This window comes from Macrobrachium rosenbergii, chromosome 43, assembly GCF_040412425.1.
Source record: "Macrobrachium rosenbergii isolate ZJJX-2024 chromosome 43, ASM4041242v1, whole genome shotgun sequence".
In the NCBI taxonomy this organism is placed as follows: Eukaryota; Metazoa; Arthropoda; class Malacostraca; order Decapoda; family Palaemonidae; genus Macrobrachium; species Macrobrachium rosenbergii.
The window spans coordinates 33670401-33741624 of record NC_089783.1 but is presented as its reverse complement, the minus strand read 5'-3'; the positions used below and the strand labels follow the sequence as shown (position 1 = coordinate 33741624).

General features: G+C 37.9%; 3 protein-coding genes across 9 annotated transcripts; all 3 read right to left on the bottom strand.

The window, feature by feature from the left end:
* Positions 1-16151: 16151 nt before the first annotated feature.
* Positions 16152-25715, bottom strand: LOC136828781 (uncharacterized). 5 transcript variants are annotated; one of them, XM_067087004.1, is made up of 5 exons: positions 25510-25715; positions 19881-20024; positions 19317-19487; positions 18408-18495; positions 16152-18302 (listed from the first exon to the last, which is right to left on the bottom strand). In XM_067087004.1, exons 2-5 carry the CDS (start codon positions 19976-19978, stop codon positions 17157-17159), a joined length of 1503 nt encoding a protein of 500 aa, XP_066943105.1. In that variant the 5' UTR covers positions 19979-20024; positions 25510-25715; the 3' UTR covers positions 16152-17156. The 5 variants fall into 5 exon arrangements, with proteins under 5 accessions (XP_066943105.1, XP_066943109.1, XP_066943106.1 ...); XM_067087008.1 differs by having other exon boundaries at positions 25664-25713; XM_067087005.1 differs by having other exon boundaries at positions 25479-25689.
* Positions 25716-29453: 3738 nt separating this feature from the next.
* LOC136828780 (uncharacterized) lies at positions 29454-37617 on the bottom strand. Its single transcript, XM_067087003.1, has 5 exons — positions 37558-37617; positions 33011-33154; positions 32448-32618; positions 31530-31617; positions 29454-31424 (listed from the first exon to the last, which is right to left on the bottom strand). The coding sequence occupies exons 2-5, from the start codon at positions 33106-33108 to the stop codon at positions 30279-30281; spliced, it is 1503 nt and encodes a 500-aa protein (XP_066943104.1). The 5' UTR covers positions 33109-33154; positions 37558-37617; the 3' UTR covers positions 29454-30278.
* Positions 37618-40967: 3350 nt separating this feature from the next.
* On the bottom strand, positions 40968-64517 carry LOC136828779 (guanine deaminase-like). Of its 3 annotated transcripts, none has more exons than XM_067087001.1 (11): positions 64206-64517; positions 56631-56735; positions 50633-50740; positions 50115-50203; positions 48604-48775; positions 47618-47839; positions 45252-45467; positions 44661-44826; positions 43487-43633; positions 41729-41835; positions 40968-41249 (listed from the first exon to the last, which is right to left on the bottom strand). In XM_067087001.1, the coding sequence occupies exons 2-11, from the start codon at positions 56685-56687 to the stop codon at positions 41142-41144; spliced, it is 1392 nt and encodes a 463-aa protein (XP_066943102.1). In that variant the 5' UTR covers positions 56688-56735; positions 64206-64517; the 3' UTR covers positions 40968-41141. The 3 variants fall into 3 exon arrangements, with proteins under 3 accessions (XP_066943102.1, XP_066943101.1, XP_066943103.1); XM_067087000.1 differs by lacking the exon at positions 64206-64517 and adding an exon at positions 59510-59585; XM_067087002.1 differs by lacking the exon at positions 64206-64517 and adding an exon at positions 59424-59442.
* Positions 64518-71224: the final 6707 nt, after the last annotated feature.

The window sequence follows — 71224 nt, the reverse complement described above, 5'->3', positions numbered from 1 at the left end:
CTTTAATAATGAGAATTCCTGGAGTGCCGAGATTCCAGAACTGTCTCCCCTACCCCCACCGGATATTGCTGACATCAGATTCCAAGATTCCAGGAATGACGATGAGTTTGATCAACAACTTTTCTCTTCAGTAGCCGGAACCAAATGGTCTCAGGTGAAAAAGAGATTGGAAAAAGTCAATTTTCCATATATACGAAAAATCCAGTTATTGATTGGGTTATTCTGCTGTTTATTTGTCTATACATATATATATAGACGCACATATATTTAAATATATAATTAATTCTTAAATCTCTATTTATTTGTTTTCAACTTTATTTTAATAGGCCCGGGCCTATACTTCTCTTGCATTAGCTGTTGCCCTCTTCGTCAGTTCCAGTTACTGAAGGATTACTCTACTGTTTACTTGTTTATATATATATATATATATATATATATATATATATATATATATATAAAGACAAAACCCACGAAGGAAACAATGTAGTGCAACAAGACCTTTCGACTTGTAGTCCTTTACTAAGCAAAGGACTATAAGTCGAAAGGCCTTGCAGTACAGTGCTCCATTGTTTCTCTTTCCTTCGTGGATTTTGTCTTTATTTATATATTCATCACGTTCCATATTTTCGTGATACAGTTATGCATACATATATATATATATATATATAATATATATATATATATATATATATATATATATATATATATATATATATATATATATGAGTATATATATATATATACATATTTATTTATATGTATATACATATATAATCTTTACTGTAATAGGCCAGGACCTTTACTTCTCTTGCATTAGCTGTTGCCCTCTTGGTCAATTCCAGTTACTAAATGGATTATTCTACCGTTTATTTGTTTATATATATATATATATATATATATATATATATATATATATATATATATATATATGCTTGCTTATTCCTTGAATCTTTATCTACCTGTTTTTAACTCGATTTTAATAGGCTCAGGCCTATACTTCTCTTTCATTAGCTTCTGTTTTTTATGGTCAACGAACTGGCTAACTTACCAAGTTACATGAATCTTTGATTCGTTACACGCAGAAGTGTATACCTTATGAATAATAATAATAATAATAATAATAATAATAATAATAATAATAATAATAATAATAATAAGTAAAATCTGCAATGGATTTTTGCTTATGAAACTAAAAGATTCTGAGTTTTTACTCCAGTAGAAGAATTCACCTCACGTGGTGCACTGTAAGCGATACCAAAGGATGTTTGTGGGGTGTCTTGGGCCTATGGCTGCATCACCACTTTTTAGTTTTCTGTAAAGGAAAACTATTGTGACAGATTTTTCTGCCCGTCCGCACTTTTTATGTCCACCTTCAGATCTTAAAAACTACTGAGGTTAGAGGACTGCAAATTGGTATGTTGGTCATTCACCCTCCAATCATCAAAAATACCAAATTGCAGCCCTCTAGTCTCAGTAGTTTTTATTTTATTTAAGGTTAAGGTTTCGAGCGTCTGCCAGCACTTTCCGGAGGCGTGCGACGCACCCTCACTCCATGGCATCTGGGGAGTAACTGAGCGTTGCGAGGTCGTAGCTGATAGTTTTATACAAAGTCTAATGAAAGATAAGTCTGTTCACTTGCTGTGAAAAAGCAGCACGAGCCGCGCAATGACGTCCTCTAGTCCGCAAAATGCTGGGTCCGTTACATGGAACCGTGTCAGTCAGCAACGCGCCGGTGTTGTGTGCAGAACTCTGGCTGCGGCAATCAAGCATGCCTAGCAATTGTGCTGTTAGTGGCTGCACATCCAATTACAAAAACACTTACACATTATACTCTGTGTTATTTCATCCCTTTCTGCATCAACTTCACAAGTTGTTATGTAGCCATATCAATGCTAATTATTCCACTACAGAAGGTAAGCTGGAAAACCTACAAAAAAAGACATGAGGATAGAAGCTTACATTCCAAAGGTTAATTATCTTATTAAATGCCAAATTACATTATAATGTGTAAGATGCTTTGTTCATTTTTCTCTCTCATTTCTACTCATTTACTGCAGTAACTTCTTATAAATTACTAAGTAATTACTTCAGCCTAAACATAATAATAATAATATAATAATATTAATAATATTACACAGTCATTTATAATATTACACAGTCATTTACTGATAGAGTACAGTGTAAACTGGCCACTCCTCACCAATGCTATTAACTTTAAGTAAGCTATAACAAGAATAGACAAACATTACGTATATATTTTAATCATACTATTTATGTTATTTTTTCTTTAAATACAAATGATATACTTGAAATTGATAAAGTTAAATAGTGTGACTGAGAAGTTAACAAAATAACAGATAAAAATAAAAGCCCCAATTAATCACTCCGTTTTCTTTAATTTAGGATACTCAGGCTAGGTGACGTCACCACCTGCGCACGCACAGGCTTGTCTTTTATTTTAGACAGCAGTATACGTTGTACAAGAAAACTCGATTGCGCCAGAGAAACTTCGGCGTATTTTTTACTCGCTATCTTTTAGTTTTACCTCCATTCTAGTGTTGTATATGTCTAATTCTGAGGTATGTGTGTAAGACTGTGCCTTGTATCGTGTCTTGCTTTCCAGCACCTCTAGCTGTTACTTCTTAGTGCAAGTTCGTTGCGTTTTGTTAATTGCTTTTTTTTCTCTCTTTTATAGCCAAAAGGCTTCTGGTTCAGACGTGAGTAAGTTTTACGCTATTTGAGAATATTTCACTTAAATATATATATATATATATGGCGTCTACCAGCTCACATTTCATTGCAAAGTCGAAATATTGAAGCAAAGCATTTACTCAGGTCCCATCACGCATGCGCGAAAGCACAGCAGCTCACCTTCAAAACACATACACTTTTCACACACGAAAAACCACCCTCCCCTGTCAACCATATCACAGGACATATACACTCACACACATTCACAAACCCCCACCCACCTACAGGACACCAGTTACACAAACATTCAAAACCACGCACACACTCACAAACCCTCATTCACCTACAGGACCATCCACCCAGTTACACAAACATACAAAATCACACATACGCATACACAAACACACTCAAACCCTCACCCACCTTTAGGACCATCCACCCAGTTACACAAACATGTAAAATCACACACACACACACACACACACAAACCTTCAGTCACCTACAGGACCACCCACCCAGTTACACAAACATGGAAAATTACACACACAGACATACACACCTATAGGACCATCAACCCAGTTTACACAAGCATGCAAAATCACACACACACACAAACCCTCATTCATCCACAGGACCATCCACCCTGTTTACACAAACATACACAATCACACATACACACACAAACACAACCCAACAACAACAACAGTTTCAACCCCCCAAAATGTGACTTGCACAGGAATATACACATAGACTTCTGAAGAAGAAGAAGAAGAAGAAGAAGATCCCCTCCCAGAAAGGTTGTGGCAATTTTTGTGATTCCTACAAGTTACTTCTCTCTCCCACTACTCCGGGGCTTTCCGTAAAGTAAACACTCTTCCTTCCTCTTTTCCTCTCCCTCCTTCAGAGTCCTTTTTTGGGCAGAGGACTCCTCCAGGAGGAGGAGAAGGAGAAGCGTCCCCAAAGGGCCTCCTTAAGGAACGGGCGCCTTTCAAAAGCGTCTCAGGAGCCCTTCGGCTCCACCTCTCTTTAAGTCGGTTTCCGAAATTCGTGTGTTCTTACTGAGGAAGTCAATGTATTACGTCTACTGAGAAATTATTACTTTTATACTGAATAAAAAACTTGTTTCTGTAGATTATAGTTTTCTTATTTTCTTAGAATTTTCATATTGCTATCTTGAAAATTCCTATCTTTGTCCCTTTCGTGGCAAATCTTAAACCTCTTTAGGAAAAATACAAATTATTACTATTGAAGATCGGTTGAGATATTCATCATCATGGCTCCCACCTCACATAACATACCACTGAAAATGAAATTCAAAGTTGTCAAATAAAACTATAACGAAAATCACAACACGTGGGTTATAAACAAAGTAAACTGGAAAAAAAAAGTTTGTAAAAAAACAAAACACTGAAATAAATGAGCGTTACATAAACAAGGCACTCGGATAGGAAAAAAAAAAATTTGTAAACCTAAGTAACTTGAAAACTAGCGACGAAGTTATAGATGCAACGTGAAATATAAGTTGGTTTTTGGTAATAATAATAATAATAATAATAATAATAATAATAATAATAATAATAATAATAATAATAATAATAATAATAAAATCAACAAGAATACCATTGAATATTATTGTGGACCTGATATACAGCATATTCCGTTCTCGATCTAGAGAAGAAAGTCCTACTACTACTAATAATAATAATAAACATTCAACTGTTTCGAAAACCCGAGCCTCCTTTTTCACAAGCTCTTGCCCAAGATCGTGTAACTCAAATGTTCTTTTCATTCCACCAGTTGCGTCTCCTATACTTCTTCCCATCCCTCCGCCTTTCAAAACCCACCTCCCACCCGCCACCGCCGACCCCCACCCCTTTTTTTGGCAACTTATTGCCACCAGCCATAGTGCTTCAAGTCCCTTTGCATTTTTGTTTCCTCTGTCATCTGACGCGCCATTCCTGTTCATGGGATGCTAACCATACGACAAAACGAGACGCTTTCAATGCTTAACTTTGCAGCTTTGGCGGCCTCTCTGGCGAGTGAGGAAGTTTTTCCTCACCTGACGGAGGAAAACACTTCCCTCTCTCTTTACCAAAAGCCCGAACTTTAAAAGGGGGTATTCTCCCTCCAGGAAGAAATTCAGAAGACCAAAGGTTCCGTCCACAGAAGAGAAAAGAACCTAACTCTTCGCGGAGAAAAAATTATGAAAACGTCAAATTGAATTAATATTTCATTAAAAATGAGAGCAACGTGTCTGCTCCAGTTTCGTACATCTCTCTCTCTCTCTCTCTCTCTCTCTCTCTCTCTCTCTCTCTCTCTCTCTCTCGGAAAATTTATCGTTATTCAAGCTCGATTCAACTATTCATTTCCCGTTCGAAAAGCCCATGTCACCTCTCTCTCTCTCTCTCTCTCTCTCTCTCTCTCTCTCTCTCTCTCTCTCTCTCTCTCTCTCGGAATATCCACTGTTGGTCAGTTTTAATTAATTGTCCGTTTGCAAAAGCCCATATCACCTCTCTCTCTCTCTCTCTCTCTCTCTCTCTCTCTCTCTCTCTCTCTCTCTCTCTCTCTCCCCTTGCTTTGTCATTATTGTCATAATTCCTGTCAGAATTCTCTCTCTCTCTCTCTCTCTCTCTCTCTCTCTCTCTCTCTCTCTCTCTCTCTCTCTCTCACATATATATATATATATATATATATATATATATATATATATATATATATATATATATATATATATATGTGTGTGTGTGTGTGTGTGTGTGTGTGTGTGTATGTATATATATATTGGCATTCTATTCTGTGAAAGATATTGCTAAGTAATAATTTTTTTACTTCTATGTTGTGAATAATAATAATAATAATAATAATAATAATAATAATAATAATAATAATAATAATAATAATAATAATAATAAAATTATCTTGATTTATCTTAGATTTTTGGGCGAAAATAGGCTTGGCCCTCCCAAAATCAGATACTACTCACTGAAAGAAAACTTTATTTTTTAATTCCCCTTATATATAAAAAAAATGCAGATATTTATTCTGCAACTTCTTCTATGCCTATGAAGAACTATATTGACTGAGAAGTACTAAATTATGATTACAGAACCTGTAATCACCTAGATTAAGAGCCACAGGTTACAGGTAGTACAGCATCAATGATATCTATCTGTGTGTACATATATATATATATATATATATATATATATATATATATATATATATATAGATAGATAGATAGATAGATAGATAGATAGATAGATAGAATTACATACAGTATATATATACATATATATATATGAATCATATATATACATATATAGATAGATATATAGATATATATATACAGTATATATATGAATCATATATATATATATATATATATATATATATATATATATATATATATATACAGGTAGATATCATTCATGATACTGATGAAGATTATTGACCAAAATAGGGCAACATATACATATATTCTATATATACATATATATATATATATATATATATATATATATATATATATGTATACATGTATATGTATACATATATATATGCATACATGTATATGTATATATATATATATATATATATATATATAATCATATATATACACATACCTATCTTCATTTGAAAGAAAAAAATATCAGTTCACATTCCCAATCTTCCCAACTTCAAAAAAAAAGTTGAACGAAAATAGATTCACTAATCTCTCCCAGAGCTGTCCACTTTTCCTCCTGGACTTTTAAAATCTTTTTTGTAGATTTCGAAGACAAACTTTTCTAATATTCCATCTCCGTCTGGTACGAGGGAGAGAGAGAGAGTTTGGCTGTCTTAATCAACACTGAAACTCGACTTTCAATTCGCGTTCCCTGAGATAAAATTTTTTGGTGGTTTTCATAACTGTGATGAATATTGGAAATAATATAGTTTTTCCCTTTCATTTCGTTTGTGTATATGTGTATATGTATATATACAGTATATATATATATATATATATATATATATATATATATATATATATATATATATATATATATATATATATATATATATATATTATATATATATATATATATATATATATATATATATACTGTATATATTATATACATATATATACAGTATATTATAAATATATATACACATATGTCTAATATATACACACACGTACACATAAATTTATATATATATTCATATTAATATATATATATATATATATATATATATATATATATATATATATATATATATATATATATATATATATATATATATATATAGCTACGAGTTAGGGGTGAAGGAGACTTCCTTTATTTCCTTTCAATGTGCTTTATTACGATGACGTTTCAAGACCATTTGTCCAATTTCCTAAGCTATAATTAAATATACAGAATTATAAACAGAATTAAAAACAGACTCAGATTTAAAAAACGTGAAAAAAGTTTTTACATAAAAATACAAAAAGAAACATAGCAGAAAGGAACAATGGTTACCAAATAGTGCTGAATGACAAGAGCTGAGTGACACGCAGGGTCCGTTTTGGTTCCAACGGAAACTCACGAGAGGTATAGAGGTGTTGACGTGGACTGAGTATTTAATTGGGGAACTAGTAGTTTAATAAAAAGTGATTCTAGTATTGACAGTTGGTGGTCATTCGGAGCTTTGCCTATTATTTTAAAATCGTTGTAATTGATATATTTGCATTTTATTTTCTGTGGTCTCTCATGCATGAAAATTCGGGGTCTGATAACTTAGCTCCCGTTCGGTAACTTAAGCCACGATGAGAGTCTAATCTCACTTTCAGAAACCTACAAGTGCAGCCCTCGTACTTCCCCAGGTCACATCTGAGGCAGTTAAACAGGTATATGACTCCTGAGGTCATCAAAGGGTGCAGACTTTCTTTATATTTAAACAAAGACTTGATCGTCATTAGATTACTAGGTAGTAGTTTCGGCTCGACAGCCGGTAAATATTTGTTTATTATTTGTCGTAAGTCTTGGTAAAAGTATTTATCATAAATAAGCGGGACACTTGCATAGAAAGATAGTTTAGGTACTGCTGGTATTTTGAATTCTGGATGAAAAATACTGTTGGAAAATTTGCGCAAATTTTTGTAAAGTAGCTCAGATGGGAAACAGCTATTAATAAAATATATATATACATATAATATGTATATATATATATACATACATATGATATACATATATATATGTATACATACATATATTCATATGCGTGTTTATGCGTATGGATGAACCCTAAACTGACAACACCAAACTACCAATACTAAAAATATTTTCTTTATTACGAATTATAAACCATAAACAATAACATATACCTTTAAAAATAGATACTTAGATATTAGCGAGAGAGCCACATTCTCTCTCTCTCTCTCTCTCTCTCTCTCTCTCTCTCACACACACACACACACACACACACACACACAAACACACAATCGATTTTAAAGAGCTAATTTAGCTAAGGCTTATCGGAAGCCCCCGTCAAAAACATGTTCAAAACATGCTGAAAACATGTTTACTACTTGAGCGGTTCGTAAACATTGCCTAAAATATTCCTTTCTTATTTAGAGAGACAGGTAATGGAATGGAGAGTTACGCTTTTAGAAACAATAGATAAACATTGCAATGGTCAGTAACGCTGTTTTTAATAATGAACAATAATAACAATAATGGAAAATGTATAAATAATGAATTATTTCATGTGTGAACCAACGTCTTCCAAGGAATCAGGGAGAGAAGGAATTTGAAAAAATCTGTGGATTCGATGTGTTGTGTTTCATATATATATATAATATATATATATATATATATATATATATATATATATATATATATATATATATATATATACAGTATATATATATATATATATATATATATATATATATATATATATATATATACTACTTCTGCGTAAGTATATTTATATTTCTATGCTTTTCTTTTTCTTCTGCTTATATTTTCCATCACAACCTTGTAAAACACATTCACTGAATCACTTCAGATCATATTCCATTTTGCAAAATGAGTCGTTCATTTTTGAGAGGACCTGTTATCTTTCACGGCTTTCCAATTTATGGAGATGAGGTGGATTCCTTGCTTGTGTCATTTTATGATACGAAAGTAACCGTGGCTCAGGATTTATTTTGATAAACCCCTCGATCTGACGTCACACCGATGGAGAACTTTAACTTTACAGATTATTTGTTAATTTCACAGTCTACTTGTCAATTTCACTTTTTTTAATTTCTCATCTTATTTGTTAATTTCACAGCTTGTTTTGTTAATATTTTTTGTTAATTTCACATTTTATTTGTTAATTTAAAAGCTTATTTGTCAGTTTCATAGCTTATTTGTTAATTTCACAGCTTTTTTGTTAATTTCACATCTTATTTGTTAATTTCACTTTTTGATCTTTCATCTTATTTGTTAATTTTACAGCTTTTTGTTAATATTACTTTTTTGTTAATTTCACATCTTATTTGTTAATTTCACTTTTTTATTTTTCATCTTATTTGTTAATTTCACAGCTTTTTTGTTAATATCACTTTTTTGTTGATTTCACATCTTATTTGTTAATTTAAAAGCTTATTTGTCAATTCCATAGCTTATTTGTTAATTTCACAGCTCTTTGGTTAATTTCACATCTTGTTTGTTAATTTCACTTTCTTAATTTCTCATCTTATTTGTTAATTTCACAGTTTTTTTGTTAATATCACTTTTTTGTTAATTTCATATCTTATTTGTTAATTTAAAAGCTTATTTGTCAACTTCATAGCTTATTTGTTAATTTCACAGCTTTTTTGTTAATATCACAGCTTTTTCGTTAATATCACAGCTTATTTGATAATTGCACAGATTTTTTGTTTAAATCATAGCTTATTTGATGATTTCACAGCAGTTTTGTTTCACAGCTTTTTTTATTTCACAGCTTTTTTTGTTAATGTCACAGTTTATTTGTTAATATCACAGCTTATTTGTTAATTTCACAGCCTGTTTAAGCCTGTGACAAATTTAACACAAAACTTTTTTCTGGTATCTGTTATGAGTCCAGCCAGAGAAGTTGCGGGCTGCTTTAGAACAAGAGCCCGTGTTGGCACGAGGCCATCTTAAACTGTAAGAAGAAGAAGAAGAAGGAGATAGAAAATCCAGCTAAGTGGTTTTTATCTATTTGGAATCTTTTTCAAATTCACTGACTTTCTCTTCATTTAAACTATAGGCCTACACGCATCCAGCTAGACCTATTCAACAAGATGTAACTTCAGAATAGAATAATAATAGTCGTTTCAGGAACACGAGAAAAGAGATTAAACATGTAAATAATGCGCCGAAGTTTCTTCGGCACAATCGATTTTCTGTACAGCGTATAATCAAGACCACCGAGACTGGATCTATCTTTCTGTGGTCTCGGTACAATGCTGTATGAGCCGCGGCCAACGAAACTTTAAAAGACGGCCCGGTGGTGGCCTACCCTATATCGTTGCTTGAAGCACGATTATGGCTAACTTTAACCTTAAATAAAATGAAAACTACTGAGGCTAGAGGGCTGCAATTTGGTATGTTTGATGATTGGGGGGTGGATGATCAACATACCAATTTGCAGCCCTCTAGCCTCAGTAGTTTTTAAGATTTAAGGGCGGACAGAAAAAATGTGGACAGAAAAAAGTGCGGACGCCCAGACAAAGCCAGCACAATAGCTTTCTTCCACAGAAAACTAAAATGCAGAGAATGATATTATTTTAACTTCTTTTATTTTTTATCAAGAGGACAGTTTATGATAGTTCGTGAGGATAATAGTACTAATAATTTAAGTCAAACATTTTTTCCACTCTTTAAGATATGATTTCGTTACTGTTTTTCGAGGTTGTTAGACAGATATCTATGGAGAGAGAGGGAGAGAGAGAGAGAGAGAGAGAGAGAGAGAGGCGGGGGGGAGGGGGCAGAGAGAATTCTTATTGATTCTTATGAAAGGGTTAAAAGACCGTTAGATCTGTCTCTGGGAAGCTTCCGCAGAACAGACTGTCGAGAAGTGAGAAACAATATAAGCACAAAAGGAGAGAGAGAGAGAGAGAGAGAGAGAGAGAGAGAGAGAGAGAGAGAGAAAAGCATAAAGAATTTCAGTAAATATCTCCGCATTACACCGTGTGTCTCCAAAATCCGGGAAAAATGTCGTGCGGAGCGATAAGCCATACGCGATAAAAACGTTCCTCTGTTTTCTGCCTTTCACGATTATTTTCTCTTTTCCGGGAGATTATTATTTGTTTCTTACAATTCCTCGTTTCTCTGGACAACAGAGAGAAGTTTTCTCTTTTCAGAAACAGCTTTCTCTTCTTTATTTAATATCACTGTCCTCAAGACTATGATAGTACTAGTACTAGTTTGTTGGACTAGTACTAGGTCTCTTTGGCTCTACCCAACATGGCTGCCAAAGTCAGCATTGTGAAATGTCATTCTTTTAGTCTCTCTTGAAGTTTTTCGTTCATTCCTAATCGATGATTTTATTATCTACGATTAAGGTCAATGCCCAATGCACCTAGAGTGTCCATGAGAGCTCGCGCGCGTCGCCAAGACCTTACGCCCTACGGTGTAATCTTTAGACCCATGTGGTGTAGGTCTATCTCTTACGGAGTTGAGTCTTTGTATTGTTTCTTCCGCCATTCGGGCTCTGTTCTTTAACCCTGGGCAACTTTTTAATCCCATATTCCTCTGTGTCTCTTTTTAATATTGCACCCATTGACTTCTTGTTGTGTATCTCCTCTCTCTCTCTCTCTCTCTCTCTCTCTCTCTCTCTCTCTCTCTCTCTCTCTCTCTCTCTTAATATAATTCAGCTGAGGCACATCTTTCTGGTGAAATATTCTCTCTCTCTCTCTCTCTCTCTCTCTCTCTCTCTCTCTCTCTCTCTCTCTCTCTCTCTCAATATAATTCAGCTAAGGCACATCTTGCTGCTGCTGCATGGGTGTGTGTGTGTGTGTGTGTGTCTTTAGTACATCTAAAGCACATCTTGCTAGTAAAGGTCTCTCTCTCTCTCTCTCTCTCTCTCTCTCTCTCTCTCTCTCTCTCTCTCTCTCTCTCTCTCAAGACTGCAACCCAGTGTATATGTGTGCTTTGATGCATACACTTTTCTCTCTGTGATTTTTGCCTCTTCCTTGTATGCTGTGTTTTTCAGATCAGCTCTCTTTCTCTCTCTCTCTCTCTCTCTCTCTCTCTCTCTCTCTCTCTCTCTCTCTCTCTCTCTCTCTCAATATATGTAATTGTTGGCGGGAATATGCGCTGGCTACAAAAACCGTTATTGCTAATGTTAGCAGTTTCTGCTCCGTCATAGGTGGCGGGAGGCTGCCTTCGTATTATGAGCTGGGTCGTAAAGTCCCTCTCCGTGACGCCCCCTCCCTCTCTCTCTCTCTCTCTCTCTCTCTCTCTCTCTCTCTCTCTCTCTCTCTCTCTCTCTCTCTCTTGCCAAGGGAAGAGGGGTCAAAGTTTTTCGGCCTTTATGTCCACCAATAAAAGAAGAGAAAGTGGGAGAAGAAGAAAGCATTGTTCGTTTTCTTTTTAGTACTACTTTTTTTTTTCTCAGTCTCTCTTTAATACTGCACCCAGTGACAAATTTACTTTATGGTATGTATGTTTACCTCTGTGTGTGTGTGTGTGTCTTATACATTAGCCTATACATAAAGCACATTTTCATGTTAAAAATCTCTCTCTCTCTCTCTCTCTCTCTCTCTCTCTCTCTCTCTCTCTCTCTCTCTCTCTCTCTCTCTCTCTGTTCGCGCGTGTGTGCATGTGTTTTTATGTATTAGTCTATACATAGAGCACATCTTGCTGGTAAAACTCTCTCTCTCTCTCTCTCTCTTCTCTCTCTCTCTCTCTCTCTCTCTATATATATATATATATATATATATATATATATATATATATATATATATATATATGTATGTATATATATGTGTGTGTGTATATATATATATATATATATATATATATATATATATATATAATTACACAAAATACTTATACACTCTCTCTCTCTCTCTCTCTCTCTCTCTCTCTCTCTCTCTCTCTCTCTCTCTCTCTCTCTCTCTCTCTCTCTCTCTCTCTAAACCAGGCAACTTTTCAACAGGCATAAACCGCGCCGCGTGGCACAGGCTTACCGAAATCATAATTCATAATGATTACTGTTGCTGTTATTGTTATTGTTTTTTAAAAAATCAATTTCATATTATAATTTATTTCATTAGTTTTCGTTTTATTTGATACGTTTTCTTTCTCATTAAATTAAAGAAAACGTAAATAATTTTTTACGGTAACTGCAATAATCCAAACTTTTGTTTGTTTTTCCACTTACAGGAAACCGGCAAAATGTCAGAGTTTTGGCTTCGAAATTTTTTAATTTTACCATTTTTTTTTAATTTAAAAGTTGCATCTGAATTACATTGCCTTATTCGTATGGTGCAGGTTATATTTTAGTTTAAAACATTGTTGAACACACGCTTCCCAGACTTAAAATCACTTCAGATTATTATTTTGTTGTGTAGGCTATCATAGCCTTCTAGAAAATTTGATACTAACTTATATTATATCAGAATAAATGTTAAACTGCAGCAGAATGCAGTCATTGAGGTTGTTATCAGTAATAAAATAAAACCTAATTTTTGGAACACCTAATCCTGGAACTTTTAATTCAGCCGAGCTGAATTAAGCATGATAGATCAACTTTATGTAGATAGGCCTACTTCTCTGTACATTCTCCTTTTAGCCCATTAAAAATTACAGTTTGGAAATCTATCAACTATAGTCAAGCAACAGACGAGGGTTTGTTTAACTACTATCCATTTCAGGGATCGCGAGTCATCGTTTTTCTCAAATATCTTTCAAACTAATCATTTGATCGAAATGGTACTTGGACATGTAATGATGGAAATCCTTCTTTTGAATTAATGACAATACCCTTCACAATTGGTGGAATGGAAAAACGAACTGGTTTTCATCTTATCAAAACGTTGAATTAACCACTCGAAATTGAGATTGTCTATGATCTACTGTGCGTACGTAAGTGCGTAGTTGCGTAAGTTCAAATTTCACTGTTTAAGATGTTGCCATAACACGGAATAGTGTTCTTTTGTATTCTGACCTTGATGTAACAGCAAATTATCAAGAGTTGTTATGGTAATGTTACGTAAGTTGCACCATGATGAGCTTGCATGTGGTTGCAATGCCACCAACCGTAGGCTAAGATGTGCGATATTCTTCCATAATTTTATGAATATGTTAATTCTTGAGTTAAATTCCACCTATTATGCATGTAAAGCCATGTTAACTGTGTAATGTAACAGTTAAGTTCGGCATGAGTACAGTATAGCCTAGGCTAAGGACTGCATGCTGTTTGGCACAAGATTGCTGTCCTAAATTAACTTTTCGTATTACAGGAAACCAGTATAAGAACCAGTGTAAGAACCACTACAAGAACCAGTTCAGGAACCAGTTCTAACAATTATGGAGGGAACACTAGGAATAAGTTGTTTACACCATGTATCCTCCTACTAAGACATTAAACAAACCGCAGGAGTCAGGATTCGTCCGTCCACGACGTCAAGTACCAGTTCAAGCTGAGAGTAGTCCTGGGTTTATGAACCTAGACCGGTGTGTCACACTTGTATTAGCCTATGCCCAGGATTGAATTGTTATGTATAGACTAGTCTGAGTTAATTGTCCTAAAATGAATGGTAGACTCGGAATATAAGTCAGGACAATTGACATATCAAGCCACAAGTAGTAATAACAACATTATCATTAAACAGTTATTACAGACACAGTGTACAAGACACCTCCCACTAATTTTTGGTAATAAAGTGCATTGTCAAATGGTGTTAGTTAAGGCGTTTGCTCTTGACTTACATTGTGTTGTCAAGCATCGCCAAACTGCATTCGAACGTCCTTTATCCCCATCCCGTCCCTTCCTCCCCGCCCTACACCTCCTCATCCCTCCCTCAACCCACTTTCCTGACCTCCCCATCTCTGCCCCCTTTCCTGTCTATAGGGGATAGCGGACGTTCGATTGCGTGGAATAGTCCTGCTGACTCATGCGACTTTCCATTAAAAGTCAAGAGAAAACGCCTGAACTAACACCATTTGACAATGCACTATATTGGAAAAAATTAGCGGGAGTGTCTTGTACACTGTGTCAAAGTACCATTTCGATCAAATAATTAGTTTGAAAGATATTTGAGAAAAAGGATGACTCGCGGTCCTTGAAATGGATATTAGTCTCATTCATAGCCTGCTTCTGAAATAGGCCTGGTTAGAGTAATAGCGTGTATGCTGATGTCATATTTGAGATTAATATTGCAAGTAATTCCGAATATGTCGTCACTGGTTTGACAAATTGACGTAAGCCATTTTTTCCCCCAGTTCTGAGAAAAAGGACTTCAAAGATTTTGATGTTTTTCAGAGCTTCTAATTACCTCATCTTGTGAAGACATTTAGTTTGAAAATGTGACAGCATAGATAGCTGGTGTTTTGATATGTTATATAGAGTATCAAAAACTGAGTCACTTTGGCTGGAAAACTCAAAAACTTTTTTTTTTAAATGGGTTACAGCCAGTTCGTCAAAACAGGGAATACACATTTTAGGTATCTTCTTGCCAACAGTGGTCAGCATCTTGCGGTCAGACGATCTTGGTGTGAACCTGACAACGTCAGGTAGTGGCTTCCGCCTTATGAACTTAGGATATCGTAAGATCGTCAAGCGTGGGAGTTCATCTGGTAACTATTATTATTATTATTATTATTATTATTATTATTATTATTATTATTATTATTATTATTATTATTAATCACAGCATGAACCCTTATTCATATGGATCAAGCTCACCACTGGGGCCACTGACTTGAAATTCAAGCTTCCAAAGAATATGGTCTTCATTTGGAAGAAATAACAGGAGGAGATAGGAAACACAGAAAGAAGAGATCAGTTATTAAGAACGAAACATGTTAACAAATTAATAGATAAATGGATTTTAAAAAAGGAAGTAAATTATGAAAATACAAGGAAAATTGTTTTCGGTTAGAAGAGCGTTGCATCTTCGCTTGGACTTTTGATTTATACAAGAACATCCTTGCTTTGGGGAAGTTAAATCTAAAGACTACAGTGACAGAAGGAACAGGAATGATGCATATGACAAGATACAACCAGAAAAAGATATTAGTTAGACTCACTCCACCACAAAAGCTTCAGGGGCATGAAAGATCAACAAATTCAGGACACCCTACAGCAAAGAACTTGAAAAATGGCAAAGCATCGAAGAATTCAAGGTCTACCACTGAGTATATTCATCCTGGCATACTTTGGCAATATTATTTGGTGCATTTCATGAGGAGCCAGGAACTGACAAGACTTTCTTGCTCCAACACAGGTACAGATGAGGCTAGTGAGACATTATCTGCACACTAAATCGATTTATTCCTTTATGAATGAAATTACATTTTGATTTTAAAGAACATAGTCAGTCTAATCATAAAACAGTGCTTTGGTAAGTGAATACTGTATATATAACTTCTAGAAGTATTACCACACGTATTTTATATACTTGCTCTGGCCTAGAGTATGGGTTAGTCAGACAGCATTTGTAATTTGGGTTAGACCTTGTCCAGGACAAGAGGACTTTTACTGGAACTGTAAGACTCCTGTTTTGCATATTTTCTACATATTACGTACAGTATATATCAATAACTACAGAATACAGACGGAATGAAAAAGATGCAAATATATTTAGATTAAAAAGTAAAACCGTCTTTTAATGTAGAACCGTTGTTAGTTTTCTAAAAAGAAAACTACTGAGCCGGCTGTGTCAGTCCGTCCGCACTTTTTTCTGTCCACACTTTTGCTGTCCGCCTCAGATCTTAAAAACTACTGAGACTAGAGGACTACAAATTGGTATGTTGATCATCCACCCTCCGATCATCAAACATACCAAATTGCAGCCCTCTAGCTTCAGTAGTTTTTATTTTATTTAAGGTTAAAGTTAGCCATACATGTGCTTCTAGCAACGATATAGGATAGGCCACCACCGAGCCGTGGTTAAGTTTCATGGGCCGCGGCTCATACAGCATTATACCGAGACCACCGAAAGATACATCTATTTTCGGTGGCCTTGATCATGCGCTGTAGCGGCTGTACAGAAAACCCGATTGCGCCGCATTTTTTACTTGTTTTATACAGAAAACAATGGACCAGCGGCCCAGCATCTACAGGCTACGCAGCCAAGGTCATCGACAAGACATGGAAAAGTATAGGATTCAGCCCAAAAAGAACAGAATGAGGTGATTCTTCAGGAATGGAAGGTCCAGTCAATCAGGGAAAAAGGAAATAGAAAGAGATTCCCAAAGTTTTTGGCATTGCAGGAAGGAAACCTGTAATTTTCACCTCAGAAATCAAACACACAACCATCACCACCCATCACTGGAAATGGACTTCTGTAGAACTGAAAACAATTCGTCCAGTACCTTGTTCACAGTAGTCTCTGTGAAGTAGTTAGCGTCATAGGATACATTATAAGTCGTTCTCCCTCGAAAAGTCACCACAGCATGTAAACTGCTGTTCATGGAATTATGTACACATGAAATCGAATCCACTGCCGTTATCTGAACATGGTCGCCATTGTTATGGAGTAGGGGAGTAAAGTCCCCGTGATTTGTCAGACTGTAATCGTGGAGTGCTGGTCTAACCGTAGTTATGTAGTCATAAGAAATTTGGTCAATTTTTTCGACCATTTCTTGGGCGAGATATTGCTTCATCATCAACTTGTCGTTCAGGGCGAAGCGCACGTCTTCATCAACTCTTCTGGAATAGTCCCAGAAGTGCTTTCTGCAAAAATCATCTACCACTGAGATGTAAGACATGGAAGACCTGAAAGGCCCCAGATGAAATGTGTCAGTTGGTCTCATGTACCGACGGTAATCTGTGTACAGATTACAAGATACCTCATAAACATCTCGATTAATCCCCTTCTTCTCCACAAGGTTTACAATGGCTATGTTCAGAGCAGCCATCAGGGCGCTGTTAACTGTCACCTTTTCCATCTTACACCTCTGAAGAAGCTGGTCAAGAAATTTGGACTCCATCACCCTCTGGATGTTCTTGGTACAGGGTTCTGCTTCAACCGGCCTTGGAAACGCCTGGAAGAAAAGTGGGACTTCATCGGGCTTGGGTCGAGTTTTCAAAATGGCTTCAGTGAGGTGCTTGTCATGTGCCAGACTGTCCTTAATCTGGGTAAGCTGCACAGAAATTTCATCGTTGTTGGTAATGGGAACAATCTCCTCGTCGCTGACAGATCTTCCAGCAGCTAAGCCGTCCAGTATCACAGCGATCCATTTCATGACGTAAGATAAACTCGCGCCATCACATATTCCCATGTGCCCTGAGGCGACAAAATCATATTGGTGGGGAAAGTGTTTCTTGACCTCTGGAATGAGGCAAGGTGCATTTGGCTTGCGACGAATAACCCTGTATTTTCCTTGAGTAAGTCCAGGATCTTTAAAACCATTCTTTGTCATCTGGCTTAAAACGTCGGCCACGTCTCCATCTTCCAGAACCTAGAACACGGAAATTTTCAAGATTAGAACGTGAGTAAAATAAGACAGAAGAAAAATATGAAGATAATTATTAGAAGGTCAAATGAAACAGTTAGTCCTACTTACCTGGAAGTCCAACTCCAAGTTTGGAGGCTGACAATACCATAGCTCTCCTTTGTAGGGCAGGAGGCACACACCAAGCCATGGAATCTTCCTAAGTGATATAAACATAACACGGGTGACTGTCTTACTTTATTCATCTTAGAGGAATGTCATCATGATTATCGTTATCATTCATATACGCTCATTATTTTTCACACTTCTCTCCTCAGTATTTGGTGTGTGTGTGTGTGTGTGTGTTAACAGATAATTGTGGAAGGATAGGTATTCTTTAGATAGCTAATAAATTATTGTAGACATAAAGTCAATGAGTTAATTTCCAGAATGGACCTTCCTCTGCACTCTGTTTTGTCATGACAATTCAGTCTACGTCTTTATAAAAAAAAAAAAAAAGTTTATCTATGTAACAAAGAGATACATAATTTTTCACTGCGACCAAGTTTGCTTGAGTAGTCTCTTCACAGTTATAGAAGAATTAATAGGAAAAGACAAAAAAATATTAATCTAACAATACAAGTCATAAAAACACTAAGCAACTCTACACTTGAGTCGAACTGGTCAGGAATCTTCAAGTGTAATGTGGCAACTACAGATTATGATAGGTAACTGTTTTACACATATGGACACGATGCTCACTAACTGTCAGGTCTTAAGCCTAACTGTGTTCATATCTGTCGCCCCAGATCATCCCCCATACTTTACTGTTTGGTTCCATCTCAGTCTAATCATCAATCTTCAGTCTCCAGAGTCTATAGGTTCTTCAGGAGGTTGCCTTTCAATCATCCACTGAGTCTACCCACGGGTATTCTTTCCACTGTACCTTCCACAACCAGCTGTGGCGATCTGTCATCTTCCTTCAGTTTCTAAGAGCCTCTGAAATGTAAAAATCAAAGGTTTTGGAAATGGACCACCAACCTGTGAAGGCATTCAGCAGCCTCTCTGAATAAGTCCTGACTCAGTGGTTTAGTGCTGTTAAAAGTGATGCTGTAGCACCCCACTCCATAACCCTTATCATTGGCCCTGTGTACCTCCTTGGTCCCATCACTGGCTCTCCACAACCACTTGGTGTTGTCTGTACTCTCCCGTCTGTCCAAAGGTAAAGGCAGAATATCAATATTTGAACACTGAGGATCCTGCCACTGTTATTTAATTAAAGGCATAATTTTATTAGAATTTGGTGTACTGATGGAGTCAAGTGATAAGGCCTTACTTGCTGGCTGTGTACATTAAATTAGAGGATTGAATGATATGCTTATCACATTGTAAGCTTGTGCTATCTTTGCAAGTAAACATCAAAAGTGTGGTTCTTTAGCAATACAAAATTCTGAATAACTTTGAATGGTAGGTATGCATCAATTTTACAGTCATTTTTTCTACAGTGATTGAATGCGTTGGACAGAGTCTCGACAAACGCCAGCATTAGAATTCTAGTGATTACATATGTCAGTCACAGTCAAACTGACAGAAAGTGCTCCATACCTTGACAGATAAATATTAGAAGAAACTGAGGCAGAACCAGCCTTCCAGAGCTTTCCAGTTATTCTCTGGAATGTTGTGCTTGCAAAAACTGCTGACATGTCAAATCAAGATACGTTTCCACAGCAGACGAAGGGAATTAGATAACTGAAAGTGAATGTGTTTGTTTGTATAGAATGAAGCAGTGGTCTGAACCGTCAAATATCACATTTAGTCATTAGCAAATACTTTGTGCACCAAACATTTATTTATGCCATGAATCTGTCATAAAATCTTTTTTTTTTTCAGAATGATTATCAGTAACTTGTGTTATTCGACTGTTGCCATTAATTCTAAGACAGGTACTCAAAATCTACGTACATCAAATATACCTCAAAGTTCCTCTTATCTCACTTAGGCAAACTTCTAAAATGAGATATTTGGATGGAACAAGCACAGTATGGCAATAATGCACAGGTCTACAATCAGCACCACTCTTCTCCTAACTGAGCTAGGGTGCTGATTTATTTTAATGAAGCAAATTTGTGCTTATGATCAGGGCCGTTACTCGGAATTGGAGGGCCGAATTAGAGCATTTTTTACGTTTAATATAAAAATTATTTTACAAGTGAAAATTTTCTGTTAATATAGTATGCATAATAATGTGAGGAATAATATTTCCTCATTCTCCATATCATGTTTTCGGTAGCGGTTTATTCCCCATAGAATACTTACAGCTGATACCGCATATGTATCGTACTGAACCAAATATTATCGTACGTGCACGGTAGCTATCTCACGCGTGGCTTGTCGTGGGCATCTGCTTCAGATTTCACAAAAGAAACATAAGATTGTTTGCGTTTTCTTGTTTTGCTTTTGTTTTTGTTTACCGTGGTGTGTGTCCGTGCGTTCGTTCGATCTGCGGTTATAGTACACGCGATAACATTCGTTATCCTCCGATAACTAATGTGGAACCGGTTAGCCAAACTCGACGACATCACCAAGCCTTTTATGTTATCTTATCTCCTTATTAGTGATAAGGGGATGTCTCTCGTCTTTACAGAGCTCTCCCGTGGACCAGCCTCACTATACACATATATACACAATAATACATACATACATTCATACATGCTCACTTGTTTTAGATGAACCTGTTTCTTAATGACGGCCTATTTTTGTACATATTTTTTGCTGAAACTGTTTTTTCAGTTGTTATTTTCATCTACAGTTTAATATGTTTTTTTCTATCAGTTATCCATCACAAAGATATCTGTAATAACTGATGAACTGCCAGAAAAGAAAGAACGAAAGACAGTTAGAAAGAGAAAGTTAGAAAAACACAAGAACCTTGATAAATCACTAAGAATTAATACCAGGATGAGATGCAAGAACTCTGCGTATACTTTCAAGTAGGGATTATCTGGGATTACGGCGGATTAGAGACGCATCGAGCTGAGGGATTACCACCACAGAAATATCTGAAGGGAAGATTTAGCTCGATATTGTGAACCAAGGGGTGTGGGCTGGATATTCACTGTGAAACTATGGGCTATACTAGGCCTTTTGGAGTGGCAGTGAGTGAGAAAGTTTTTTGCAGCAGACGCAATTCAGGACAACATATTACCCTTTAATACAAGGAACTTTTTTCCTTCCTTCGAAATATAGTTCAAGCGATTCCTTACAAGTAGAAAATAAGTAAAAGAAGCCATGAGGACTAACACTCACGGTCTCTAGACCAAATGGCTGAGGAAGATGGCGGAAAACCAAGTGTCAGAAGGAGGAAAAGTTATGATAGAAGAAGAAAATCATTACTCAATCAACAAAGTTAAAACCCCGCCAGAATATCACTCTAGATCACAGGGACTTCTCACAAGACCAAATTTGTTGTAGACCCGTGGGAATTTGACATTCCCAACTACATATCTGTAAATATATCAGTTTTCTTTATAGATTTTATTCTAATACATCAGATATTTTAGTTTCTTTTACGAATTTATTCTAATAAATTGGAATATTGAGTAAAGACTGAAACATTAGGAAGTAGTGGCCAGCTTTTTAAAAAGAGAAAAGTAGGCCTATAAGAAATAGAAGACGAGAGAGAATGCAAAGTTTAATGCAGCAGGAGCTCTGAGGACGTGGTTCTTGGAAGAGATCTCTCTCTCTCTCTCTCTCTCTCTCTCTCTCTCTCTCTCTCTCTCTCTCTCTCTCTCAGATCAGTTCAAAGTAACAATGGTCACAACAACACGGAAGTTAAATTCCAAGGTGACTTCACAATGGAAAGAGAAAGAATAACAGCCATTGAATTGATGACAAACATCAGCCAACTATGCTTGAGAGAGAGAGAGAGGTGTTCTTCTGTTCATCAGAACATCCTTGAAAATGTTATTGGTTATGCTTCAAAGTAACTAATTGCAAGAGCAGATCTAAGCTTATTATTTTTGTAACCAGAGAAAAGTCTGCAGTTCACTCGACGAATGATCGATAAGAAGACACTTGACTGATAGCAACATCTCAAGTAGAGAGAGAGAGAGAGAGAGAGAGGTGAGGAACTGAAAAATTTACAACCCTAAAACAGATTAACGAACTTTCTCACTTAGATACAGGCCTAGAGCGTTCTCAGTTAGATATAGGCCTAGCATTTCAGGCGACAACAACTATGCAATCTATTCTAACAAGAGAGAGAGAGAGAGAGAGGGGGGGCTTGGGAAAGAAAAAAAGCGTCTACATCCCCGAAACAGATCACCGAACTTTCTCGCTTTGATATAGGCCTAGCATTTCAGGCGACGAAAACTATGGCCCCAGTTCTAACGAGAGGGAGAAAGAGAGAGAGATGACTTATAAGTAACACACCCACAGTCTACCAGCCAATAGCAGGTTTTATTTTATATTAAAATTACATTGATGATTGCAAGTTGTAACAAAATTTGCTCATTAACAGCTTAGTCCTAGAAAGTCACAAAAGAGAGCTAAACTTTGTACCAAAAACCTTTTTTCTCTCTTATAGTTTATTTTTTAATAATGACTTCACCTATGCTCCGCGAAAAAAAAAATTTACCATAAGTTTAAACGATAAACAATCTTAAATTCTTAATAATAAAATTCTATATGGTCTATGCAAGAGTTTTGGACGAGAAGAGACGTGTCAAAGGATTAGGGTTTACGCAGATGCAAAATGCAATTAAAAAATAATAGTTTACTCCAAATACCTTGTCAAATCTTGCCTGGCTTACGCTAACATACTCCAACTCATATTCTACAGAATACACAGAAGTAAGAATAGTATGAAGTCAAAATGAAGTCAATATAAAGTAAAAAAAAAAAAAATATATACATTTCTGTACAAGATCTTCACTCCAGACCGATTCAAATGTGCTCGAAATTCCTTGTCAAATCTTGCCTGGCTTATGCGAACATAGACCAAGTCTTATTCAATAGAATACGCAGAAGTAGATAATATAAAGTCGAAATAAAGTCAATACAAAGAAAAGAAATGTAAATAAAAAGACATTTCTGCACCGGATATTAAATTTACAATGTTTCATTCTAGACCGATGCTACAGTACCGGAACTATATAGGCCTAGCTTAGGCAACTCTATTCACAACACATACAGCTGAATTTAACACGTCCTATATTTAATTCAGTTTACTGTTTTAGTAGCGAAGGATCATTCTTATTATAATTATGACCCTGAAATTAATAACAGCATTCATTTTCTAGCAAATATAATTGAAAATACTTTATACAGAAGTGTGGTTATATTTACACATGTACGAACTTTTGTCGTGATCTTTCTCCAGCTGCTGCATTACTACATTTACCGTACTTGCCGCATCCTTTTGGTGTACTTGAATAAATCCAAGGGAACTTTCGGAGGATCCAAGTAGTAGCTCCGCGGAGGCGATTTCCTTCTAACTTGACTTTTTCTACCGTTTTTTGGTTGCTAATTATGGATTTACCTTCATTTTTTGTCGCACGAATGTAATTAACCTGTAATTAACCCCTGAAGTCCATCCAACAAGGGGTTTCCATACGCGATCTTCACCAAGCAGAGAACGGATACGTCTGTTTGGAACGGTTCATATCCCGTCCGGCAAATGCAACAACTTCTTAACGTATGGGAACCCAATACCCCCGAGCCAGTACTAAACACGACGAAGGGACATTCCATTTGGCAGAAAACAAACAAATGCACCGCCTGTATCAGAAGCCCTAAAAGTGTAGAAAAAACCAGTTTCCAAGATAAAAACAGGCGCAGAGCTAATACTTAGAATTACCAAACTTTCTTTCACGCAAACTGTTTTTTCTTCATAGTTTATCTCTACATATCTTATGATCTCTGAAAAATTAAAACATACAAAAATGTCTTTCTTTTTTTAATTCTATTACGGTGTACTAAGTTTTATCAGTACTGTATGCATATAAAGGAAATCAAATTAACTCACTTTTTCTTTCGTTATGTTTATACATGTATATATTCATGGAAAATTGTGGAGACTTTGTTTAAGCAGTATATCTAGTTTAAGTAACCAATTGGTTCTTAGCCACGTAAAATAAGTCTAATCCTTCGGGCCAGCCCTAGGAGAGCTGTTAATCAGCTCAGTGGTCTGGTAAAACTAAGGTATACTTTACTTATGCTAGCCTGAGCATGCTGAGATGATGGAATACCAGGCGCTGCGCTCACGCAAAACTTACCCTTGCAATAGCCGCTTAAGACAAACTAGCAATCTCTTCCTAGTCTAGTATTAGTAAAATTGAATTAGTCTACCTCTGGAGCCTGGGCTTTGTGGCTACCGTCTGTGCTAACTTTTTCATACCTTGGTTCTCACGGGGATTATAAAATTGTGAAGTTGTATTGACAACTTGACAATGTCGTTGCGACTGACGTCTTTTTCATTCGAGAATGAAAAAAGTTGCATAAATTAAAATTTCTTACTATATTTTTCGTTGCAAAAGATAAATAAATAAAATACTTTATGTACTGATAATAACATCAGCCTCAGCTTTATGAAAATGCAGAAATAATTGTAGTCTGCAGTTCGTTATGCACAAAAAATGCTCCTGAAAGAAAACGAAACACTATATTGATGGGGGTAACTATCCAATATCTTTGCACTGACTCGCAGTCACTGAACCACTTATTTTATAAGTACGTAATAAAATTTGATAGTATAATAATTAGCACATAATGATTACATTTATATATAATGAACATTAAATGAAGTCAATCTTCATTAAATATAAAATATATACTGAAAACTCATAATAACTTAAAGATTCTAAGTTACTGGTTTCATTACTCCATTTCCCCCAAAATAGACACTTTCCCAACTTCAACTTGGCGCCCCCTCAATGCCGCGCCCGGGGACGTATGTTCTCCCCAGCCCCCATCACAACGCCTCTGATATATATATATATATATATATATATATATATATATATATATATATATATATATATATATATATATATATATATATATATATATATTATTCAAAATTAAGCAGTTGTCCTGTTCGGTGACTCAAGAGAGAGTATAAGACAGTATTCACTGACACAGTCATATTCAAATTGATGAATTACGAATGAACAATTCGCAATAAACTTCTGCAATGCTATATACTTATAACAACCACACAGAGGAGTTCACGTACTCCTTGAGCTTTTTAGTACGAGTGAATTCTGATTTTGTCTAACTTATTTTTTTCAATTTTCTTTTTTTTTTCTTTAGCCTGTCACTTGTGTTAGTCTTTCTGCCTGAAGATGTCGCCCTCTGATTTTGATGAATAGCACCAGGTTACGTTTTACTTCAACACAGAAGAATTTATGACTGCATTACAAACGCTCCAAGGACAGCATTATAGAATATCTACGTCTGGCAGACATGCGTGACTCGACGGGGATGTGCTATCGTACTTGGTTTGCAAAGCACTCCACATTAAAGCGTTATTTAAGTTTACTTTTTTTATTGCTTTCTTTTTATGTTAAGGTCAATCCAGAGCTGAAATGACGATTAAATTGAGTAGAAATAGAAAATAGAACTCGTCAACTCCGGAAGAACACTGGACTTCCCTCCCGAAGGATGGAAAATCATCGCGAATCGGATTTTTTCAAAATTTGAATGCTTCGGCGGTTAAGGGAATAATCACTCACTGTTACAGCAGTGCTGTCGAAGTGTGGAAATGACGTCACTAATACGGGTTAGTTGTCCACATTGTGATCAGGCATGTAGTGTGGAATCCACACGTAAAAATTTCCACACTTTTAACTTAAAAATTATATGCTAGTCAAAACCTAATAAGTTATGAAATTTTTTTACTATTCTATTATATAAGCCTCACACACAAATATATATCAGAATAAATGTTAATATTATTCTTTTTAATTTGTGGATGCGTTGGGATGTTTATCAGCTTTTGCTGCATGATGCTGGCCGTTGATTCATGTGCAAACCAAGATCTAGAAAAAACTAGACGTGGTGTAAACTCACTTTTTACTAAACTGGCTCCAGCGCTAACCCGCCATCAGTTACCTATTCTAAATTATTTTTAACTTGCCCTCAGCAAAATCCACATTTATTCTCTTTCATAATACTATTGAGTATTCTTATTTTGCTAGTTTTAATTGTATATTTTCTTAAAGATTGTATGAAATATACTACCATTTGGTAGCAAATTATTTTTCAGCGATGAAATTCACAACTTTGCAATCATCATCATCATCCAAGTGCCATATCTCCAAGGACGTCGGCAATCATGGCTCGCCACTCCTCTCTATTTCCGGCTCTCTGCAGCAACTGAACTGCAGACATTCTTCCTCCAGTCATTCTCACCAACCCATCCATATATTTTTGTCTAGGTCTTCCTCTCGGCCTACTTCCATTGATTTTACCAGTGAGAGAGAGATGTTCTAGTTCTTGTCTTCTCACTATGTGACCCACAAACCTCATTTGTCTACCTCTCACTGAAGCCAAAAGTTCTCTCTCAATGCCTGCTCTCACTAATACCTCCTCATTAGTTTTCCTTTCTGTTCATGATATTTTCAGCATCCTTCTCCAAAACCACATTTCTGCAGCCTGTAACCTCTCCTCGTCTGCCTTCCTCAAGGTCCAAGTTTCACAGTCATACAACGATACAGACCAAACAAAACATTTCACAAACCTCCTCCTTAGATTCATAGATACTTTCGAGTTGGTGACTAATTTCTTGATCTTACCAAATGCATCTTTTGCCATGGATATTCTCTTCCTGATCTCTTTTTCGCATTTTCCATCACTTGTGACAGCGCATCCTAAATAATTAAAACTATCGGTTTGTTTAACTGTTTCAGCATTAATTCTTATATCTGTTCTTAGGGGGATTTCATCTTTGATGATAACCATAACTTCGGTTTTCTTAATATTTATTGACAGAACTCTTTCTCTGCTTGACTGGTGTAAAGTACTGATTAAAGCTTGAAGTTTATCATGAGAGTCTGCAACAAGTGCTGTATCATCAGCATGTCTGATATTATTATATTGAGATCTCTCATTATCATTTCACCATATAAATTGAAGAGATCAGGTGATAACACACAACCCTGTCTTATACCTCTCTTGATGTGCCGAGTCTCTGATTCATCGTTTTCTACTTTCACTGATGCCTCTTGATTCCAATATAAATTCTTTATCAATCTTAGATCTTTCCCATCGATATTTATCTGTTCCAGTATCCTTATAAGGTCTACATGTCTAACCCGATCAAAAGCCTTTTCATAGTCAACAAAAGAAACATATATTATAGATCCTTTTTCACCTCCATTGCTCTCTCCATCAACATTCTCAAAATAAAAATTGCATTTCTTGTCCCTTTATCTCTCATAAAACCACACTGTTCATTGCCAATCTCTGATAGTATCTTATTTCTTATTCTATTCAAAACAGTCCTTAATATTATTTTTGTGATCTGACTTTGCAATACAGATTGCAATTTTTGCATGTGAAAATGCTTGATGTGCTTGTATATTCAATTTGGTTATTCTACAGCCACAGTGACATAAAGTTTTGAGAGGAACGGGTTTTACTGATTTCATAATTTTAATTCGTATAACGTAAGATTTTAGCAAAAATCATAGGCCTAGCTTGTAAATGATAGAGCTCATGAATTCGTTGTCAGTTGACATTGCCCTAAATGAATGAATATGTCAACGACAGATGTCATTATACTGTAACTTCCAATATTTGTTCTATATAAAATTAAGAAATTATATAATGCAGTGGTAATTAAATCCTCATGTAAATTTGCCAAGACACGTTTACCTTACTCTGAAAGCGAACTAGTTAAAGTAGCGTGTATGCTATTGTTATATTTGAGATTAATATTGCAAGTAATTCCGAATATAACATCCTTAGTTTGACAAACTGGCGTAGGCCATTTTTTCATTTTTCTGAGGAAATGGGTTTCTAAGATTTTTATATTATTCAGAGCTTCTAATCAGCTCATCTTTTGAGGACATTTGGTTTGAAAATGTGACAACACAGACAACTGGTGTTGTTATATGCTATACAGTAGAGTATCAAAAACTGAGTCACTTTGGCTGGAAAACTTAAAAACTTAAAAAAAAAAATAGGCTACTTGAGCCAGTTCGTCAAAACAGGGGCGATATATGGGACTTATCATCTTCTTGCCAACAGTTGGCAGCGCCTTATGGTCAGATGACCTTAGTGTGAACCTAATAACACCAGGTACCGGCTTCCATCTTATATACTTAGGATATCATAAGATCATCAGGTATGTGGGTTCATCCATGGCCACCGCGTGGCCATGGTTCATCTGGTAGCACCTCAGAAGCTTAGCAACTTCTGTAGTGTACACAGGTCTTGTCTACCCAGTGTTATCAACACCAAGTTGTGACAAATTCTGGAGGGAGTTCAATATTATTATTATTATTATTATTATTATTATTATTATTATTATTATTATTATTATTATTATTATTCACAGCATAAACCCTATTCATATGGAACAAGCCTACCACAGGGGCCATTGACTTGTAATTCATGAAGCTTCCAAAGAATATTATGGTGTTCATTTGAAAGAAGTAGCAGAAGGTGATAGAAATTGAAGGAAGAAGAGATCAGTAATTGAAAAAAAGTTTAACAAGTTAATAGATAAATACCTAGATAAAAAAAAAAAGAAGTAAGTGAATTGTTAAAATACAAGAAAAATTGTTTTAAGGTAGTAAAGCGTTACATCTTCGCTTGAACTTTTGACTTACACAAGAACACCCTTACTCTGGGAAAGTTGAATCTAAACACTATGATAACAAACGGAACAGGAATGATGCATAGTACGAGATACTACCTGAAAAAAATTATTAGTTAGACTTACTCCACCCAAAAAGCTTCAGGGGCATAAAAGATCAACAATTTCAGAGCACCCTACAGCAAAGAACTTGAAAAATGGCAAAGCATCGACGAATTCAAGGCCTGCCACTGAGGATGTTTATGCTGTCATACATCTGGCAATACGATTTCATGCATTTCACGAGGAACAAGAAACTGACAAGGCTTTCTTGCTCCAACATAGGCACAGATGAGGTTAGTGAGACATTATCCTTACATTAAATTATTTATTCCTTTATGGCTGTTTAAAGTTACATTTTGATTCTGTAGATCATAGTCAGTCTAATCACAAACAGTGTTTTGGTAAGAGAATACTAGATATATGACCTCAAGAAAACTTATCACATGTAGTTTGCATACTTGTTCTGGTCTAGACTGTGGGTTAGTCACCGGCCAATGAAGAATTAGAGGAATTTATTTCTGGTAATAGAAATTCATTTAGGTATAATGTGGTTCGGATTCTACAATAAGCTATAGGTCCCGCTGCTAGGTAACCAACTGGTTCTTAGCCACGTAAAATAAGTCTAATCCTTCGAGCCAGCCCTAGGAGAGCTGTTTATCAGCTCAGTGGTCTGGTTAAACTAAGGTATATTTAACTTATGGGTTAGTCAGATAGCATTGGTAACTTGGGTTAGACCTTTTCCAGGACAAGAGGACTTTTATTGGAACTGTAAAACTCCTATTTTGCTTATTTTCTTCTTATTACACATATATTAATGATTACAGAATACAGACGGAATGAAAAGGGGGATTCAATCACATTTAGATTAAAATATAAAAACATTTTTTATGTAGAACCATCTTTTCCTGTAGAAGCCAGTGGATGAGTAGTCCAGCGTCTATAGACTACATACCCAAGGTCTTTGACAAAACATGGAAAAATATAGGATTCAGCCCAAAAAGAACAGAATGAGGTGCTTCTTCAGGAAAGGAAGGTCCAGTCAATCAGGGAAAAAGGAAATAGAAAGAGATTCCCAAAGTTTTTTGGCAGTGCAGGAAGGAAACCTGTCATTTTCACCTCAGAAATCAAACACACGACCATCACCACCCCTCACTGGACATAGACTTTTGTAGAACTGAAAACAATTCGTCCAGTAGCTTATTCACCGTCGTCTCTGTGAAGTAGTCAGTGGCATAGGATACATTATAAGTCATTCTCCCTCGAAAAGTCACCACAGCATGTAAACTGCTGTTGAGGGAATTATGTATACATGCCATCGCATCCACTGCCGTTATCTGAACGTGATCTCCATTGTTATGGAGTAGGGGAGTAAAGTCCCCGAGATTTGTCAGACTGTAATCGTGGAGTGCTGGTCTTACCGTAGTTACGTAGTCGTAAGATATTTGGTCAGCATTTTCGACCATTTCTTGGGCGACATATTGCTTCATCGTCAACTTGTCATTCAGGGAGGAGTGCACGTCTCCATCAACTCTTCTGGAATAGTCCCAGAAGTGCTTTCTGCAAGAATCATCTACCGCCGAGGTGTAGGACATGGAAGATCTGAAAGGTCCTAGGTGAAATGTGTCAGTTGGTCTCATGTACCGACGGTAATCTGTGTACAGATTGCAAGATACCTCACAAATATCTCCATTAATTCCTTTCCCCTCCATGAGGTTAACAATGGCTATGTTCAGAGCAGCCATCAGGGCGCTGTTAACTGTCACCTTTTCCATCTTACACCTCTGAAGAAGTTGGTCAAGAAATTTAGACTCCATCACCCTCCGGATGTTCTTGGTACAGGGTTCTGCTTCAGCTGGCCTTGGAAACGCCTGGAAGAAAAGTGGGACTTCATCGGGCTTGGGTTTAGTTCTCAAAATGGCTTCAGTGAGGTGCTTGTCATGTGCCAGACTGTCCTTAATCTGGGTGAGCAGCACAGAAACTTCATCGTTGTTGGTGATGGGAACAATCTCCCCGTCGCTGACAGATCTTCCAGCAGCTAAGTCGTCCAGTATAACAGCCATCCATTTTATGACATAAGCTAAACTCATGCCATCACATATTCCCATGTGCCCTGAGATGAAAAAATCATATTGGTGGGGAAAGTGTTTCTTGACCTCTGGAATGAGGCAAGGTGCATTTGGCTTGCGATGAATAACCCTGAATTTTCCTTGAGTAAGTCCAGGATCTTTAAAATCATTCTTTATCACCTGACTTAAAACGTCGGCCACGTCTCCATCTTCCAGAACCTAGAACATGAAAATTTTCAAGATTAGAACGTGAGTAAAATAAAACAGAAGAAAAGTTTAAAGATAATTATTAGAAGGGCAAATGAAACTGTTAGTCCTACTTACCTGGAAATCTAACTCCAAGTTCGTTGGCTGACAATACCATAGCTCTCCTTTGTAGGGCAGGAGGCATACACCAAGCCATGGAATCTTCCTAAGTGAAATAAACATATCGTGGGTGACTGTTATACTTTATTCATCATAGAGGAATGTCATCATGATTATCATTATCATTCATATAATCTCATTATCACTCACGCTGCTCTTATCAGTATTTGGAGTTTGTTAATAGATAATTGTGGAAGGATAGGTATTCTTTAAATACTTAATAAATTATTGTCGACATAAAATCAATGCAATTCATTTCCAGAATGGACCTTCCTCTGCACTCTCTGTTTTTTCTTGACAATTCAGTCTACGTCTTTATAAAGAGGTTTATCTGTGTTACAAAGAGATGTAAAATACATAATTTTTCCACAGTGACCAAGTTTGCTTGAGCAGTCATGCCCAACTAAGTCTCTTCACTTGTGTAAAAGAATTAATAGGAAGAGACAAAAAAAATATTAATCTAACAACCCACGTCATAAAAACCCTAAGCAACTCTACAACTAAGTCAAACTGGCCAGGAATCTTCAAGTGTAATGTGGCAACTACAGATTATGGTAGCTAACTGTTATATACGTACAGATACAGTGCTCACTAATTGTCAGGTCTTAAGCCTAACGGTGTTCCATTATCTGCCGCACCACATCCTCATCTACACTTTACTGTTTGGTTCCATCTCAGTCTAATCATTAATCTTCAATCTCCAGAGTCTATAGGCTCATCAGGAGGTTGCCTTTCAATCATGCACTGAGCCTGCCCACGGATATTCTTTCCACGGTACCTTCCACAACCAACTGTGGTGATCTGTCACCTTCCTTCAGTCCCTGAGAGCCTCTGAAATGTAAAAATTAAAGGCTTTTTTGGAAATGGACCACCAACCTGTGAAGGCATTCAACAGCCTCTCTGAATAAGTCCTGACTCAGTAGTTTGGTGCTGTTAAAAGAGACGCAGTAGCACCCCACTCCATAACCGTTATCATTGGCTCTGTGTACCTCCTTGGTCCCATCACTGGCTCTCCACAACCACTTGGTGTTGTCTGTACTCTTCCGTCTGTCCAAAGGTAAAGGCAGAATATTAATGGTTGAACACTGAGGATCCTGTTATATAAATAAAGGCATAATTTTATTAGAATTCGGTGTACTGATGGAGTCAAGTGATAAGGCCTTACTTGCTGGCTGTGTACATTAAATTAGAGGATTGAATGATATGCTTATCACATTGTAAGCTTGTGCTATCTTTGCAAGTAAGCATCAAAAGTGTGGTTCTTTAGCAATACAAAATTCTGAATAACTTTGAACAGTAGGTATGCATCAATTTTACAGTCTTATTTTTTTCTACAGTGATTGAATGTGTTAGACAGAGAGTCTCGACAAACGTCAGCATTAGAATTCTAGTGATTGCATATGTCAGTCACAGTCAAACTGACAGAAAGTGCTCCATACCTTGACAGATAAATATTAGAAGAAACTGAGGCAGAACCAGCCTTCCAGAGCTTTCCAGTTATTCTCTGGAATGTTGCGCTTGCAAAGACTGCTGACATGGCAAATCAAGATACGTTTCCACACCAGACGAAGGGAATTAGATAACTGAAAGTGAATGTGTTTGTTTGTATAGAATGAAGCAGTGGTCTGAACCGTCAAATATCACATTTAGTCTTTAGCAAATATTTTGTGCACCAAACATTTACTTATGCCATGAATCTGTCATAAAATCAATGTTTTTCCTCCAGAATGATTATCAGTAATTTGTGTTAGTCGACGGTTTCCATTAATTCTAAGACAGGTATTCAAAATCTACGGTACATCAAATATACCTCAAAGTTCCTCTTATCTCGCTTGGGCAAACTTCTAAGATGAGACATTGGGATGGAACAAGCATAGTATGGCAATAATGCACAGGTCTACAATCAGCACCATTCTTCTCCTGATTGAGCTAGGGTGCTGATTTATTTTAATGAAGTTGTGCTTATGATCAGGGCTGGTGCTAGGAATTGCAGGGCCCAATTAGAACATTTTTTTACGTCTAATATAAAAATGATTTTACAAGTGAATTTTTTCTTTTAAAATAGTATGCATAATAATGTATGGAATAATATTTCCTCATTCTCCATCTCATGTTTTCGGTAGCGGTTTATTCCCCCTAGAATACTTACAGCTGATACCGCATATGTATCGTACCGAACCAAATATTATCGTGCGTGCACGGTAACTATCTCACGCGTGGCTTGTCGTGGGCATCTGCTTCAGATTTCACAAAAGAAACATAAGATTGTTTGCTTTTTCTCCTTTTGCTTTTGTTTTTGTTTACCGTGGTGTGTGTTCGTGAGTTCGTTCGATCTGTGGTTATAATGCACGCGATAACATTCGTTATCCTCCGATAACTAATTGGAACCGGTTGGCCAAACTCGACGACATCACAAAGCCTTTTATGCTATTTTATCTCCTTATGAGTGATAACGGGATGTCTTTCGTCTTTACAGAACTCTCCCGTGGACCAGCCTAACTATACACATACATACATACATACATACATACATACATACATACATACATACATACATACATACATACATACATGCTCATTTGTTTTAAATGGTTGAACCTGTTCCTTAATGACGGCCTATTTTTGTACATATTTTTGGCTGAATCTATTTTTTCAGTTGTTATTTTCATCTACAATTTGATATATTTTTTTCTCTCAGTTGTCCATCACAAAGATAATTGTATTAATTGATAAATTGCCACAAAAGAAAGAACAAAAGATAGATAGAAAGTGAGAAAGAGAAAGTTAGAAAAACACAAGAACCTTGATAAATCACTAAGAATTAATACCAGGATAAGATGCAAGAACTCTGCGTATACTTTCAAGTAGGGATTATCTGGGATTACAGAGGATTAGAGACGAATTGAGTTGAGGGATTACCACCAATGAAATCTCTGAAAAGGAGATTTAGCTCGAAATTGTGAACCAAGAAGTGTGGATTGGCTATTCACTGAGAGAGCTAAAGTTATTGGCCTATCAGGATGGCAGTAAGTGAGGGAGTTAGACCAAGGATTGTGGGCTATTTGCTGAGAGAGTATGGGCTATGCTAGGCCTTTTTGGATGGCAGTGAGTGAGAAAGTTACCATTTTATTGACAAAGAACCTGACGTTTTTTCAGCAGACGCAATTCAGGAAAACATATTATCCTTCAGTACAAGGAACCTTCTTCCTTCCTTCGAAATATAGTTCAAGAGATTCCTAACAAGTAGAAAATAAGTAAAAGAAGCCATGAGGACTAACACTCATGGTCTCTAGACCAAATGGCTGAGGAAGATGGCGGAAAACCAAGTTTCAGAAGGAGGAAAAGTTATGATAGAAGAGGAAAATCATTACTCAATCAACAAAGTTAAAACCCCGCCAGAATATCACTCTAGACCACAGGAATTTCTCATAAGACCAAATTTGTTGTAGACCGGTGGGAATTTGACATTCCCAACTACATATATGTAAATATATCTCAGTTTTCCTTATAGACCTTATTCTAATACACCAGGTATTTTAGTTTCTCTTTAAAATTTATTCTAATGAATTAGAATACTGAGTAAAGACTGAAACATAAGGAAGTAGCGGCCAGCTTTTTAAAAAGAGAAAAGTAGGCCTATAAGAAATGGAAGAAGAGAGAGAGTGCAAAGTTTAAAGCAGCAGGAGCTCTAAGGACGTGGTTCTTGGAAGGGACTCTCTCTCTCTCTCTCTCTCTCTCTCTCTCTCTCTCTCTCTCTCTCTCTCTCTCTCTCTCTCTCTCAGATCAGTTCAAAGTAACAACGGTTACAATAACACAGAAGTTAAATTCCAATGTGACTTCACAATGGAAAGAGAAAGAGTAACAGCCATTGAATTGATGACAAACATCAGCCAACTATGCTTGAGAGAGAGAGAGAGAGAGAGAGAGAGAGAGAGAGAGAGAGAGAGAGAGAGAGAGAGAGAGAGAAAGTGTTCTTCTGTTCATCAGAACATCCTTGAAAATGTTATAGATTATATTTCAACGCAACTCTAATTGCAAGCGCAGATCTATGGTTATTATTTTTGCCAGCAGAGAAAAGTTTGTAGTTCACTCGACAAATGACCGATAAGAAGACACTTGACTGATAGCAACATCTCAAGTAGAGAGGAGAAAGAAAGAGAGAGAGAGGGAGAGAGAATGATGGGAATGAAAAATATGTTTGCAACCCTAAAACAGATTAACGAATTTTTTCACTTAGATATAGGCCTCGAGCGTTCTCAGTTAGATATAGGCCTAGCATTTCAGGCGACAACAACTAAGCAATCTATTCTAACAACAGAGAAAGAGAGAGAGAGAGAGAGGTTGGGAAAGAAAAAAAATTGTCTACATCCCTGAAACAGATCACCGAACTTTTTCGCTTTGATATAGGCCTAACATTTCAGGCGACGACAACTATCCCCCCATTCTAACGAGAGAGAGAGAGAGAGAGAGAGAGAGAGAGAGAGAGAGAGAGAGAGAGAGAGAGAGAGAGAGTTCTTATAGTAACACACCTACAGTCTACCAGCCAATCACAGATTTTATATCAAAATTACATTGATGTTTGCAAGTATTAACAAAATTTGCTCATTAACAGCTTAGTCCTAGAAAGTCACAAAAGAGAGCTAAACTTTTTACCAAAACCCTTTTTCTCTCTTATAGTTTATTATTTAATGACTTCACTTATGCTCCTCGAAAAAAAATTACCATAAGTTTAGACGATAAAAAGTCTTAAATTTTTAATAATAAAATTCCTCGTAGTACTATATGGTCTATGCAAAAGATGCAGAAGAGAAGAGGCGTGTCTAAGGATTAGAGTGCATGCAAATGCAAAATGCAAATAAAAAACAATAGTATACTCTAAATTTCTTGTCAAATCTTTCCTGGCTTGTACGAACATAGGCTAAGTCAAATTCTATAGAATACAAAGGAATAAGAACAGTATAAAGTCAAAATAAAGTCAATATAAAGTAAAAAAAAAAAAAAAAAAAAACATTTCTGTGCAAGACTTTAGATAAACAGTTTCACTCTAGAGTCTAGACCGATTCAAATGTACTCGAAAAACCTTGTCAAATCTTGCCTGGCTTATGTGAACACAGACCATGTCATATTCTATAGAATACGCAGAAGTAGACATTATATAGTCAAAATAAAGTCAATATAAATTACAAAATATATATAAATAGAAAGACATTTCTGCACTGAATGTTAAACTGACAATGTTTCATTCTAGACCGATGCATAATTTTACGGTACCGGAGCCATGTAGGCCTAAGACGCTTAGGCAACTCTATTCACAACACATACAGCTCAATTTAACTTGTTTTATATATAATTAAGTTAACTGTTTCACTAACGAAGACACTTTCTTATTATAATTATGATCTTGAAATTATTAATGCTATTCATTTTCTAGCAAATAATTCAACGTACTTTAATAGAAGTGTGATTATAATAATTATACATATATGATTTTTGGTCACACACGCGCCACCTGTTTTATATCCGCAGATATTAAGCCCAAAATGTTGTTTTACACACACACAAATATAAATATATATATATATATATATATATATATATATATATATATATATATATATATATATATATATATTATTATTATTATTATTATTATTAAAAATTAAGCCGTTGACCTGCTCGGTGACTCAAGAGAGTATATAAGACAGTATTCACTGACAATATCGTATTCAGATTGATGAATTACGGATGAACAATTTGCAATAAACTTCCACAATTCTATATCCTTATAACAACCACACGGAGGAGTTCACCAAATTAAGAAATATTATATAAAAAAATATTATAGAACGCCATTAAACGTCTCCTTGCACTTTTAGTACGATTGAACTCTGAATTTAAATTTAACTTTTGGTGTTTCAATTTTCTTTTTCTTTCTTTAGCCTGTCATTTGTGTTAAGTCTTTCTGACTGAATATGTCTTCCTTTACTTTTGACGACTAGCACCAAGCTATGTTGTACTTCCTACGCTGACGAATTTATGATTGTTTTACAAACGCACCAAGGTCCAAGGACATTATTATAGAATATCTACGTCTGGCAGCCATGTGTGATGCAACGGGGATGTGTTATCGTACTTTGTTTGTAAAGCACTTCACATTATAGCGTTAATAATGAGTAAAAAGCCATAATAATGTAAATGAAAGACTGTTTTTTTTTTTTTAAATACAAAAAGGGGGTTAAAAACAGGGGAGCTGTCGACCGTTGTACAAACGGTCGAAAACTACCCCTGTTTTTAACCCCTCCTTTTTGTATTTTGGAAAAAATAGTCTTTCATATACATTATTGTGGCTTTTTACTCATTATTTCCAGTCACAATACAGTGATACACCATAGATTAGAGCGTTATTTTAGGTTTAGTCTTTTTTTTATTTATTACTTAATTTTTATGTTAAGGTCAATCCAGAACTGAAGTAAATAACTGAAATGAGTAAAAATAGAAAATAGAACTAGTCAACTTCGCCAGAACAATGGACATTCCTCTCGAAGGATGGGAAATCATCGTGAATCGGGTTTTTTCATGATTCGTGCGCATTGGCAGTTTGGTGAAGCGTGAAGCGTCACAGCACACGTTCAGGTGCATAGTACTGTATCGAGGCTTTTATTTTGTTTTGCTTTTCCCAATCAAGTAATCTGAAAGGTTTTATTCGGTTCTAATCCGATGAACACGAAGACATGAAAGACAATGACAAATGTCTTTCTTAGACCAAACTCATTTACAATATCTGAAATGAGATAAAAAGTTAACAAGCTCACTTTTGTTGCTTTCTGTTCAGGAACAAAATTGAATTTCAAATAAGTTCTTCGACACTATTTCATTCATTAACACATCACCCTGTTTTAGGGTCGGTAATTTGTCATTCTTTTATGTAATACAGTAGAACCCACAGTCTGATGCCCTTTCGTGTACTTTTAAAGTAAAAGGAATTATTGTATGCTAAGTAGGCCTATATGGGGCAATAAATAATAGGCATATTTCATTTGGACCAATAAGTAGTTCACTGTTGCACACCTCCCTCTTAGCCTTTACCAGTGCTAAAATACAGATAAAAAAATCTAAAACATGCGTTGGAAGAAGAAATAGGCATTGCATTTTCAAAACATGCTTAATGCTTGCATGCGTGGAGTACTGCAAGTGTGTGTGTGTGTGTGTGTGTGTGTGTGTGTGTGTGTGTGTGTGTGTGTGTGTGTTTGTGTGCGATGAATGGTCCATATTTCAAAGTGACGTTGGATTCAGAGCTTTTTCCCCCTCTGGTTCTGTATGTTGAATGGACTCTACTTTTCACAGGACTGAAACTTACTTGAAATCGTCTCAAGCAAGTCTTACAGTTATCCTTGGAGGCTCAAGTGGATTACAGTCCTTATGGAATTTCATTAAGAAACACGTAATGCAAATCCCAGCGTGGACATTTTTATTAAATAGTCGTCGTAAGGAAGTTGGTTTTAGTTTTCTGTAAAAGAAGACTATTGAGATGGCTATTTGATTGTCCGTCCGCACTTTTCCTGTCTTGCATCTTAAAAACTACTGAGGCTAGAGGGCTGCAAATTGGTATGTTGGTCATCCACCCTCCAATCATCAAACATACCAAATTGCAGCCCTCTAGCCTCAATAGTTTTTATTTTATTTAAGGTTCAAGTTAGCCATGATTGTGAGTCTGGCACCCCTATAGGTGCCAAGAACACAAGCCACCACCAGGCTGTGACTGAGTTTCATGGGCCGCGGCTGAGAATTTCATGGGCCGTAACTCAGAATTTCATACAGCATTTTGCACTGTACAGACAACTCGATTACGCCAAAGAAACTTCGGCTCATTTTTTACTTGTTTGTTTGCATCACCACTCTCTCTCTCTCAAACACACACACACACACACACACATTCAGTCAGATCAACCTTTCCTTGGTACCTTAGCCAAGACTTGCAGTTCTTAATCATCAGGCTTTGTTTTCAACATTCCATATTCTGTAAAACAGTCTAGTTAACATTCGAGTTGAGATTTCAGTTTCAGCTGAAATCATCTCTTCTGTTCTTCTCCTGAATTTCTTTACGACCGATTCTTCTGAAACTGTGAATTTATTCATCAGGTCTTCAAGTCATTACACTAAGTTTTCCAGAACCATGTGTAGGTTGCTCTGTAAGGATTGTATAGAGTGACATACTGGCTGGGTGTTGTCTGGTTTATTGGTGGTTCCTTACTGAATGAATGTACAGAATCTTCGAAGTTGTTATTGGCTGGTGTGAGCCGCAGAGTAGTTTCTACACACAGACTGAGCAAAACAGAGGTAATGTTTCGGACATCTGTGTTTGTTGATAGACAAGCAGATGGCGATTGTGAGAGACATAATAAACGTGCAATGATAAAACATATATCAATGGAAAGGCCAGAAAATTCCACATATGGACAGTTGCATGAGATTCGAGACAGATTAATTAATACAATGCAGTAGCATAATATATGTGAAATGGCGAGACGTTTGGCGTCTTCACAAACAGAAACATACATACAGTTTGATACAGAAGATTCGGTGGAACATTATGAGTACATGATTGGAATGCTTGCATGGCAATGCAAGTAGTGGTGATTGTACATAAATGGAGACAACAATGGTTAGGGAGAAACAGACGGAAATACTGTATGGTAGAAGTTGCGTTCCTTGAGAGAGAGAAAACGGGATGCTCTTGCTTTTGTCCTGTTTCCTCCGATGGATGACGCACACACACACACACACACACACACGTGCGGCCGAAAGACCGCGATGCGGTCTCTTAAGCTCCATGAAGCAATAGCAACAATAACTCATCAATGAACTCCAGACAATTATGACATTACCTTCGGCCAAAATTTTAAACCACTGGAGGAAAACCCTTCATATAAAATTAACTGGCACTGGTATATAAAACCTATGCCAAAGGCCAAGCGCTGGGACCTATCGTGAGGTCATTCAGCGACGAAAGGGAAATTGAGAAGAAAGAGGGTTAGAAAGGCGTAACAGGAGGAAAAGCTCGCATTTGCACTGTGAAACGATTGTTAGGAGAGGGCTGAGGAAAGTAAGATGGAAGAAAGAAAATATGAAAAGAGGTACAGTCAAAGGAATGAAAGGGGGCTGCAACTCGGGGCCGAAGGGACGCTGCAAAGAGCATTAAGTAATGCCTGCAGTGCACCGCGTGAGGTGTACTGATGGCACTACCACCTTACGGAGTAGATAAATTTAACGCATTTGAGACATGTAAATTTGAAACAATACACTTTGAGGAGCGTTCCTTACCAGCAAACAAATAAAAATACCATAGACTATACACAAAAATATTCCTACGAAAGGAAACGAACAAAACAAGACAAACTGACTTATTTAGACTTCTTTATTTCAAAAGTGTGTGATGTTCCATACAAGAAATACGACTCCGTGATGATATCCCGTTTCCGTGCACAGCATAGCACAGTCGGCCACCTATCCTATCAGTGGCTTTTCAACTCGATAATCTCTCATTCAGAACTGCACCACAGTCCTAAATCCTTACGTAGGCCTACGGTCGTGGACCTTGACCCCTGCCACATACACTTCGATTATGTTACGGTCGTCGCCGTTCAAGAGAAATCTCTGGATCCTGTCATCGAGCGAATCCTGCAAAAGGAGTGGAACAAATTGTTATATTAATTATTTCAACATGCGTCATATGCAAGCCACACTAACTATCCCAAACAAATTCTACATGACATTTCCTTATTATTCATTTATCATTTTCTTCTGTTTTCTCTTTTTGCTCACGCTTTACAGTTAATTCTATTTTGTGGCCATCTGTTCCGTAATGTGGAAGTATTACAACCTTCATGTGAAGGTTTAATTATTTTGAATAACAATAAAAAATATTGCCACTTAACGTAAAAAGTATCTGCTTGCCTTTGAAATTTCTAGTTTACAAAACCACATTATTCATCACTCTCATTATTCAACAAGTGCAAAAACACTGTCTTCCTTAAAAGTGCCACAGTAGGAAAATTTGGCAAAATAAGCGAAAAGAAGCCTGCTAAAAATTAAAGAACAGGTAATAAAACTTTCAAACCAAAGGAAAATTCTACCTGAATAAAAAGAAAAATCTTTACCTGGTCTTCACAGTCGACTGGTGAATCTGCAGCCGTAAGGTCAATGAGCAGAGCGTCGAATTCCTTGCCCACTTCAAAGTTGCCTATTTTATCGTCCATGGCCACCACTGCAATGTAGGACAAGTTACGGATAGTCTATGGCTTGTTCATGAATATCTTAGGTTTTTTTTTTTTTGGCCTTGGCGGGCCTGTCTGACTTATCACCTGATTAGAATATATGAAAGTATGATATACAAAGATTTTGGGACCATAAGAGTGGTGGAAATATGACAATAATCGATAATAAACAAAGAAAATTGAAGATGCTTAAGGTTGGAAAGCAGACAAATCAGATTGCTTGGACCTGCTTTGAAAATACTTCAGAAGTTGCAGGTGGAGGGGTTTCTTGCTACAGAAGCTATACACAGAGTTAGTCTTATAATAAAGCAGAACAAATGAAATACTATAGGCAATACCAAGTGATTATATTAGATACATCATTGGATCCTGAGAAAGCATTTGAAAGAGTGCAGGCAGAACAATTTGCTGGACAGTGCAGAAGAAAGTGGCACCAGAGAGATTCATTAAACTTGAAATATTACTGTATCATAACACAAGATTGAGAACTAGGTCAGTTGCATGGGTACCAAAAGAACTGGAGATGAATCTTGGTGGCTTTCAAAGAAAAGCAATAAGGAACTTGCCTTTTGTCATAGTAATGGAAGAAGGTACAAAGAACTGCAGGAAGGAAAGACCCTGAGAAATGCTATGTGCAGGTTATCTGGCATAAGCAGCAGAATTAGAGGAAAAAGATGTAAGAATATAGAAAAGATGAAAATGAAGCTGAGAGTATAGAGCTGAACAAAAACATAAAAAATAGTGTTCTTGTGGATGCTGTAGAAAATATGTATATAAATGGAATATAAATTTTAGGCCAAAGGCCAAGTGATGGGACCTCTGAAAGGAAAACTGAGAGCAAAAAGGCCTTAAAAGTGTAACAAGGTACAAATCTTTTGCAGTTGCACTATGAAACAGTTGTTCGGAAAGGGTGGAAAGTAAGGTGGAAGAAAGATATGAATGGAGGCACATTATAAGGGATGGAAGGAGTTTCAGCTAGGGGCCGAAGCGCTGCAAAGAACCTTAAGCAATGTTTCCAATGCATGTAGTACACTGTCGGCACCACCCCAGTACGGAGGAAGATGTGTAGGGTGTCAGCTTACCCGTAGTCCTATGTATCGAATGTACGAGATGGTGTTTCAGGAATAATAATAATAATAATAAAAATTACTCTCTTTTCTTCAGTGCTCATATCTGCTACCATGGACATCGGCCTACTTTTAGCAGCTGTGAGCACTGAAAACAAAAAAGTAATAAAAGGAACTGGAAAGACTTTGTATAATAATAATAATAATAATAATAATAATAATAATAATAATAATAATAATAATAATAATAATAATAATATTTTTTCAGTGTTAATATCTGTGGCTGTAAACATCGGCCTACTTTGAACATATACGAGTATGAGCACTAAAGACAAGAGAGTAATATGAGAGAATTTAAAAGACTTTGTGTAATAATAATAATAATAATAATAATAATACTCTTGTATCTAGGGCCTATGTCTGCTATGAACATCGACCTACTTTTAGCAGATGTGAGCACTGAAAACAGACAGTAATAGGATTAACTGAAAAGACTATGTATAATAATAATAATAATAATAATAATAATAATAATAATAATAATAATAATAATAATAATAATAATTACACGTACCCTCAGCCCCTCCTAACGTAGCCAGCCGAAAGATTTCGGAAAGCGGAAGATGTTGAAGCTTGCTATCGAAAATCGCCAAAGTATTGGAAGTCTGCACAGCCTGTCGAATGCTGTCCAGGATTGAAGAGCTGTATCCGCCTGAGCAATCTGTTAAGGAGAGAGAGAGAGAGAGAGAGAGAGAGAGAGAGAGAGAGAGAGAGAGAGAGAGAGAGAGAGAGAGATTCGTTTAATGACTTGATAATGTGACTGGGAACCTTGGGCTGGCTGGCTGCCGCTCAATTTTTAGAAGTCTGCTTTGTCTTTCTATAAAATAATATAGTCCTTTAAAGTGACTTATTTCGTCTTTCTCTGTTGTTGATGCCTGTTAAGAACTTCATTAAATGCCAAAGAATTTCCAAAATTTACATTTAACGTAGAGATGAATATCACTAAGTTGATAATTACTTGAATTTATATCTAAAACGTTTTAAGAGAAGGTCGGTCAACTAGGAGGAACATGGTGTGTTCTGCACAGTTCAAGGCTTCTAAAGGCCTACTGAAGGATAGGTCTTTGGGTTGAAGGAGTAAGTTGAGGGTGGCTGGTTAAGGTCCCTATGGATGGCAGCTTACCTGGTTATCACATAGGGTTTTAAGTAAGGGGAGCTGGAAGGTGAACCTTTTTCACAGCAATCTAGACATTTTCAATCTTATACAGATAGTGTACCTACATTTCTCATCTATTTGTTTTATCCTAGATACGGTTTTAAGTAAGGGGAGCTGGTAGGTGAACCAGTTTTCAAAACAATCTAGATGTATTTTCAATCTTATACAGATATTGTACCTACATTTCTCATTTATTTGGTTAACCCTACATTCCTCTTACTGTAAGCAACCAAGCAACCCTGAAAATAGGTTACAGACTTTTGTTTGAGGAAAAAGGCTATAAGTAATTATATTTAGTCAATTTAATGATTCATCACAATTCTAAATAACAAATCACTAGGCCGATACTCACCTGAAGTACTTTAATTAGTCATGAAAATTCTAAATAACGAATAATCAACGTGATAATCACCCGTTCCAAGTTCCACCTTGACTACTTTAATTATTTATGACAAAATTCTATGAAACAAATCATGACTACTTTAATGAATCATCATAATATTAAATAACAAATCACTAGGCTGACGCTCACCTGTCCCAAGTCCCACTTTGACTCCGCTGTCGAGCAACCGTCTGACATTGCAAAGCCCCGATCGTATCGAGATGTTGGAGTTTGGACAGTGAGAGATTCCTACGCCACTCTCCTTCAGTACCTTGACTTCGGCATCATCCAGCCAAACGCCGTGAGCCATAATCGTCTTTGGGATTACAATCTCATTATAAGCTATTCAGCCTTAAGGTCTCACAGTTTAACGTTTTCAAGATATTACACAATTTAGAATATAAGCTTGTTAGTAGCAACTCAACTTAACAGACGCCTTGGGCGTCTGATAAGTAACCAAGTCTCTTAAGTAACAAAGTCCCTGTGTTATAGCCTACACTTGAATACTTTCTAGATACATTACAGTTAAGAGTAATTACAAATAGTTCCTAACCTAAATTGACCTGTACTTTATACTTAACATTCAATTTAAGAGACACATCTAAAATGGTACCACAAGAAAAATTATTGTAATGTGGTAACTGATAAGTACAGAAGCCTGCTAAGGTGAGGTCTTAAGTTGAGTTGTTACTGTATCACATCAGCATACACTCATAACTAATAACATAAGATGCATCTTACCTTAGGGCCTAACAGTTCGCACTTGTGATAAACGTCGGTGTATGATTCCGACCAGGGAAACAGCTCTTTGACCCAAGATAACTCTGGCCTGGTCTCACTCAAGTGGCTTTGAACGTGACACTGGTATTTTTTGGCTAGCTGGCCCAGAGCCTTCAGTTGTTCTGCATGACAAGTGGGAGCAAATCGAGGAGTGACAATTGGGAGTACCAGCGGAGTCTGTAAGTCATTTTGCATACTAAGCTGAATTGCAAGTTTCGTTATGTTTATCTTTATACTAAAGTGCATGGAACAATCTGGATGTCTGTATTGCATTTATCTAGGTAATTCCCTACTGCATCTTTAAAAAATATGCATGCCCTTACATTACCACATCACTTTGATAATACACTATTGTTCAGATGAGATAACATAACAGACCTTCTTTGGCCATTAATATTACTTGTAGGTAGAAGACTCTTTTGCCAACAGGTGGAATTAAATGTGATTGATGCACCAGCTGCATTCAATTTGTATGCCTTTTTTCTTTCTCATGACTGGTCGTTCTCTGTTACTGTATTCCACCAATAACTCTCATATATTTGTCATTCTTTCCTAAATGGAGAAGTAAAAATTTTATGGTGGAATTATTTTAATAAAAGAGATATAAAATGTCCAAGTTCCAAAATAACTCTGATGTTTACAATGAACTCTTGAGCCAGCATTGAAATAAGGTGTAGGTCATCCCATGGTTTTTTAATCCTTGTGTTCCCTGTGTTAGTCATTTATAAGAGAGTCTAGGCCACATTCCACTCAGGCTCTACTAGGTATGATCATGCTAAAAGACCACAGTAGACTGCTCTGCAGTAGTGAGTCTAACCCCCGACATGTTGCATGCAAGGCGATCACTGGGAGTCAGGATGCTTATCGGCCACTGGTTGACTGAGAATAAGTCCGTTTAGCCTAAATGGTTACATTGTTGCAGCCTTGCTGCGCATTGGGGGATGGTGCTGGCTGCTTTCCTGGTGTGATGACTCAGCCACTGGTATTTCCATTTATATTCTGGTTGGTCGAGAGATGGTTATCAATTCCTTGGCTGCACTGGTGTTGCTCATGCATAGAAATACTTGTTCTGTTGTCTCTTGCAGTGTTGGAGTCAATATTGGCCATGAGTCTTGTTAAGTCCTGGTTACAAGCGTGCTTGATGTTGGTGGGCATGAGAAATGTTTCCTGCGTTGTGTTCAAAGAGGGCTTCTGTTAGATAAGGGTGCCTTGAGTAGCCGTAGGTGCCTCAGGTCAGGGACCTCGCCAATTATTCTTTACTTTGGTGTCTTTTACAATGTCAGTTTGGTGTGCTTCTCGCATGTGGTTCTTTACAGCCTTTCATGTGCATGACAGGCAATCCTCCTGGCTAGCTTCACTGTAATTATACCCATTTATGAGCCATGATATCCACAGACCGTGCATTTGAACAGGTATACCACATTGGTCTGCTTCAGGGGATCCTACAATGGTGGGGCTGAGCTATCTTTGTAATCAGGTTTTTGGTACGGCTATTTTGGCAATATATAATAGGGTCAAGCATGCTCATCATCTAGATATTTAGAGAACATCCTTGCACTGCAGTATAACTTCATGGTATTTTCATGGTTATGTGGTAGCTGCTTACTGCTGTTATACCATCAATCAAATGCACATCGTGTTTCCTTTATGACCTGCATGTTTGAGTGTCCATTACTGATCGACATTTGGGACATACAGTTCAATTCTTGGTGGGTGTCTTGCCACAAGGAACATCAGGTTAAAGCTCATCTTAAAAAAGCTTTCATGGTAGCCCTCTTATATCTGGAAGGGCACTTGTTGTCCCTGTTGAGGCATAGGCCGTGAGTGGTTTGAGTGTGCGTGTATGTGTGTGCGCGCGCGCGTAAACAGATGTTCTTAAACCACCATCAGTCTGGGAGACAATGGCAAGGGAGGGGAGCTGGCTGTTGCTGCAGAAATCAGCTTTCATGGACAGGCACCTACATTCTTGAAATGCAGTGACATGGAAAGAGCAAAGACAGTTCAAAACCTTATACAAACTGAATGCAGCAGATGCCACAATCATATTTAATTCCATTAATGTTTTTATAATTAACACTTTTAAAAACATGCTCGCCCAGACTACTGAGTCATTCCTAGGCTCTCAGAGTCTTGAACTTAAAGATTTGTTATTAAATTGACAATGCAAATTTGAGCAAGACAAAGTCAAAGAAGCTACACAGCTAGGTAGAAAAAGAGAGTAAAAGGAGAGTAAAGGGAATGGGTGAGCAGAAAAACAGAGTAAGCATGAAGTCGGGCACTGGAGTGACAGCGTGAAAGAGCACGCTTACTTGAATCTCGAAACTTACATTCAGGCTTCTGACGTAGAGTATGAATTCTTCGTTTTCCTTTACGCTCTCTTCCAAGGAGTTTTCCTTGTAGTAATCTGGAGAGTTCATCAGCATGCTGACCTTCCCCACAAGGCCTCGCTGACCCTTCTCTTTCACCGTGTCAGCCAATATTTTAGTCGCAGGTAAATGCAGAGAGGCAAAATAAGACGCGGTTGTTGTGCCGTTGCGAAGTAGGCGGTCCTGCGTGAGAAGGATTGTTACTAAAGTGTAAGATCAACATTTGGCGATGAATTAAAGTTTGGGTTATCTGTTATCATAAAAAGTTGTCTATCACACATTATGAATAGGCGTGTCACATCAAGCCTGAAATACAGGTAGGGACTAAATGAAGAAACTTCTCCTTTCATGAGGGACTAGAACCTATATAATAAATGGAGAAGCATTTCTTTACATGGAGGGCTAGAACCCACATACATCAGGTTAGAGAGCAGCTGGCCTAATACACCAAGCCACGATAAGATTATCAACATTTCTCAACTCGTACATCAGGTATCTTCCCAATTCAGATCCTTTTCACTAGAGCTAGAATAGAACCATCCTTACAATCACAACAGAATTTTGGAGGAAAGGGAACCTTCTTCACTTATTCCTTAAGACGCACACAAAAATCCGTGAAGGAATCGAATAATTAATATATATATGTGTGCGAGTGCATTTGTGTGAGCTGAAATAAATTAATATGATGTGTTTGTTCAAATCCATGGAGAGCACAGGCTCATCTTTCATTTACCCTCTTAGATTCAAGGCTTGCAATGATATAAGAATATTCAAAATGCGTGAAGATATTGAGAAGTCAAGATGCCTTGGCTGTTGAAAATCCACGTACAGTATACCCTATTGCAAATTGAAGTGTTGAGCTCCCTTGCTGTTAGCACAAACTTCCTTGTGGGTAATTGTACCTACTTCACAAACCTCAAATCTACATTTAGAAAAAATATACCTACTACAACTCTCGGGTAGAGTTGCTTCGCGTAATTCTCGTCGGAGAGTCTGGCCTCTGTCGGGAAGGTATAGTTCTGCAGCCAGTCCAAAAGTGGAAGATTCAACTTCAGCCCGTTGTTGGGAAACTGAGGAGCGTGAATGTGAGTGTCGATGAACCCAGGAATCATAAACTGGCTGAAAATAGTCAAAGGCTTCAAATTTGCTTAATTTAAGGCTAAAAAGATTGCAGCATAATGTTTACAGGATATTAAAGGGTGTAAAATTCCTAAGATATTGAAAAGCTTTAAACAACAGGTGTACACGTGTCACTGAATAGGTGAAGCAAGGAAGGTAGCAGGGTGTTTGTTCAATAATGGGAAAAGACTTGCGATGTCTATGGAAACCAAAAAGGGAATGTTTGTTGGGATGGTTGAACCAACTCTGCATTATGGAAGTGAAGTATACACGGTGAATACTGATGAGGAAAAAATGGATGAGTGTTTTAATGATGATTTTGCGTAATATATTTGCTGTGCAAAAAATTAGAGGGGAGAAATATGGAGATACACAGAAGTATGAAAATGGTTAGCGTGTGTGAAAGGATAAATCATACTGTATGTTAATATGGTTTGGCCATGTTGAAGGACTTGAGGAGGATAAGTCTGGGAAAAGTGTTTCATTTGGAAGCGTTAGTAAAGTGCTAGGCAGGTGGAGATAGAGAGGCACTGGAAAGAAAGCGTCTTACTACCCAGGAACCACGAAAGTGAGCGTAGGACAGGAGTGAATAGTGCGTAGTATGTAAGGGGTTGAGCAAGTTCTGGTGAGCTTTCTGTGTACGTGTAGGCACTGGGTAATGTTGAGCAGTTTTTTTGCCTGAGGGTTTAACAGTTAAAATGTGAATATTAATACGTGAATTTGACAAAGACAGGGTGAGTGTGGTGTTGTTTCTTATCTATAGCCATTCCCTAATAAGTTATCTCTCTCTCTCTCTCTCTCTAACCACCATTTCCTCTTTACAAAGAATGACAACAGAGTTGTCTGAGATAATATGATGTTCTGGCTCCTACTGCTTAGATATAAAAATTCTAAATTGCAACAATTAGATTTAGAAAAATATGTCATCTAGTTTTTTTCAAACTAAGCCATTCTCTTGAGCACTTTTGATAAAGATAAAATTGTGCGTTAAGAGGATCTTTAAGCATCATTCCACCAAGTAGCCAGTGTGATTTTGTGCATTGGTACAAGATTCAGGTGCCAAATTCTGTTAAGAAAGCGTCACATAAGAACATTAAAACTATTTCAGTTCTAGCTCTGTGCTGGCTGCTTGGTGCCATATTTGCCGGAAGATATTGAAAGATGGCTAAAAATGTATTTGTATGGCATTCTCTGCGTCTTAAGCCATGGACAAAGTGGTGAAACTCTTAGTCCCCTAAGGCTGAAAATGTGTTGGTGTGACACTCGCTGCGCCTTAGTTAAGCCATGAACAAGGTGGTGAAACCTCAAATATCAGTACAGCCAAGTAAAATACCATTACCTGCCGGTCATGAAAATAACGTTTAAGTCAGGAATCTCGTACATTGCCTTGATCTCCTCCAGCTTCTCAATGGGCTCCAAAAAGGCGATCTGAAAAGCGGATGTCTTATCTTCAAAGGCCAATTTGAAGGGTGAACTAATGCCCATATCTAATCAGCCCCAGTTAAGGGTACAAGTTGGAAACGATATGGGTACAAGGTTTTCACTACATAGCGCAAATGACATGAGCACACGGTTTTTGTTGTGCAGCAATGGAAGGGTTATCTATGTTCAGTAATACCCGAACGGTTTGAATACAGTAGTTCTATAACTGGAAATGAATTTTTTGAACCTTAATATATGTCTCATCACTTAAGGAAACAGAAATAGCAAGGAAAACAGAGAAGAAAATTGAAATTTGAATACAGCTGACTCAGCAACTTGCTCTTGGTGCCACTAGGTGGGCGTCTCCTGTTACATTTAAATCTGTGTCATTAACAGGTTACAAACCAGATTACAAAGCTACGTCAAAATACCTACATGCTTTGAAGAAACTCCCAGAATGGTATTCGTAAGCATGACCATCGGGTCATCTTTAGTCGCGTGTACGAAGCTCCCCACAAACAGGCGAAGATCAGAGGCCTTGCCCTGAAAGAAAGAAATTCAACTGTTTTTTCATTTTATGTCTTATTCAGGATGCGCTCACGTAGACTACGCATGAGGAACCTAAAAGACCATCATTCAGTAACAGAAAGATTGACAAACAGCCATAGCAAAATACATAAGAGTGGTGAAACAAATCCACAACAGTTATGTATGTGTACATATGTTTAAAAATAAATCTATATAGAGAGCTTTCGGAAATCTGTTCGATTCCTTTTATCAATCGAACAGATTCTCGAAAGCTCTGCTGAGATTTATTTTTAAATATATGTATCCATGAAATTTTTTATCACACCGTGATTTTTATACAATCATGAAGCTACAAATGTCGTTTAATATCAAATTCACGCTACCTCGAGAGTATCTCCGATGGAGAATTATCACCGAAGGGGAATTTATATAAGTGATAAATGAACAGGTACCACTGGGACGCGAACCCTTCACATGGACCCATTCAACGACTCCAGTGGACGTTACCACCGCGCCATCAAGAGAGGTATAAATCATTACCGAGTCTGCTGTACTGTTTTTCCCGTCGTGAGCGGGGAAATTGTACTTAGCCTCGGCAATGACCCCACCGCCATGATAGTTCGTTGGCACGTTTGGAACACGCAGCTCTTATTATGAAATTTTTATCACACCGTGATTTTTATACAATCATGAAGCTACAAATGTCGTTTAATATCAAATTCACGCTACCTCGAGAGTATATGGAGAATTATCACCGAAGAGGAATTTATATAAGTGATAAATGAACAGGTACCACTGGGACGCCGAACCCTTCACATGGACCCATTCAACGACTCCAGTGGACGTTACCACCGCGCCATCAAGAGAGGTATAAATCATTACCGAGTCTGCTGTACTGTTTTTCCCGTCGTGAGCGGGAAATTGTACTTAACCTCGGCAATGACCCACCTCCGCCATGATAGTTCGTTGGTACGTTTGGAACACGCAGCTCTTATTATGAAATTTTTTATCACACCGTGATTTTTATACAATCATGAAGCTACAAATGTCGTTTAATATCAAATTCACGCTACCTCGAGAGTATATGGAGAATTATCACCGAAGAGGAATTTATATAAGTGATAAATGAACAGGTACCACTGGGACGCGAACCCTTGACATGGACCCATTCAACGACTCCAGTGGACGTTACCACCGCGCCATCAAGAGAGGTATAAATCATTACCGAGTCTGCTGTACTGTTTTTCCCGTCGTGAGCGGGGAAATTGTACTTTAGCCTCGGCAATGACCCACCTCCGCCATGATAGTTCGTTGGTACGTTTGGAACACGCAGCTCTTATTATGAAATTTTTATCACACCGTGATTTTTATACAATCATGAAGCTACAAATGTCGTTTAATATCAAATTCACGCTACCTCGAGAGTATATGGAGAATTATCACCGAAGAGGAATTTATATAAGTGATAAATGAACAGGTACCACTGGGACGCGAACCCTTGACATGGACCCATTCAACGACTCCAGTGGACGTTACCACCGCGCCATCAAGAGAGGTATAAATCATTACCGAGTCTGCTGTACTGTTTTTTCCCCGTCGTGAGCGGGGAAATTGTACTTAGCCTCGGCAATGACCCACCTCCGCCATGATAGTTCGTTGGTACGTTTGGAACACGCAGCTCTTATTATGAAATTTTTTATCACACCGTGATTTTTATACAATCATGAAGCTACAAATGTCGTTTAATATCAAATTCACGCTACCTCGAGAGTATATGGAGAATTATCACCGAAGAGGAATTTATATAAGTGATAAATGAACAGGTACCACTGGGACGCGAACCCTTCACATGGACCCATTCAACGACTCCAGTGGACGTTACCACCGCGCCATCAAAGAGGTATAAATCATTACCGAGTCTGCTGTACTGTTTTCCCGTCGTGAGCGGGAAATTGTACTTAGCCTCGGCAATGACCCACCTCCGCCATGATAGTTCGTTGGTATGCGTTTGGAACACGCAGCTCTTATTATGAAATTTTTTATCACACCGTGATTTTTATACAATCATGAAGCTACAAATGTCGTTTAATATCAAATTCACGCTACCTCGAGAGTATATGGAGAATTATCACCGAAGAGGAATTTATATAAGTGATAAATGAACAGGTACCACTGGGACGCGAACCCTTGACATGGACCCATTCAACGACTCCAGTGGACGTTACCACCGCGCCATCAAGAGAGGTATAAATCATTACCGAGTCTGCTGTACTGTTTTTTCCCGTCGTGAGCGGGAAATTGTACTTAGCCTCGGCAATGACCCACCTCCGCCATGATAGTTCGTTGGTACGTTTGGAACACGCAGCTCTTATTATGAAATTTTTATCACACCGTGATTTTTATACAATCATGAAGCTACAAATGTCGTTTAATATCAAATTCACGCTACCTCGAGAGTATATGGAGAATTATCACCGAAGAGGAATTTATATAAGTGATAAATGAACAGGTACCACTGGGACGCGAACCCTTGACATGGACCCATTCAACGACTCCAGTGGACGTTACCACCGCGCCATCAAGAGAGGTATAAATCATTACCGAGTCTGCTGTACTGTTTTTCCCGTCGTGAGCGGGAAATTGTACTTAGCCTCGCAATGACCCACCTCCGCCATGATAGTTCGTTGGTACGTTTGGAACACGCAGCTCTTATTATGAAATTTTTTATCACACCGTGATTTTTATACAATCATGAAGCTACAAATGTCGTTTAATATCAAATTCACGCTACCTCGAGAGTATCTCCGATGGAGAATTATCACCGAAGAGGAATTTATATAAGTGATAAATGAACAGGTACCACTGGGACGCGAACCCTTGACATGGACCCATTCAACGACTCCAGTGGACGTTACCACCGCGCCATCAAGAGAGGTATAAATCATTACCGAGTCTGCTGTACTGTTTTTCCCGTCGTGAGCGGGAAATTGTACTTAACCTCGGCAATGACCCACCTCCGCCATGATAGTTCGTTGGTGCGTTTGGAACACGCAGCTCTTATTATGAAATTTTTTATCACACCGTGATTTTTATACAATCATGAAGCTACAAATGTCGTTTAATATCAAATTCACGCTACCTCGAGAGTATATGGAGAATTATCACCGAAGAGGAATTTATATAAGTGATAAATGAACAGGTACCACTGGGACGCGAACCCTTGACATGGACCCATTCAACGACTCCAGTGGACGTTACCACCGCGCCATCAAGAGAGGTATAAATCATTACCGAGTCTGCTGTACTGTTTTTCCCCGTCGTGAGCGGGGAAATTGTACTTAGCCTCGGCAATGACCCACCTCCGCCATGATAGTTCGTTGGTACGTTTGGAACACGCAGCTCTTATTATGAAATTTTTTTATCACACCGTGATTTTTATACAATCATGAAGCTACAAATGTCGTTTAATATCAAATTCACGCTACCTCGAGAGTATATGGAGAATTATCACCGAAGAGGAATTTATATAAGTGATAAATGAACAGGTACCACTGGGACGCGAACCCTTCACATGGACCCATTCAACGACTCCAGTGGGCGTTACCACGCGCCATCAAGAGAGGTATAAATCATTACCGAGTCTGCTGTACTGTTTTTCCCCGTCGTGAGCGGGGAAATTGTACTTAGCCTCGGCAATGACCCACCTCCGCCATGATAGTTCGTTGGTACGTTTGGAACACGCAGCTCTTATTATGAAATTTTTTATCACACCGTGATTTTTATACAATCATGAAGCTACAAATGTCGTTTAATATCAAATTCACGCTACCTCGAGAGTATATGGAGAATTATCACCGAAGAGGAATTTATATAAGTGATAAATGAACAGGTACCACTGGGACGCGAACCCTTGACATGGACCCATTCAACGACTCCAGTGGACGTTACCACCGCGCCATCAAGAGAGGTATAAATCATTACCGAGTCTGCTGTACTGTTTTTCCCCGTCGTGAGCGGGGAAATTGATAATTCTCCATCGGAGATACTCTCGAGGTAGCGTGAATTTGATATTAAACGACATTTGTAGCTTCATGATTGTATAAAAATCACGGTGTGATAAAAATTTCATAATAAGAGCTGCGTGTTCCAAACGCACCAACGAACTATCATGGCGGAGGTGGGTCATTGCCGAGGCTGGTACAATTTCCCGCTCACGACGGGAAAACAGTACAGCAGACTCGGTAATGATTTATACCTCTCTTGATGGCGCGGTGGTAACGTCCACTGGAGTCGTTGAATGGGTCCATGTCAAGGGTTCGCGTCCCAGTGGTACCTGTTCATTTATCACTTATATAAATTCCCCTTCGGTGATAATTCTCCATCGGAGATACTCTCGAGGTAGCGTGAATTTGATATTAAACGACATTTGTAGCTTCATGATATGTATCCATATATAACTGCTGTGGATTTGTTTCTCTATTTCAAAACTCATGCTGCTATGAGTATTTTCTAATACATTAGAGTCATAAAATTAAAGCAAAGAAGCAGCATGTCTCTCTTGAGATGACGTCATCAGCCTCCATATAGGCCTAAACCAAGAAGACTGTTCTGTGGTTTGACATTACAGAGAAAGAAAGGCCTAAGAGCTTTGTGACATCCTGTACACATTGTCTAATCCCATTCTCACTATTTTTATGCATTTTGGGCTTCACTGTGACCAGCTGAAGCTAGCAACTGTGGCTACCACATCGCCCTGTACAGCGTGAGAGCAGATCAGACACCAGGTGGATCTTGAATCCGCAGTGCATCTATACACCACCTCCCATGAGCATTCCTTCAGTGGGGGGGCCTAGGTGGGGGCAAGATATTTTTTTGTGGGGGCCAAATAAAATTATACAAAACTGATGTACCAATTCTGTAATTAGTAAAATATACTATTTTCGAAGGTATATATTCATGTGAATGAAGGAAATATTAGTATGAGTAATTAGTAAACCTGTATTTGAAATTATGGAGCTCAATTTTCAATTAATTTTCAACTCTTACTATATGCAAATGTATCAAATAATGTAAGGGTTAAAGTTTAGCTACAAAGAGAATATCATCTAGGGGGGCCTGTGGGGGGGGCAAACATCTGAATGGGGGGCCGGGCCCACCCTGGCAACCCCATAGCGACGCCACTACCATGAGATGGTTTTCTTTACATCGTTTTCTGTGACTACCCACTGGGCTTCCTCCTTCTATAGTTGATAGTTAAATCCGTTAACAGCAATCGTTTTCAAATCACAATTAGTCACTGCCTTAATTTTGTTCATTCCTGGCTTAATTCACAATAATTAACAAGCGCTTGCACACAGACAACGAAAGAAACAAATACCACAGCGTAGATTGGAATTTGAATAACCAGTGAATGGAAAGTAGAGCCTTTAGCTTGTTCTGGCTGTTATCCAGAAAAGCTAAACGTATGCAAAATGTGTGATCTAGATGATCTGGAAGTTGAAAACTAGCCAGAAACTGCTAGATCACCCAACTTTTCTTGTCAGTTAAATCAGAATCCCGGTCTTGTATTTAGTCTACAAACACACACACACTATATATATATATATATATATATATATATATATATATATATATATATATATATATATATATATATATATATATATATATAAAGTAAAGGGTCGTGGCTTAAGCATGTGAATTTTGAGTTAAAAATCTGAAAACTTGGTTTATCACCACTGAGAGACATACCATTTTCCAGCATGTTTTTGCAAAATATTGCTCAACTTCCTCAAATTATGTCTAGACATATATGTAGACATACACGCATACATGTGTGCATTTACTGTGTACATAGTATGTACATGTACGCAAAACAGATTTACTAAACAGGAAACAAACTTACATTCTGAAACCTCCTTCTGACACCACTTGCAGCTTCACTGGCGCTGGAGTTATCCATGGGTACCGGTTGAGGACTGCAGAGGCGAACAGCCAGCAGCCAGCTTACCTGTCAAAAATTGAAGCGGACATTGAAAACATGGCATATAACTGACAAATCCATATTGTGCACATGTAAACTGACAAATCCATATTGTGCATCACGCACAGCATGCTTTTGGTCTAATTACATCAAGATCGGAAGACAAATAAGATCTAAACAATGCACTTGCACGCGTCTTCATGTGGAAGGTAGTGAAAATCTGTTAGTCTCTCACCTTTTCTACGTCTTATTCTTATTATTATTATTATCATTATCATTATTATTATTATTATTATTATTATTATTATTCATAAGATGAAACCTGCTCATATGGAACAAGCCAACAGGGACCATTGACTTGGAATTCAAGTTTCCAAAGAATATGGTGTCCACTAGGAAGAAGTAAGAGGCGGTAAAGGGAAATACAGAATCTATGTAAACTTATGCAGAAGGTGGGCCAATATTTAGACAACTGTTTCGACTATTAAATACAAAAAATAGAACTCGAATTGATAAAAAAAATCTTATTGAACTGAACTGAATTGAATATAGAATTTAGGCCAAAGGCCAAGCAGTGGGATCTATGAAGTCATTCAATGCTGAAACGGAAATTGACAGTAAAAGGTTTGAAAGGTGTAACAGGAGGAAAACCTCGCAGTTGCACTATGAATCAATTGTTAGGAGAGGCTGGAAGGCTGGAAAGTAAGATGGAAGAAAGGGAATATGAAAAGAGGTACAGTAAAAGGACCGAAAGAGGTTGCAGCTAGGGGGCCGAAGGCACGCCGCAAAGAACCTAAAGTAATGCCTACAGTGCACAGCATGAGGTGCACTGACGGCACTGCCTGGTCACTGGTCTGTGACCGTAGAGGTTAGAGGCCATGGTCGCGCGGTTCCTTACCCTTTCCTCGCGGAAATAAGCGGAAAACAGTGAAGTAGCGCATTCAGTTTGTTATTCCAACAATTAATAACAAAGTCTATGATGAACACTTCAATAAAAAGAGGGAAGTAAAACATCTGTAATAATTAAATAACTATTTATTCAATAAAGAGATGTCCAGGTTATGAATAGATGATGAAAGGGAACAGCAAGATTCTATGTAAATGCTTATTGTTGAAACTAATGATAATAACTCATACTAGAAATTATAGTAATGATCATAAAAATAATGATGATGATAATAATACTAACTGTGATAATGATAGATAAATAAAAGGACAAATAGCCAGATTTATGTAAATTAATTTGTTAATGCCTCCAGCTTTCGTTTTTTACATTCAGTTTTGTTAAAAGCCAGTGATTCATTTTCTCTCCGAAAAAAAATTATTCAAAAGAGAATTTGTTGCAGCCCATACAAGCATATTTTAATTTTTTCTGTGATGTGACCTGCGTCACAAGTATCAATAGAAAACCCAGCATCATCATTAGCAATAGCTTCTAATGTCACTGCTAATGCCACATTTCGGTGTTTTTTAGAGCTTAGAAAACTTTTCATTTGTGTGAGCTTTTTAATAACTAAATATGTATACATGATAATATTCACTGTACTTGCACTGCTGACACCGTTTATGTAATTGTGGCTTTGTAGAAAATCCTCATCACTTGTTTCTGTAGTGAGTTCCTTGCAAAACTTACACCTTAATCTCTTATCAACTGTGTAACAACAGTAACCCGCCAAGTATACAGTTATTGGAAGAACTTCTTCACACTCATCAAAGTCTCTTTTTACAATATTTACATCTATAGCCAAGTTTTCCTGCACATTTTGTTTCATTTCATTCCATTTACTCTCGTCAAACTGAGATAATTTAACAGGCTTTCCATCCAAAGATAACTCTCGTTTTAGAATCAATGGTTAGGAAAGGGTTGAGGAAAGTGGGATGGAAGAAAGAGAATATGAACGGAGGTGGTACAGTAAAAGGAATGAAAGGGGTTGCAGAGAATCTTTGCTCCAGAAAAAGTGTTGTGGGAAAGCCCAGAAGTTAATAACATATTACATTGTTAAGTAGGAGCTGACCTGTCAAAGCAAGGACACTGTCTCATTTACATTTTCTACTGGTCTCAAAAAAAAAAAAAAGCCATAGGCCTACCTCTGAAAGTAAGGATTTTAACGTTAATTAGACGCTAGTCCCATAGGCCAGGCGCCTCATTTACAGTTTCTGTACCCAGGCTCAAAAAACGGGAAAACCATAGGCCTATCTCTAAAAGCAAGAATATGAACGTTCATTGCACGCTACTCCCATAGACAAGGCACCCAAACTCAATTTCTATCCAGGATCGTAAAAAAAGGAAGCGAACAGGACTATCCCTCAAAGGACACTGTCCCATTTACATTTTCTACCTGGGCTTAAAAAAAGGTGGGGGGGAACCATAGGCCTACCTCTAAAAGTAAGAATATTAACGTTAATTAGACCCTAGTCCCATAGACCAGACGTCCCATTGACATTTTCTACCTAGGCTAAAAAAAAAAAAAAGGAAACCATAGGCCTATCTCTCAAAGTAAGACTACTAACGTTAATTTTACTTTGGTCCAATAGGCCAGAAACCCAAACTACATTTTCTACCTAGGCTCAAAAAAAAAAGAAGAGAATGTTCATTATACGCTAGTCCCATAGACCAGGAACCCAAACCACATTTTCTACCTAGGTTTTAAAAAAAGGAAACCATAGGCCTATTCCCAAAAGTAAGAATACTAACGTTTACTAGGATATACGCACGTAAGAACTGTCTGTCAGGACACCACAAATTCGACGTTCCAACCCTTAGCCCAAACCAAACCAAGGTCCTGTCCCCAAACCACTACCTTCTTTATCATCTTACGCAACTGGATGACGTCTCTTAACAAGTGGATCAGGTTACATAAACGCCGTACTCTACCGCGCTCAGCTGAAATTCGTTTAATGGTAATATCATTTATACATTCTCGATTAATTCACTTTGGAATTCAGGTAAATTAGGGACTGTAACTAGTTATTGTGGGCCAAAATCGGCCTCTTCAAACATGTGTCTAACAAACTGCGTCACTCCACTTCAAACGGCTACACGTGACTAAAACTCGTTCTAACATCGATTAAGTGCTCTCTCTCTCTCTCTCTCTCTCTCTCTCTCTCTCTCTCTCTCTCTCTCTCTCTCTCTCTCTCTCTCTATCTATATATATATATATATATATATATATATATATATATATATATATATATATATATATATATATATATATATATATATATATATATATATATATATATATGTAGATATATATATATATATATATATATATATATATATATATATATATATATATATATATATATACAGTATATATATATATATATATATATATATATATATATATATATATACAGTATATATATATATATATATATATATATACAGTATATATATATATATATACAGTATATATATATATATATATATATATATATATATATATATATATATATATATATATATATATATATATATATAAGCGATGTCAGGCAGGGCAGCCGATCGAGGCTGCGGCGTACCCCAACGCCAAATCAAAGTCCTTCAAAAGAAGGCATCGTGCTTACCCCATATAAAAATGGGAAAAAGCACGTTAAAACAACGAAAAAATATACATAAGAGAGAGAGAGAGAGAGAGAGAGAGAGAGAGAGAGAGAGAGAGAGAGAGAGAGAGAGAGCTAATTATGGGTTTCCAAACGGGCAAATACATTGAACTTGACTAACAGGCAATATTCCCAGAGAGAGAGAGAGAGAGAGAGAGAGAGAGGGGGGGAGGGGGGTTGGTGATTCCCGTGATGTTTATTGGCGCCTTACATACCACAGACACAAGTAAAGGGAGAAAAAGTGTCTACATACCTACCGGCGCCTTTGTGTGTGTGTGTGTGTGTGTGTGTGTGTGTGTGTGTACTTTACATATGCGCAAGCGCAGGCGCGTTGTACAACCCTTTAGAACATTTCTTTTGTTCGTGTACCATACGGCAATTTGGTTTTGAAATTCTTCAGACGAAACAAAGCAGATCACAGTATAAGCTGATTTTATGTTTTAACAAAAAGGGTTCTAGGAAAATTCGCCGTGGGAAAATTTGCCGTAGGAAATCTCGCCGCAGGAATTTTCGCCTCAGGAAATTTCGCCGAATAGGAAAAATCGCCGCAAGACATTTTTGCCGTAAAACAATTATTTGTGATAAAAAGTGTGGTTTCTGAAGTACCTTTTTATCACTTTCAAACAACCAAGTTTGGCTTTCTAAGAGTCTGATAAGTAAACAACCAATAAGGAAATCAATTATTTTTTTTACTATGATCAAATGAAAATACGTAGACCATTTATAAAATACTTTATTATTTAAGAAAATATCCTTTAAAAAAGATTCGTTATTTAAGAACATACATAAAATAAAACAGAAAAAATGTAATAATTTAAAAAGTGTGCAGATTCCATGCAATACTACGTATATAGTCTCTTTTCTGCGCAGAATTACCCAATTACTTGTCGTTGGAGTCTTGTGTTGGTATCACTATATACCTTTTTCGTTCCTTCTGCGTCTCCTCGATCTAAGTCACACTTTTTCTTTCTTGCTAAAATATCTTCCTTTTTTAGATACGAAATAAGTTTCCAAAGATTTGGATGCATATTTGTCATTGAGCTTTGCAGTGCATTATGGTAGCCTTCTATGCTGTTGTTCGTTCTGCTTCTATTAAGCTTAACTCGTTCGAAAACATTCCATAATGCAATAGGAAAAGTAGGCTCCACTCTTCGACGTCGCTCTCCTCTACCCCGTTCTCCTCCTAAATAGTGCATTTCGAAATAAGATACTAATTCTTGGGGCAAATCGTCATTATCTGATAACTCGATAAATCCGTCAATAACATCTTGCACAGGAAGAAAAGCTAATGCGGTCAAACATTTGATTTTGTTGTTGAATTCTGCGTCTGTTTGATAACGCGACTTTAAACCGAGATCCACAATGTGCCTATAAATATTCTTTGCCATATGAAATAAACAACCTGTTAACTTTGTTGTTGAAAATACAGCAGAAAAGGCGTTAATACTAGCTTTTTCAAAATCGACCATCAAGGTTTCGGGTTGTAATGATGGGCGTAAGTCCTTCAAGGCACTGAAAAGTCTGCTGTAAGTTACTTGAGATTTGTCAGGTAGCAAGACAAAAATACGTGGTATACTAATATTCTTTATAACAATATGTAATGTGAACAATTGGTAATATATCTCTGGGCTGCATTTAAACGTGCCGTCACACGCCCAGTCCTTGTTGAATAATATATAAATATATATTGTATATTGTATAGATGTGTGTGTACGTGTAGATAGCTGAGCACATATTTGACTTGACGTGTCAAATCGCTTAAATTAAATAAATTATATGTTACACATGCTTTCCACACAAATTAATACATAAATAACGTCAATTTTATACGGAATTCTCTTCACGGAAGAATAGAATAAGACCAACCAGTGCAACTGCAATACCGTCATTGAACGTAAAAGGATTATAGGCCTAATAACGAAATAGACAAGCTTTATCCAATCAACTTGGTATAGGTTCTAAACGAATCCTATATAATTATTTTAGGATAAAATACCAAATGATTTTGCTTCTATACTAACAAATACTGTTTATCAAAGGAGTGGCTAGAGAGAGAGAGAGAGAGAGAGAGAGAGAGAGAGAGAGAGAGAGAGAGAGAGAGAGAGAGAGAGAATCTACTACAAAGTCACTTTTTTATCAGATATGTGTTATTATTGTAATACCCACAATGCCCTCTTAACTTCTCTATATCTTCGCACTTTTTTGGATACACTGTCACTACAGGGCATAAGATCCATGTGAAGAAACGAATGAAGAGATTCTAACGCCCCTGGAAGGATTCGAACCATACAGCTACGATTCGAACCCGCATCCAGATCATTTAAAATGTCCTTTGAAAGAAAAAAATAAATACCTTATTTGACGTCAGGTAAATCATGAAACTGAACTCATTTGGATTAGGATTATGTACCTTTTTCCAACCTCGCTGGAACATATTTAGACTGTTACAGCGAAGTATTATTAGCAATAGTGCAACACTAAACTATGTATTCATTAATAATGGTTTAAAGATAAATTGATAAACTCAAATAATTTTATCTAGAAAATATTTCCGGTGAATCTTGTTTCATTTACAATGGTTCCACTGCGCCTCTATCATACGCTACCTTGGATAGGCCTACCCTCGTCCAGTGTGACTTGCAATGGCTGCTTTATCAAAGCCAGAATAATGTTCTCTAGTATATGTTATGACTCATCAAGCAACAAAATTGGATTTCCAAAGTACAGAAGATATTTTACGCACATAATAGACAACGAATCATGTCAACATAAACTAGTTACAGAGAGAGCGATATTATCCAAGCCATGCATTTTGAATACTGGTTTTAAATCTTTAAATTAGGCAGCTCTAAAATAGTACAATAAGACCCCATTTGATTACAAAGATATCAAGATAAGATCTAACGTTTTATGTTATAGCTGAGTACGATGTATAATTCTTCGGAAGTCTCTGCACACACGTAATCATTTGTGCAGCTGGTCCGTTGGAGCCAGAAGGATTAGATGAGTTCACTGATAAGCTGTTTCTGACAGAGGTCATAAATTGAAAAATATATATTTCACTAAATTGTTATCCTATTCTATCCTGAAACGGCGAAAATTGTTAATTAATGCCACTCCCCCATGTAAATTGATTTTGCTTATGGAAAATTTCAATTCGAAATTATCTGTTCTCTCAATGTCAGAGCTTTACGTAATCTGTCATAAACTCAGTCGTATATCTAAAGTTGTATTTAGCGTAAATCTTAATGTATTTTCGTAAATGAACCTTTATTATCATCATTGTTATTATATTCGGTGTCCATATGATTAGCTATACCACTTCGATTGGTTATCATCGTTTTCTTAATCACTTGAGGGGTGATCGAGTTTTCCTTGTAGCTCCTAAACACAAGCAACACCAGTGACGAAGCATATTTTAACAACGAACTAGGAAATTATCACTTAAAGGACGTCACTACCACTTACATATAATCAAGACAAGTTATAATACTCATTGTGTATTTGTGGAATGCAGGTATTGTTAATATTATTATTGTGCGTGTGCATGCCTAGGCCTCCGTATGATTTTTCAGCGTGGGCGCGCAGGCAATATTTTAAACATTTATTTATTCTGTCTCTGATTCGTGGAACGTACTTATTCAGGATTTTAATATATTAAAAATATCAGGTCACACTTTACGTTTACTGATGCTGCTACCAAGAAGGTTGAATTAAAAAAAATAATCTTTAAATTTGAATTTTGTAGGCGCACTTGAGCCTGGATAACTAGCTCCATTTTGCGTTGAAAGAAGCATCCGTCCTTCCCTACATATTTACCTTAATCCCTAATAATTCTTAACTATTAAGTTGTTAAAATTTACAAAACTTGATTTGAAGGCATCTACTCACACCCACTCTCCCTGGAATCAGCTCCAGTCACAAAACAACTAACAAAACGTGTTCGTTGTAAAATGCCGCACACAGCAGCACTGCAAGGTCTTCCTAATAGTGTGACTAGCACACATCCAATGCAGGAGAATAGTCACTGCAGCACCTGCCTATACTGACGGTAAGCCTGACGCAGTCACCGTATGTAAAAAGACTGTAGCTGTAAGGCAGCAGCAGCATCCACCTAGGTATTAAGTACTGAACAAGGGGGAGAGAGAAGGCGGGGCGGGAGGGAGAATGATGTTAACCACTTATTCGTCCTCAAGATACTAGACCTCTTGGGGCGAACTCGAACCTGAAAATAGTTTCTGTCGTCCCCCCATTTTCCTCCTACTCCTTTACCGCCTTCTCCTCCCTCTCTCCAACGGCTCCCCCTCCCCCATTTTATGAATGTTTACTATCCATCATCCCCCTCCAAGTTTTCGTTCCAACCACTTCGCTGGGGGAATCCACGTCTGGCAGCGTCGTTTAAAAATGCATCGGTTTTTTCTCATTTATTTCCGGTCTTCGGTCACCTGTGATTGTCCAAAATACTTTACATAGTATTAAAGTTTATTTTACATACGCTTCAGCAGTCATTTGTGTTTTTATATACCGATATCTGTATGCAAACAAGGTGATTGTAACGTTTTGAAACGTGCATACTCATATCGCCATAATGGTGCCGCTCTTTCATTTACAAAATCCGGTTCAGATTTTAACAGCTAAGGAATGTAGACCTTCTTACATATATTCACGCAGCAGTTTGCTGTTTCTAACGTCAACGTGAATCGATTATAAATTTTGCACCCAGATTTAAGACTTTCATTGAAATTTAGAGCTGAATCATTCATTATTCTTTTGATGCTCTTGTGTCGTGAGCGAAATCTAACGGAGAGAAGAGATTAGCCATACCTGAGGCGATGGCAGTTCAAAGACCTCCTAGATATAGCACTATATATGTACAGCAGATGATTTTTAAAGGAAATTGCTTATCTGTATATGTATATATATATATATATATATATATATATATATATATATATATATATATATATATATATATATATATATCCTTATCATACCTTCACTCTTTCCTCTCTTGTTCATATATGGACTTTTTTTTTCTGCCCAAGCTTGCAATGCGAGTTGGTGCCTTTTTTAGTCTTTTTTTTTTTTGGATACGACTTGTGTAAACCTGCAGAATAATATTATAATTATAATAACAAATGGACAGGCTCGATTGAGGTTTCCCCAGAGCCATGAGTTTCATCTTTACTCATTTTAGGCATACATCGCCTTTCCTTTCAATTCCTGGTGTACTGTTTTGTCTCAATAATAATACCGGTAATTTAGAATCTTATGAACAAACTAAATTCACACGTTTACATTATTTTATACTTAAAAACTGAAATTTATTTAAACGTAAACAGTATAAAAGATCATTTACAAATCAGTTTATACGTAAGCATTGTGAGAGAGGGGCGAAATAATGAGCAGGAAGACAAGTACTGCTAGTTTGTTGATTTGTTGTTTAAGCCAGCTTTGTGCTGGCACGGGCTCTTGCTCCTGGAGCAGACCGTAACAGTTTATTGATGTTGTTGTTTTAGATTTAGCTGGCCTTGTGCCAGCACGGGCTCTTGCTCCTAGAGCAGCCCGTAACGGTTTATTGATGAAGCGATCCGCTTATAAAGTGGCTTGTGGACGTCTACGTATAACGCAGAGACTGCGGGTACAAAGATTTACAGGTGACCTGAGGTCAAGCTATTTCTCTACAAAAACAGGACAGGTACATACAGAAAACATAATGATTAACAATGTCTGGTCTGTTACAAAAATACTCTGTTACATATACATAATGCATGGTCACTTGGACAGAATAAAATACACAATTCACAATAATGATAATAATATGTGTTCGGCCGACCCAGGTCGAATGTGAAGGCACCGCAAGACGTAGGTAACGTCTGATCAAAGCAGGTATCCGCTGGGACGACGGAGGGGGCCCCGCTTTCTCAATGTCAACTGGAGGGGGTGGTCGTCTTCCCCAGCGCCCACTGGAGCAGTGTGTTGGGATGCCCCTCTGTCTGGTTTCGGGGTTTTCCGGGGACGCCCACGACGTTTTCCTGCGCATGGGGCTGGCCGGGGGGTTGCTATATCCTGCGGGAAGCTTTGGGAACCGTCCCCGATGTCCTACTCCAGAAATGCGGGCTTGAGGGAGTCTACCGATATCCAGTCTTCCCTTCCGTGGACGGCTACCCGGAATGCCTTTTTATCCCTTTCGAGCACAAGAAAAGGTCCTCTGTAGGGCCTGGTTAAGGGTGGCCGCACGGCGTCGTCCCTGACGAAGACGTGGGTGGCGGAGGACAGACCGGGAGCCATGAAGGGGGACGTCCTGTCGGTGTATGTCCTCTGGCAGGAGGCGAACTTCCCAACCCTGTCACAGAGCCTCTGCGTTGCTATGTCGTCCCTGTCTTCTGCGACGAGTTCCCCCGGGACTACCAGGGTCTCCCCGTAGACTTTTTCTGCTGAGGAGGGGTCGCCGTTGGTTCTGGGGCAGTTCTCAATCTGAGGAGGACCCAGGGCAGCTGGTACTTCCAATTCTCGGAGGTGCAACGAGCCATGAGGGACGCCTTCAGGGACCTGTGGAAACCTTTCCACCATTCCGTTGGCTGCGGGGTTGTAGGCGGTGGTGCTGTGATGAGTGGTCCCCAGCAGGGGTGCCATGGCAGTCCACAGCTCAGATAGGAAAGCGGGACCTCTGTCTGTCATTTTGTGGTCCGGGACACTGAACCGGCTGATCCAGCTGGAGAGGAGGGCTTCTGCGCACTCATTGGAGATGGCCTCTTCCATGGCCGTAGCTTCAGGCCATCTGGTGGAGCGGTCGACGACTGTTAGAAGGTACTTCTCCCCATTTTTTGGAGGGAAGAAAAGGCAGGGGCTTAGCATCTCCGGGCAGCTTTCCCGAACCTCTGGTGGTAATAGCAGGGCCCTGGCCTCTCCTTCTTCTGCTGATGGGATGGCTTCCTCTGGGCAACGACATTGACGCCCTCCGTGGTGGGGTCCTCCGGCTGGAGGCAGTTAACGGGGTGTGCGGGCATGGACACCTGCTTTGCTGCCTTTTTGGAGTCCATCAGCTGCTGCGCCACCCTGATCAGGCCCTCAACCGGCAGGGTGTATGCCTCTGTGATCTGCCCACGGACCTCTGGCAGTAGCTGCCACAGGAAGATCTCCCTTGACAGGCTGATTTCTTTGCGACTGCCGCTGCTGTCAGCCTTGAGGAGGAGGAGGGGGTCCTGGAGGGCATGCCACGTTTCCAAGAGGTTTCCCTCCTCCCGGGGGTTGAGGGTGAGGTCGAGGGCGAGGGCAGCTCTCTCGGAGACCGGCAGGGAGCAGGTCTCGATGAGAGTGGCTTTTATCTCCTGGAAGGTGGCAGGGCTCAATGTCGTCATTAACCATGGGGCGATCTTCTTGTATATTTCCTCCAGGAGGGCGTTGATGGCGATGTCCGCCTTCAACACCTCGTCGGTTAGGCCTGCTACCCTGAATTGCCCCTCGACCCTTTAGAACCAGGACACTGCGTTTTGGTGGGTGAATGGCAGCAACCTTATGCTGAGGGCCGCCTTTGGTTGGTCCGTCAGGGGAGTCATCACGCGGGGTGCAGGTACCGGTGTGGAGGAGTGCGCAGGAGGGGGTTGCGCAAGGGAGGCATCTGCCTCCGAGAAGTTTGCGGTAATTTGTAGTGGTTGGGAATGTCTGTGTCCATGCTCCTTCCACACTCTCACTTGGAGTGTGAGGGAACACTCGCGTCAATACATGCTTGGGAGCATGCCGTTCGGGTCCGCTAATGATGCCAGTGACCTGCCGACGAGGGTCGGTAACGCCCAAACGCTTTATTGGAACGCCGTAGTTAGTCCGTTAGGGGCGTGGGTTGGTTCATCGGGCCAAGACTTAGTCGATGTTTGGGTCCGTTAATGGCTTCCGGGAACCATTCCAGGGGTCACCACTGTGGGAGAGGTGCAAAATAATGGGCAGGAAGACAAGTACTGCTAGTTTATTGATGAAGCGACCCGCTTATAAAGCGGCGTGCGGACGTCTGCGTATAACGCAGAGACTGCAAGTACAAAAATTTACAGGTGACCTGAGGTCAAGCTATTTCTCTACAAAAACAGGACAGGTATATACAGAAAACATAATGATTAACAGAGACTGCAAGTACAAAAATTTACAGGTGACCTGAGGTCAAGCTATTTCTCTACAAAAACAGGACAGGCATATACAGAAAACATAATGATTAACAATGTCTGGTCTGTTACAAAAATACTCTGTTACATATACATAATGCATGGTCACTTGAACAGATAATAAAATATACAATTCACAATAAAGATGATAATATGCGTTTGGCCGACCCAGGTCGAATGTGAAGGCACCACAGAAAATGGGATGTTCATTACAGAGAACGCGTTGAGCGGGGACTTTACAGCATTAGCTTGAACTTGAAACTAGCTCTGTTGCCGTTTTTTTTTTTACATTATCACGTGACTCAATTATTATTATTATTATTATTATTATTATTATTATTATTATTATTATTATTATTATTCAGAAGATTAATCCATTTCATATGGAACAAGCCCACCGCAGGGGCCATACTTGATTTTCACGCTTCCAAAGAATATTAAGATGTTCATTAGGAAGAAGTAACAGAAGATATAGGGAACTACAGAAATAAGAGATCTCACTTATCAAAAAAGAAAAAATAAATTAATAAACAGAAAAATTAATTAAAATGCAATGAGAACTCAAGAAGTAAATTACTGAAAACAATTTTTGACAGTTCCTTTCCAAACTTTTAGATATTTTTTCCACTTAAATCATTTTTTTGTTATTGATAGAGTAATTATTGTTTACAGAGACTTACATACTGAGTCAGTTTCCAGGCTATGATGAAAAGAGCTTTCCCTGCTTGGCTTTATATAATGGTCCAGTCGACCGTGTAATTCTGTTGCTAAACCAAAGGCCCTGATTCGAATCCTGGCCGGGGCAGAAGCGCTAGTTTGTTATAACTCCCTTTGAGTGTAAGTTACTATTATTATTATTATTATTATTATTCAGAAGATGAACCCTATTCATACGAGTGGGGGAAAAACGCCCAAATCCCCTCCGCCCAAATCCCCTCCGCCCAAATCCCCTCATACCAAATCGCCTCCTGTCCGCTTGTCACCTCACCCCAACTCTGTACCTGTGATGTTATCAAGGGTGACCGGGCCGAGATAAGAGTTCGTCGTCTTACCTGGGTTATAATCAGATTCATTAGAGTATATGAGGCATTTTATGATGCATGCCATATACGTACATGAGGTTTTTTTTCATTTATAAATTCCAACTATATCAAGTACGTACATGAGATGTTTCATGAGAGAGAGAGAGAGAGAGAGAGAGAGAGAGAGAGAGAGAGAGAGAGAGAGAGAGAGAGAGAGAGAGAGATAGACTGTATATGTACTTAGAACGATCTAATAGTACGAAAAACAGATTTGCGAGAGGGGGAGAGAGAGAGAAAATGTACATGGCCATACTGTAGAACGATCTGTTAATACGCGATATGAGAGAGAGAGAGAGAGAGAGAGAGAGAGAGAGAGAGAGAGAGAGAGAGAGAGAGAGAGAGAGAGAGGAGTATATGAAGCATTTTATGATTTATTCCATTCCATATACGTACATGAGTTACTTATTTTTATTTACAAATTGCAGATATATCAAGTACGTGCATGAGATATTTCAACTGCCGTATCATTTATTTGTGTACGTGCGCGAGGTGTTGTAAACCTGTTCATTAAATCAGACCTTCCTTATCTTCATCGAGGAATTACTAACAGGTCATAAACACAGCTTGACTTATCGGCTGTTGACAGAGATTTTGGTGAGGGATATGGGGAAATCAGCACAGTTTCTTAATGGTGTTTCCATATACGTACTCGAGACCTCCACCTGGCAAATTAACTCCTGGGATGAGGTACCCTGCGATAAGACCGCAAGTCTGGGGCAAACACGACCCGCCCTGCTTGTTTTCGCTTACAAGTTTAGGAGGGATGGGAGACGAGCAACAGCATGATTCCGAGAGAGAGAGAGAGAGAGAGAGAGAGAGAGAGAGAGAGAGAGAGAGAGAGAGACTTAAACCACTAAGCAGCATGACTCCTTGAGAGAGAGAGATTGCATATGTACCCCAGAACGATCTAACAGTATGAAAAACAGATTTGCGAGACAGAGACAGAGAGAGAGAGAGAGAGAGAGAGAGAGAGAGAGAGAGAGAGAGAGAGAGAGAGAACTGTATATGGCCATACTGTAGAACGATCTATTAATACGCGATATGAGAGAGAGAGAGAGAGTGACTGTATGCACTCAGAACGAACGACCAGCGACCGTTCACGTGTAAATGATGCACAGAAAAAACCTCTTTCAACCCCGATAGTATATTCCCCACCTCATGGTTAGTGACGCAATGTACAAAAAAAAAACAGAACGGAAAGTCCGCGCTTACACGAAAGATCGGGCTATATCTGTCTTTTAAGTTCGTAAACGCTGTATCCAGAATGATTACCCAGAAATCTAGAAAATCAGCGCGAACAAAATTCGGGTTTGATAGCGAAACAACCGGTGAATAATTATTAATGGCAGAACGACCTTGAACGTCATACTTGTATTCACTGGCTACTACTGGCGCCCTCAGATGTGTTTATGCAGCGAAAAAAAAAAAAAAAGTGAGCTGGGAGTACAAGCATGAAATGCAGGACTTGAAGCAAAGCAAAACTCTGACGCAGACGTTTTTGAATGTGACAGATTAAAAGCGCAATCAAGTTCCGTCAGGGCGATGCGATTACGTAGCCTACGGCCGAGACAAAATTTAATGACATTGTCATTTCATTTCTGATGCATCCGTTCTCCGCACTTGTGCTTTCACGTATGAGGAAATATATATCTCCTAACCTGGAGCACGAATCGAC

Coding starts and splice junctions, on each gene's coding strand:
- LOC136828781 (XM_067087004.1), bottom strand. CDS start 19,978: ATGTCAGCAGTTTTTGCAAGCACAACATTCCAGAGAATAACTGGAAAG. Junction 18,496..19,316: donor GCTGCTGAATGCCTTCACAG/GTTGGTGGTCCA, acceptor TATATCACTTAG/GAAGATTCCATGGCTTGGTG. Junction 18,303..18,407: donor ACTTGGAGTTGGACTTCCAG/GTAAGTAGGACT, acceptor TCCGTGTTCTAG/GTTCTGGAAGATGGAGACGT.
- LOC136828780 (XM_067087003.1), bottom strand. CDS start 33,108: ATGTCAGCAGTCTTTGCAAGCGCAACATTCCAGAGAATAACTGGAAAG. Junction 31,618..32,447: donor GCTGTTGAATGCCTTCACAG/GTTGGTGGTCCA, acceptor TATTTCACTTAG/GAAGATTCCATGGCTTGGTG. Junction 31,425..31,529: donor ACTTGGAGTTAGATTTCCAG/GTAAGTAGGACT, acceptor TTCATGTTCTAG/GTTCTGGAAGATGGAGACGT.
- LOC136828779 (XM_067087000.1), bottom strand. Junction 47,840..48,603: donor AACTCTACCCGAGAGTTGTA/GTAGGTATATTT, acceptor CTTCTCACGCAG/GACCGCCTACTTCGCAACGG. Junction 44,827..45,251: donor GCGAACTGTTAGGCCCTAAG/GTAAGATGCATC, acceptor GTAATCCCAAAG/ACGATTATGGCTCACGGCGT.